Genomic DNA, 69,126 nt, shown 5'->3' on the forward strand with positions numbered 1-69,126 from the left:
CCCCAGATCACTGATTCCGTCTTCCACATCAGTCCCCAATGCCACTTCTTCCAGCCACCACTCCTCAGTAACCAGCCAGTCCCTGACACCCTGTTAACCTACTGGAATGTGTAAAGCTGGGGTAGCCAAGGTGATGCCCCCCACCCCACCCCGCAGAAGTCTTCCTTTTCTTTTTGCATGACCTGCCTGATCCCATGCAGCAAAACCAAAGCTCATTACTCACAGCTTCTTGAGCTTGACAAGTCCAGCAAATGCAGAGGCGGATATTGACTGGATCCTGTTATCTTGTAGGAAGCTGTTTGGAAAGAAAATTATACAAAAGAGAGATATCCTCAGAATTAATATTGTATCCATGGTATTCCTGACCCCCCCCCCCACCAGAACCTAGGAAATCAATCATTGTAGAATTGTGGCATTGGAAGGCACCCCAAGAGTCTTGTAGTCCAACCCCCTGCAATGCAATGATTGCAAAGGCCAACGTTCATTGTCAGATTAGTTGCGTTTTACACCTGAGGGTTCCACATTGGCTCAGGAACATTTAATTCCAGGCTGGATGCATTTGATTGTATTTGTTTTTAAAAGAACACTATGAAAACAGAGGGTTCTAAAATGCAGATTTTTAAAGGCTGGTATCAAATCCCCTGCATAGGCTGTGCAGTTCATACAATCGTCGGACTGCAGAGTTGGAAGGGTCCCAAGGGTCATCTAGTCCAACCCCCTACAAGTTACAGAAAATGTAGGGATTGGGTATCATACTTACAGTAACTCCAGTTGCTCATAGGCAATGAACTGATAGTCCAGCAGGGAAATGATCTCATTATTCTTCAAATCTCTAGGAAAAGTAGAACAACAAAAAAATGACTCCAGCAGCTGCAAGGGCTGTTTCACACATTACACAGCAAAAAACACAGGTTTGCAAATGAATGTATGTGCACCACAGAGGCACGGTCAATCCTGGCCCTCTGATGAGGGCACCTGTGTGAAACAGGTGTCTATAAACAAATGTTGGATGCATTCACACTTTAGGTGTAGACCTAGAGACAGCATAATCAGGAGATTTTGCTGAATGCCCAGAGTTGTCCCTAACAACTGAATGACCCAGAATGGAGGGCTGGAATGCCGTTGGTGGACAGGGTGCGGGGAAGGAATTAATCTTTGGGCAAAAATCAGATGTGACTGCAAAAAAAATTCAAATTTATATATTTCTAAATTACCTTTTCCTAACATTCCCAGTCAAAGATGCTGTTGAGATTAACAAAACGACAGACAGAAACCTCAGGGCAAAATCCAGTCAAAGTTGAGCACTTTCCAGCCCCACTGATTTCAATGGTTAAATGGCTGCTGGTCAGATTCTTAACTGCTCTTTTTAAAAGATAGGAAGTTAGCCGTGATTCCTGCATTATTGCAAGGGGTTGGACTAGATGACTCTTGTGGCCCCTTCCAGGTCTACAACTCTATAATTCTCCTACCTCGCGGTATCAACCTTTCTCCCTGTAGTTTAACCCCATTGCTCTATGCCTGAATTTAAAATCACCACCCCACTTGTGAGCCCACCTATCAGGAGGCTCTGACAGGTGCCAGCATCACACCTGTGTACAGAATCGTAGACTCTTGGAAAGGACCCCAAGGCTGGTCTAGGGCAACTGCTTGTAATGCAGGAGTGCCATTTCCTCTGCCCCACATATTTCCACCTGCTTTGGGGTGCTGTTGAATGAAGCCACCGCCCAACTCCCTTGGCATTCCTCCTCCACCCCTGTGCCGGCTGCCCAAAGACTAGGATGGCAGGGACATCTCACCCCCCCCCATTACTCACAGCTCCGTCACGCTGGGTGAGACCTGGGGTACGGCATGCAGGCCCCGATCCTGACAGTTCACGGCAGTCCCCGAACACCCGCATCCAGCTGGGTACTGATTTAGGGCTGAGGGAACAGTGTGGAAGGCTGGCTAAGAGTCCAGAAATGGAATAATGATGATTTTGCCCAAGGAACAGGATGGATATACTCACTGCAGTTGGCCACTCTCGATCCATCACTCGTGCTGCTGCTGCTGCTTGCTGCCATTGTTGGTGAGAAGTTCATTCAAAATCTTGGGCCACCCAACATCATTCACTGCAAGGAAGGATTTAGATTCTGTTACGGATGGAAGTTCAGACACCTGAGCTTCATCCTCTCCCTCAGTACTTAGCATAGTTAGTTAGTTAGTTAGTTAGTTAGTTAGTTAGTTATGGAGCCCACTTTTCCTCCAGGGAGCTCATGGTAGCCTATGTACTTCCCCTCCCCATTTAGCCCTACAACAACACCCCTGTGAGGTAGGTTAGGCTGAGAGGCAGTGACTGGCCTCCAGGGTCATCCAGTGAACTGCATGGCCAAGCAGGGATTTGAACCCTGGTCTCTCCCAGGTCTTAGTCTGGTGCTCTAACCACTACACCACACTGGCTCTCTTTGTCAGGAAGCCTTGGCCCAAGTACCAAGACCAACCAAGCAAGCTCTCTTCTTCCCATACATACACCTGCATTCCCAACTCGAGAAGGGGAAACCAATGGTTACCCTAAAGTTTCTCCTTGCCACCAACTTTGGACTTCAGGAGACCTGAACTCTGGGGCCACCGAAAACATGAATCTCATAGCGGAGCTTTATCTTTGTAATGCTACAGTTCTGTGATTGGAGGTTTATAAGCAGAGGTTGGGTGGCTTTCAAGGATTCTGGACCTGTGATTCCTGCACTGCAGGGGGTTGAATTCAATGACTCTTGAGGATCCCTTCCAACTCTACGATCCTGTGATTCTAGGAATCTCCGAAGGCTCCCTGAGGTGCGGGGGGGGGGAGCCTCACAGAGTCTAAGAAGAAATTACCACAGTTCTCTTCATCGGCTCCATCGTCACAATTGATCACCCCATTGCAATGTAGAGGTTGAGGTAAGCAAACGGTCATGTTGTCGCATGGGAACATTCCAGAAGAACAGCCGCCACGATCTGGATGAGAGTCAGCCGGAAAAGCCTCTGTCAAATGGGAATTTGAGACAAAACACCAGAAATATCATATCCCGCTTCTTCATCCTTAAGACAGTAATATTGGCATGCTTTCCCTGAGCATATAAAGAGTGCCAGTCTTGCAAGTATAGGGAATGTCCCTAGGAGGGAGTACCAGGAGCCATGAAGACTAACTCCTGGGGGAGCAGGCTGGCCCTATTCAAAATGTTGATGTCCACTAGCCATGAGGGCTTCACAGTCATTTTGTTTGTTTGTTTATGTTTATTTATGCCTTGATAGCCCACCTTTCCTCCAAGGAGCTCCAGGTGGCATACATGGCTCTCCCCCCTCTCATATTGTGTTCACAACAACCCTGCGAGGCAGGTTAGGCTGAGCAGCAGTGACAGACTCCCAACGTCACACTCAGTGAGCTTCATGGCCGAGTGGGGGATTTGAACCCGGGTCTTCCACATCCTGGTCCTACACCTTAACCACTACACCACTCCGCCCCTTCAGAAATGTCAGTTTTGATCTAGGAGGTGTCTTCACAGGCTATTAAAACCAAAGTCTATTCTGTCACAAGGGCTGTTGTGTAGTGGTTAGCGTGTCAGATTAGGACCTGGGATTTGCAGGTGGGACTCACCTTCCCCAACTGGACTGTGCCATGATTCCTGCATTGCAGGGCGTTGGACTCTACAATTCTTTGAGTCTATGATTCATTGGATTCTTGAGCAGTGATTTGTGCATTGCGGGGGGCTGGACTAGATGACCCCTGGACTCCCTTCCAGCTCTACAGTTCTATGATCCTGTGATTCTAATCTAGCTTGCTCAAACGATGACCGGCTGCAGTCCATTAGATGCCCCCGGGCAGGCAGCGAGAAGCTAGAGGTTTGCTCTACTGGGCCAGAGTCATCTTGAGGATTCTAGGTCAGGTCTACGTGCAAGAATGATCTCCACAAGGGGACGGGGAGTGGGGGGAGGACCTGAAAAAATTCCCAAAGTCCCATGAGCTATTGTCCGCTTACAGACATGGCATTTTTTCCACATCAGCTCTGAATTATGGCCCACATTTCAACTGCCTTGTTGACTACTCTTCGCCAAAGTTAGAAATAGACGGCAAATATTTGGGAAGGCAAAAAAAAAAAAAATCGTCCCTGTAAGGCCCAACCGCAGCTTACCCAAATTTACTATTGTTTGTATCTGGAATGTTTGCTCTTGGGGAGGATTCGGGTGGGGGAGGATCCTTAATCCCAACAAAACCTGCAGGAGTTAAATCAACCCTCTGCAAACTACAGTACTTTAAAGTCCTGGGCCTGGAGCAAAAGTTTTCCTGCCGCTTTGATTAATCGCTCTCCAAACATGAGAGCTGGTCCAGGAGTTGTTGGGAGTCTGGACCGTAAAGAATACCAGAAGTATGAGTCCAGCTGTCAACATCTGAGCACCTTCTAAAGCGGGGGGGGGGTGGGGTGTCCAATGCATGGCCCAAGGGTGACCGTTTTTTGTGACCGTCAGCAACATTGGGACTCTGTCGGAAGGTGGTGCACTCTCCATCATTGGAGGTTTTCAAACAGAGGTTGGGTGGCCATCTGTCTGGGATTCTTCAGCATGCAATTCCTCCGATGCAGCGGGTTGGACTAAATGACCCTTGGTGATCCCTTTCAACTGTGCAATTCTATGATTTAAAATGTAACTGCATTTTGCTTCTTGCAGGGTAGGGCAAAATGGACGATCTTCCTTTTCCACCTACAGAACTTGACCAGACAGGCAGCTGAATTCCATGTCAAGCCCAGCGAGTGGTCCACACTCTTCGTGGCATCTGAAGGCAGCCTCCTAGTTTAGCTGGCCCCGGGTTACATGTTATGTATTCACTGGTCTGTGTTTGCCTGAGCTTTAGTCTGGACTAAGGATTCTGAGCTCCTGTGTTCCGATTCAATACATGTTGTCCAATCACAGAACATTTCAGCATTTGGGCCTCTGCCATAGGCCCTTGAAATCTGCGTCATGATTCGCAGTTTGGAAGTTTAGACAGCCAATCACGCTGGGAGTGGGAGTGGCCCAGGCTTTCAGAAATGTATATAAGCAGTTGCTTTGCCCCTGTTTCCCAGTTATGTAGTTCAATGAAGGTTCTTGCTGTTATCACCGTGCCTTGCCCCATGGGAACCCACTTACACTTCAGTACACACAGAAGAAAACAGCCAGGGATTTGCCACCACTGCCCTCCCACTTCCCCGCATCTGCTACCTGAGGCAGGCAGCACACTTTGTCCAATGTTAGGGCCGGGCAGATTTAACAGGCCAGTGTCATTTGTTTATTAGCTTTCCATCCCACCTTTCCTCCATGGAGCTCAAGGTGGCAACACATGAGATTCCTCCTCCCCATTTCATTCTCTCCCCACAACAACCCTGTGAGGGAGGTTAGGCTAAGAGAGACTGACTGGCTCAAGGTTGCCCAATGAGCTTCGTGACTGGGTGGGGATTTGAACCCTGGACTCTCCTAAATCCTAGGCCAACACTCTGACCACTATACCACACCGTCTGCCCACATTCTGAAATCTCAAAGCCAGAGGGTGGCTCAACGGACAGTCACCTCTCCATGATTGTATGAGTGTATATCTCAACAGTTTGCACGCACAGGCAAAGGTGTCGTACACTCATTGAACAAAATGTGTGGATGCAATAGTGGAATATTGTAGAAGACGATCACAGCGTGGAATTGTCATTGCTGTTTCTAGACTCCTAACAACTTAGGAGCAGAAGATCATTTAATCCATTAGCAGCGGACCAATATTCACCGTAAATGCTGACGCAAGTGGACTTTGCAGGATCCACGCTGAATGGCTGGTTCACTCAAGCATTTCCCAGCATTGGAAATTGCTCATAAACAGACTCACTCATGCAAAGGAGGGACACGACATCCACAGAGCTGAAGGAAAAGGGGGGATCAGCTACCACGAATACCAAATGGATAAAGAAATGCTCGGGGTTACATTCTTTTGGGGGTGAAGATACTCGGAATGAGTTTCTCTGGGTTCACACAATGCTTCTGGTTGAAGAGATCATGGGAGGAGGGCAGATTTAAGGCAGTGCAAGCCCAGAGGGAGCCGCAGGGCATCACAACTATGACATAGTGAATTGAGCAGAACAGAAGGGATGCTGAATTTTGGCCTCTCACAGGGCTCCGCTGAAATGTGAAAGACCCAAGTCCGCCCCCGCCCCCCTGCTCTGGTCCTGCTTGCAGATTCCCCTTTGGGGCATCTGTTTGGACACTGGGAGAAGAGGATGCTGAACTAGATGAGCCATTGGCCTGAACCAGTGGCTTTCAACCAGTGTGCTATGGCACCCTGGGGTGCCTTGAATGTTGGTCAGGAGTGCCACGGGCAACACTGGCCTCTGTCCCTCTTTCCTTCCCTCCCTCATCAGATGCCCTCTTACGTCTCTGCCTCCCAAAGGATTGCATGACTGTTTGTTGCAGCAGCCCCAGCTACAAGCTCCGCAGGCGAATGGTGCCTCTGGGGCTGGCCAGGGGGTGCTGGTTGCCAGGAGCTGAGGTGGCCTTGGAGTAAGCAAGCAAGTGGATGAGGAAGCCCAGCCAGCCAGTCCACCAGCCCTTGCTGTTGGGAATGGACAGACACATGGGAGGCCAGCCAGGCAGGCAGGTGCCGTACCTGATCTGAGTGCCCAGTGCTGAAGGGAGCCTTCCCCATGCAGGCACAGCAGCACCCACTGCTGCCTCCCAAGGTATGGTGCTGGTCTCACGTTCACCTTTGGCCAGTCTCTGGGGCCACTAAGGCTGGGGGGATCCTCTTCCCAGGCCCCTGTGGGGCAGTGTGAGGAGGCCTCTCTTTGGGCCGGGGGGGGGGGCAGCTCAGAGACCAGGGGTGGCAGCAGCAGCTGCTCAGAAGACTCCCAAGCAGAGGAGGCTGGGGAAACACTCCACAAGGGAGGGTGTTTGGAAAAGGGTGAGAGGCTGTCAGCTCTGCAGGCAAAGGGTGGCATAACTGGGCTCCTGAGCCCCACAGGGGTGCCACAGAAAAAATGTAGTGGTCAAGAGAACCGTGGACTCCAAAAGGTTGAAAACCTCTGGCCTTAACCACCAGGCTTTTCTGAGGCTCTCATGGAACCTCCAGGCCAAAAGGCAGGCTATCTAGATTCCCAAGTTGTTACATACCCTCCAACATTTTGGGAGGGCAAAGTGGGACACCCACCATCACCATCCGACCCTCCCAATCTCAACTGTTCTTAGCCCCTCCCCCCACCTCCTGCTTGCCCTCACCCACCTGCTGAATGTTATGATGCCAAAAATATGGGAATTGTGTGCAAAAATGCATGACTTGGGGGGGGAGATGTCCTGAGAGAAATTGAAATTGAGAGTCAATGACCAGTTTGCATGAAACTGACCAGATGCTGCCATTCCCCTACCTGATGCCCTCCAAACTCCCATCATTTCCAGCCAGGGTAGCCGTTTGATGATGCAAACTGATCTGAAGTTGTGGTCCAAAGAGAGTTGAGAACCAGTGTGGTGTAGTGGTTAGAGTGTCAGACCAGGACCTGGGAGAGACCAGGGTTCAAATCCCCACTCAGCCATGAAGCTCACTGGGTGACCCTGGGTCAGCAGTCACTGCTTCTCAGCCTAACCAACCTCACAGGGTCATTGCAGGGATAAGTGAGGAGGGGGAGGAGAACCAAGCCACTTGAGCCCCTTGGAGGAAAAGATGGGCTAGAAAAGCAATAAATAAATAAATATTCTGCCTTTTGCCAACCCATCAGTGCCAACCCATCTGGCAACACGGCACTTAACATTTCCCTCCCATGACTGATCTGTTGGGTTCTGTGCAAGAGGAAAAAAGGGTGGATTTTAAAAAATGAAAGAAAGAAAGAAACAGCCACTTACTTGTAACCATCTGGAGGATCACCAGAAACAGCTTCATGGTGAACTTGGAAATCATCACTCCTGGAAAGGAGGAATCTTTAGAGGGCCCCCTCCCGGGAAAGATGCTTCTGTCTCTACTCTGCTAGGATCCCGCAAGGTGACAGCTGCCTTCTGTGCAAATGTTTTGTCGCTTGCCGAACAATCCCAATGAGGTCTGTTGTTCAGGAACTGCATCCTTGAGTCAAAGAATATCCACAACGCCAACCACTCTGGTGCCGTCAACAGCTTGCTGGGGAGCCCCAGATTCCCTTTCAAGGCTGTTTCGAAGGCTGACGTCCACAAGAGCCTGGCTCCCGTTGTGATGTAATAAAAAGTGGAAAAGGAATAAAATACAGGCAGCTTGGTGGTTACTTCTTCCTGCTCCTCCTACTGCGGGTCATTTTGAAACGGAATAAATGCCTTTCCTTTGTGTGTGTGTCTAACTTTTTCTCTGTTGAATAGGGAGCCTGATGGAAGGTTTTCTTCAGACTGTCCAGATGGGGACTAGAAGATATAGAGAAGAGGAGGAGGAGGAGGAGAGACCACAGTTCTTCCCCACCACCAACACTGGTGGCTCTCTCTGTAATACTTGACAGAAGGGCCCTCTGCTGGACTAGCCACTGAATGAAAACTTGCTACATAGAATCATAGACTTGTGCAGTCAGAAGAGACCCCTAGGGTCATCTAGTCCAACCCCCTGCAATGCAGGAATCACAGTTCAAGAATACCTGACAGATGGCCAGTCAACCTCTGCTTGAAAACCTCCAAGGAAGGAGAGTCCACCGTCTTCAGAGGGAGTCTGTGATACTCACTTTGGGACAACTCTGGGTTGCTGTCGTTTTCCTAATGAGCAAAGCAGCTCTTACTCTGTCTTTATTTCCAAGTTAAATACGTCCCACCCTGGTTTTTTGTGCTTTTTTACTGGACCAGTCTTTCCAGCATAACTTCCCCCAAAGTCTAATGAAACCAGCCCCTGGAAGATAATTTGATTTTAAGCAGCTTGTATTTTTAAGACATGCTGCTTATTTAAGGTTCAAAAACAGCTGGAAGGGGAATACTGACTAACATCCAGATCAGCTGTAGTGGTTTAATTTTCAAAGGAGAAGCCAGGCTGTTTGCATGTGGGGGGCCCATGAAGGTGAGAGAAGGAAGCAGACTAACAGAGATGCATGACTGGCAGTGGGGAGAAATATGAAAGCCTGGCTCATAAGTTGATCACGGGACATCAGAAGTAAATTCTTGGAATGGCACTAAGAACATAAGAGCCTGCTGGATCAGGCAAGTGGTCCATCTACTCCAGCATCCTAGAATCCTAGAATGGAGAACTGGAATAGACCCTGGGGGTCATTAAGTCCAACCCCCTGCAATGCAGGAACCACAGCTAAGGAATCCCTGATGGATGGCCACCCAACCTCTTTTTGAAAACCTCCAAGAAAAGAGAGTCTACCTTCTGGGGTAGTCCATTCATCCTGTTCTCACAGTGGCTGACCAGATGCTCCAAAGGGGAACCCACAAGCAGGATCCGAGTGAAAAAGCACTCTCCTCTCCTGTGGTTTCCAGCACCTGGTATTCAGAAGCACCATCAGCTTCTGAAACAATGTGAGCAGCTCACATAAAGCGACGGTTCTTAACAGGACTTCAGCAGCCAGCAAAAGTGACACGTATCATTATCAACCGAAACTCCAGGGAGGAAATTCATGCCGTATTCAGAGCTGATCATGTTCCTTCTTCTGGTCCTTGGCAATTCTCTGGCAGCTGGCTATTAGGGGTGCAATAAAAGCTACCCTGACTCAGAGAGGGATTAAAATCTTCTGCAAAGGATGTTCACATGGAGTGACTGAAATTGCATCCGGCAGTGCTTGCTTCCCGAAAGAGCTTATCTCAAGTGGACAGAAAAATCTCACAGGCCTTACTCTAAAGCCAGCAAAAGAAAAAAAAGAATCAGTTTTAGCTTGCAACAGGAAATGCTGGCACCACCCACCATTAAGGGTGGATAGATTGGTAACTGCTTGGAACAAATAGTTATAAGGTATCAATTCACATTGGATAGGCATGCCTGGTGTGCTCTGGTCCATGGGGTCACGAAGAGTCGGACACGACTGAACGACTGAACAATCAATTCACATTAAAGCTCCTATACATCTGAAATTGGAGCCTGCTGGCTCAGGCCAAAAGAGGCCCTTCTAGCCAGCCTCCTCTTCTCACAGCACTGTGCATAAGAACTGCAACAGGACAGCAGTTCCAGTCTCTGACTGCAGCCGCAAACAGAGCTGGTCCCTTTTAAATAAGTGTCTGATGTTTTCAGCACCTGGCTGTCGGAGGTGCATTTTCTTGAGACAGGTGCTACTTCAGAATGGTGGGCACTCTGGGGTTGCAAGCAGAGGGTAAATACAGTCCTCCCCCCCCCGAAAAACAGGGAGAGGGATATCGGGCCCATTTGAATCACAGAATCATAGTACTGTAGAGTTGGAAGGGACCCCAGGATTGACAACTCATTCCATGGAGTCTTTGAAGACCATAGATCTCTTCCTGCAGGATGTTTTCTGCCTGCAAGCGTCTAACTGACTTAGTCAAAACTCTTTAAGTGCTTAGCTGCACTTCTGGGACTTGAGGAACAAATCTGAGCCATTTAAAGAGGAGGTGGAGGGTCTTCTGCAATAGGACAAGACACCCAAACATTTTAACAACTCAGAGGGAATTTGTTAGGCATTTGATAAACAGCGCAAAGTACTTCTTGATTCAGTAATAATAAAACACAACTGAAAGCTTTATTGCCCTTTACACAATCGGTGTCTGTTGTAAAACTATTTTCTAGAATCCATGTCTGGAAGAGCATCTGTGCTCTTGCTGAAGTTAATTTCTTTCCTTCTGGCCTTAATGAAAGTGTTGTTCCTTGTGAGCCTGGGGCAAATAAAGCAGGAAGCAAGCAGAAGTGCAGCCTTCCCTCCAACCTCTGGAACCATTGAACTGTAGAGCTGGGGGACCCTTAAGGTCACCCAGTAAGGTACAATGGTAAAGGACCCCTGTACAGTTAAGTCCAGTCAAAGGCGCCTATGGGGTGTGGCACCGTTTACCTTCCCACCGCAGTGGTACCTATTTATCTACTCGTGCTGTTATGCTTTCAAACTGCTAGGTTGGCAGGAGCTGGGACAGAGCAATGGAAGCTCACCCCGTCGTGGGGATTCGACTTCGGATCCGCAAGCCCAAGAGGCTCAGTGGTCTAGAACACAGCGCCATTGTGTGCTCATCCATTCCAACCCCCGCAATGCAGGACTCATAAAGTCCCATCGTGACTTTAGAGATTCCTCTGTACCAAGTCAAAGACCAGAAATAAAATAATCTCAGTGTAACCTTAATGAAAGGGGATAAAAATGATCCCACTGAGGGAACGAAGGGGACGTTCACATTAACCGCTTGAAACACAAGTCATTTCCCCTCTGCTGCTGAGTTTCAAGCCACTTTTGCAAGGAGATGTTCACATTGGGATGGGGATGTCTTCACCCAACACAAAGGACCTTATCTGTTTCTCTCCCCTGCAGCTGACTCTAATGTTCACTTTTCATAAAATCCTATAATTGTAGACTGGGCATCTTTCTCCATCTCAAGCCCACCCTCCCCCCTCACCATCCCAACTTGTTCCTTTGCAGGGAGAAAAGCCAATGACTTACATTGCTCAAGGGATGAGATCCCATGTCCTGCTAATGGTTCCTAATTCAAATTAGAAGGAGGATTCTTTGTTGAGACAAATGCATTACACACACACACACACACACACACACACAGGGGAGGGTGGGGGAATGCTGATTATCTGCTGAGGGTATTTTTCCACAGCACAGAGTGTTTTTCTTCTTATTTCTCAGAAGAAACTAAGCTATTCCGCTCCTAAACTGGAGAGAAGCGTTCCACAGAAAATTGAAAATTCTCCCAGGTGAATTACAGCACAGTAGCTGCACTTGAACCCTTGGTTCTGTCCGGAATCAAACTGCCGTTGAGATAAAATCATAGAATAGTAGAGTTGGAAGGGACCCCAAGCGTCATCTAGTCCAACCCTCTGCAATACAGGAATCCCAGCTGATCCTGGGTTCTTACCAATGAAAGAGTGTTGCAAGCTACAAATCAAACCAAAACGTAAACATTCCTGTTAATTCCAAGCCTTTAGTCGTCGTGTCAGGTTTCCTAGCTCTACTTCCTCCCCTCCCCCACAATTTTTACTGCTGTTCTCGGGACATTAAAGCATGAGGTTCTGATAAATTTGCCAAGGTCACCTACAGCGAATAGCTGAATGCCCTTTATTGCAGCTGGCTGGTAGCAATAATGGTTCTGAGGGAGTCTGCCCAAATAATCCAGATACCAGCGCTTTGTTGCAAAGAGTTGAAGGAAACCTTTTCATTTTCATTTTATTTTTAAAGTACCTGATGGTTTTCCCAGTAGTAATGTACGGAAGTGAGAGCTGGACCATAAAGAAGGCTGATCGCCGTAGAATTGATGCTTTTGAATTATGGTGCTGGAGGAGACTCTTGAGAGTCCCGTGGACTGCAAGAAGATCAAACCTATCCATTCTCAAAGAAATCAGCCCTGAGTACTCACTAGAAGGACAGATCCTGAAGTTGAGGCTCCAGTACTTTGGCCACCTCATGAGAAGAGAAGAATCCTAGAAAAGACCCTGATGTTGGGAAAGATGGAGGGCACAAGGAGAAGGGACGACAGAGGATGAGATGGTTGGACAGTGTTCTTGAAGCTACTAACATGAGTTTGGCCAAACTGCGAGAGGCAGTGAAGGATAGGCGTGCCTGGCGTGCTCTGGTCCATGGGGTCACGAAGAGTCGGACACGACTGAACGACTGAACAACAACAACAACCTGATGTCTTACTATATAGAATGTGCTGGGTGTGCCCAGGAAACCCCTGGGGTCCCTTCCAAGTTTCCAACCCTTCAAGTCTATTTCCCCCCGGCTACTGTGTTGTAGCGGTTAGACTGTCAGACTAGGGACCTTTGAGAGTCCAGGGTTCAAATCCCCCCAACTGGGCCATGAAGCTCACTGGGTGACCTGGGGGGCCAGTCACTGCCTCTCAGCCTGAGCTACCTCACAAGTTTGTGGGGGTTAAATGAGGGTGACGACCCCAAGGGTCATCTAGTCCAACCCCCTGCAATGCAGGAATCACAGGTAGGTGTGATACTAGACTCCCTTCAGCCATTAGGTACATCTTTTATGGGTCTGCTTGATACAAGGGAAGTAGCTTTCAAGGTAAATATTTGCCCATCACTCCTCTTTGGATAACTGTAGAAACAGAGATCTTATCAGTTGCTTTATGATCGAGAGCCTATGGTAGTGGGCAGGTGGTATCACTTAAGGGGAGAAGCCCCCTGAATCAGCCTTATTACGCCATCCCAGCAGCCACCTGGTACAAAGTTCTCTCTGTCCGTCTCCAGGAAAGGGGTAGCAAATAAAACTACCAGTCTGGTAATCCCTGTTGCAAATGGATGAGGCCGCCCATGGAATAATGTATTGCTGGGTGGCCATCTGTCAGGGATTATTCCTGCAAGGGCTAGATGACCCTTGGGTTCCCTTCCAGTTCTACGGTTCTAGGATTCAATCTCAAAGAGGTGGGAGACTCCAGGGGCATACCCTCCAACATTTCTCCAATGGAAATAGGGACATTCTGTTTCATCATCATCATCATTTAATTGGGTTTCCCCAGCCATTCTGCGCAGCTTCCAACATATATAAGAACATAATAAAACATTAAACAACTTCCCTATAAGTTGGCAACCATCACGGTCTCCTGCAGGCATGAGTTCCACAGTTCAACTCCTTGCTGCACAAATAAGTCCTTTGTTTTATCAGTCTTCCAACATTCAGCTTCATTGGATGTCTGTAAATTGAGAGGGAGAAAAACTTTTCTGTCTGCTTTCTCCATGCCATGCATAGTTTTATAGGCCTTTACTCAGCTATTTGCTAAACTAAAAAGTCCCAGATGCTGCAAATAGGCGTGTTAATTTTCATTATATTTTTTCGGAAATGTGGAGAACTGAATTGAAACTTGGAAAGATGAGAAACTTGAGAGAAACCAAAACTGAGAGATTTGCCCAAATCAGCGATGCAGATACAGAAACTGACTAGGGTCCATTTATTCAAAAATGAGGTGGGAAATCGTGAAAAGTGCCGCATTAGGATTCAGTGGCTCAAATGCCAAAAAAGGAATGAATCAATGAATAAGTCAAGCAGAGGCACCTAACGAGATGCCCTCCAGATGTTGGGGGCTGCAGTCCCACACAGGCAGCGGCGCTTAAGGAGGGCGGGAGTTGCAGCCCCCAACATCTGGATATGCCCTCCTGAAATAAGGATTAGATCCAGCTCAGAAACGCAACCCCCCTCCCGGTGGCTGCACAATGGTTCTCTCTCTCTCTTCGCCCGCCTGCCGAATGACGAGCCGAGCGCTTTTCGCGGGCTGCCGCGGTGCTTGCTGGGAGCAGCACTCCTCCCTGGCTTTCCCGCCTTGCAAGGGAAGCCGGGGACTGGCTTCCCGCCGCGCACGAAATGGAGTCCTCGGCTCCTCCCAGAAGCCGCCGCCGCCGCCCTCCACCTCCCCCAAGATTCCGAGATGGTACGTTCGAGCCAATCAGCCGCCATTTCCTTTTTGCCGGCACCTCCCGCCCATCTACATGGTACGTCCCGAGCGCTTAAAGGGAGCCGCACGTGCTCCGTTCGTTCTTTCGCTCGCGCCGCTGGCTCTCTTGCGCTTGTGTCTGCGAAGGGGAAGGAGGAGACGATGAGGCCTTGCAGGCGCCGAGGTTTGTCCGCGGGGCGGGAAGCGAGGCCGAGCCTCGGGGTTCCTTCAGCACTGGGCCTTTTTCTTGGGAGGGGGGCTTCCCCCTCCGCGGGATGATGATGCCGTGATAGGAAGTGCCGTCAGATGCGAGAACTGACGAGAGATTCCCTCCGGCTGACCTCGGAGCAGAGCCACGCGGGCCGCATTTAACCCCCGCCCCAATAGGGTCCTGTGAAGAAGAAGCCCCCCCATAACCCCGCGTGAGGATGGAGGAGGGCGTGGGTGCCTTTGAGTCCCCCCCCCTGAAAACAAATGGTGGCGAGATCCGGTCTTGGCTGCGAGGCGCGGGTTGGCGCTCGTGGAGAGGCTGGATCTGCGGATCCAAGCGGAGGATCAAGGCCCACGAGGTTTGCAGGGTGACCAAATCAAGTTATTTTGGCTATCCCCCCACCATTTGAAATGACGGCCACGGGGGGGGCAGTAGGCTTCCGAAGTGCAGGGTTGTTGCTTTCCGGGTTATATACACCATAGGCTCATGGAATAATAGTGGGGGTTTATTTGGTACCCCGCCCATCTGACTGGGTTGCCCAGTCAATTGACATCACAGCTGGGCTCCTGCGGAACTGGATTCTTCCAGCCTCTTCCTTGAGCCAGTTACTTTTGAGGCGGAGGGAGCCCTTCACTTAACTGCCTCCCTGACATTCCCTCTCTTGTTGCAGGTTTGTTTCATTTGCCACGTGGGGCCAGACCCGAAGTGGCAGGAGGAGGATGGATCCTGACCCGCCTGCTTAGAAGCTAGCTGCCCTAAAGGTAAGCCTACAAGTCTCTGATACAGAGTAGTATTCCCTAGGGAAAGCTTCACAGTGATGAAACAACCTCAACTAAGCTGGAATTACCGTCAGACTTTTGCTGTTGAGAAGGTTCTTTCTGAGCAATCGCACACCCCAGTGGGGAGGAAGTGCAGCTGCTTCTGCCCCGTCCACAAAAAATAGCTCTGGTTAACAGGGTTGTCCTTTTTCTCTGCAGTGAGCTGAAGCTGTCCTCTCACAAGAGGAGCATTCCTGATTCCTGTAGCCCTGGCTTCAAAGGTATGAGGCTTTTTTTATTTCAGAAATGGGAGGGGAGGCTGGTGAGAGCAAGATCATTCGTTTTACTGCTGGAAGATAGCCCAGTTCACATCTAAAGCTATATACTGTAATGCTTCCTGTGAATGAAAATGTTGCAGCCAGAAGATTGCAGCTACTGTCAAACCACCTAGGCCAAGCCAGTTTGGATTAAAATAGCTCAGTAGAGCATGAGACTCCTCATCAGGGTCATGGGATCGAGCCCCATGTTGAATTTCTAGATGGCCCTTGTGATCCCTTCCAATTATACAATTTTATATATCGATGTTTGATAATGTCTATAATCCACCTGGATCAGGACTCATTTGTTTGGATTACTGTTCGAGTGATCCAAATGGATTTAGCACCAGGACTTGGGTTGGAGCAGCTGCAACCTTCAGTCTGGGAACTAAACTGGTTTGGGGAACATTTTTTCCATCTGAGAGCCACATTACTTTCTAGGCAACTTTACAAGGACCATGCAGGCAGAGGCAAAAGTGAATAGCAAGATTTATCTGACTTTATGTTACTGCCAAGGCAAGTAAGAAATGGCAGCATTGTTCAGACACATTCTAACCAAGCCAAAGTATTCAGGGTGTGGCCTGGAGAAGAGTTCTGAGGGCCAAATAGGTTGCAGGGAGAGTTCTCCCACCCTTGTTTTAGTGTTGCATGTTGAGCAGTCTGTTAAGTAGCAAATGTTGAAGGGGAAACAAATTGGACCTGCGCTCCTGCTGAAAACTAATTGTACTTCCTTATTCATAGGTGGTGAGAAGAAGCAACTGTTTGTTTTCTCCTCTGGGTGGCAGCAGGGTCAAGAACAGAGGGCAATGGATTTCCAAGAGCCTGGAAAAGCCAAATGCTTCCCAGCAAAGAGGTATGTGTGTTCCCTTTCCTGCACTTCACTGAGGCTTGGCATGTTAGCAGGGCAAATACATAATGACTGCCTTCAAAGCACTGCTCTCTGGTTTTGTAGCATCTCCTGAATTGCTGTGATGGGGTGAAATTAGTTAAGTGTGGTACCACCTGGCCTTAGGCAATCTATGCTATAGATCCCTTGCACCTTGCTTCTTCACAGTAGAGTGGAGAGGAGTGAAGATTAAATCTTAAGGGTCTGTGGTAGGGCTGAGCGATTTTGGGTGTTTTGAACACCACAATATTACAGTAATCACAATGTCTAAAAAAGGGTGGAACTATGTAGAAGCATTGGCTGGCTTCAGGTTTTTCCCACGTCGTGATTTTGCATAGCACAGACATCAAACTGGTTTGGGGTAATGATATAGCCCAGCCCTAGTCTGTGGCAGATGGTGTGGTTAACTTAAGCAGTGCTGGTCATGGTATTTCTACTGAAATGAGTTTGTAGGAAGGAGTGCCAGTTACTGTATTTACATGCGAATTTTCATGATGTCTTTCAGGTTAGTGGCTGATGACTTGTTACCACACACAGCTCAAAAGCTGCCTCCCCAGCATTTTCTTCAAGGCCGTCCCAGGTGCCACCACCTATATATATCTCTTTGCATATGGCATACCTGGTAGTGTGACTGACTCCTAGAAAACAAGTGGAGGCTCATTCCAATGTGTTTTGAAATGTCTCTTCTGTCTGTATGTGGCCACAAATATTTACGAGATGTGAGAGTGAATAAAGCTTATTTTTGAATTTACAACTTTCAGGTAGTGCACTGTTTTTTTTTATGTATGCCTGAGGGGAAAGCGTGCAAACAGGCTAGTCTGTGCCATAGGCAGTGTTCAAACTAGGTCAAATTCTCATTGTCTGCAGATGGTGGATTTCAGTTATCACCCTCTGCTAGCACAGCCATTAGTGTGGAGGGCTACAAGCTAGCCCATTTTAAGTAAAAACCAAGCCAGTTTGAGATGCTTCCAGGCCCTAAATGTGGTGGGGTTTGGAGAAGAGGTTTAGACTTTGGTCTATCACCGCCAGGATTGTGAGAACCACACATTGGAGGCCCATCATATCCTATGAGCAAGCAGGAGTGACAACCTGCCCACCGCTCTTTCAGAACTTTGAATGGCTTTTGTCTTTCCTCTGCTGTATAGCACTAGGCAACATCTGTCAGCTGTCAGCTACAACACCTTCACAGGGCTTAGTGGGAGTTAAAATACTATCTGTAAGGCACCAGGCCCTGTGGTGTAGCCATTGTCTTTGGGGGGTTTTCAGGGAGTGTTGCCACATGGAGTCTTCTTGCCCATCAACAAAGAGCAAGGCTAAGTGGGTAGAGGGATTTATTCCGCAGGTGGTGCTGTAGGTTAAACCACTGAGCTAGGGCTTGCTGATCAGAAGGTTGGCGGTTCGAATCCTGTATTGAGCTTGCTTATTTGCTCAGGCATCTGTAAGTGCAGTAGCTCACAGGAGAGAAACTTGAAAAATGTGCTTTTGTGTGAATTGATGCCTTGGCAGATACTTTAAAAACACTTAGGACCCCCGATGGAAGTTCAGTTAACCAAAGAGATTTTGCACCAGCAATTTGAGTTACCGGTAATAGTGCAAGAGAGCCTCATGCACAAGGTGTCCATAGTTTTGATACTCAGCTCCTCCTTTGATACCCCTCTTCAGGTAAAGCAACCTGGCCTCCATGGAGGGGCTTGAAAGCTCCCTTGTCCACTCAAAAGGGGCAGTGTGATCATTCCTGTATGGTGAATGGCTGATGGTTCCGAGACCTTGGTGAGCCTATCACAGACTTGGCCCTCCCTGTGACTGGCATGGTTAGTAATAATAGTCTTAAGCACTGCAGGCTGTGAGGCAGTAAACACTACGTATCTGGCAGGCAGCACATGTTGCTGCCTTCATTAATGCGCCTGCCTGCATTTCCCAAGCAGACAGGCACATTGATGATTACAAATTGAAGGCTGAAGCTGCGCAGGAAGCTAAAATGGAAGGGATGTAGCATCTCTCAGGCATGCTTGTGCAATGCAGCTTTCCCTTACTGCCTCCCCCAACTGATGCCATCCAAGGTAAAGGGAACCCTGACTTTTAGGTCCAGTCGTGTCCGACTCTGGGTTGCGGCCCTCATCTTGCGTTGCTGGCTGAGGGAGCTGGCGTACAGCTTCTGAGTCATGTGGCCAGCATGACAAGGCCGCTTCTGGCGAACGAGAGCAGCGCACGGAAACCGTTACCTTCCTGCTGGAACGGTACCTATTTATCTATTTGCACTTCTTTGACTTGCTTTCAAACTGCTAGGGTGGGCAGGAAGCAAGGACCGAGCACGGGAGCTCACCCCGTCGCAGGGATTCAAACCACCGACCTGATCAGCAAGCCCTAGGCTCTGTGGTTTAAACCCACAGCACCACCTGCCCAATAGATGGCTAATCTTAGCTGCTGGCATGTAAGCAATACTGTTGGGCCTTTTTTGAAACAGCCAGAGCTTGTGGTGGTGAGTTTTGTAACAGCAGCACTCCCATTCTGAGGGTGTTCTCAGAATAAGCCCAGATGCACAAGGGCAAAATCTGAAAGCACAAAGAAATTGGAGCAGAGCTTGGACTGCTGTTTGAAGACATGAAGGTGATCAACACAAAGTCACCCTCTTGGGCTCTCAGAATCCTGCCTTCGCTCTTCCAACCAGCTTCAGGTAGTGGGAGAAGAGCTGCTGCCTCCTGGGCTTTTAACAGAGGCCATTGGTAATGCAGTTAGGCCCCCACTCTGCCACACCACCTCCTGTCCTCCCCCCCCCCCCCAGTGCTTGCCATCATGGCTAGTAGGCAGAGGAAAGGGCACATTCTTTGGTTCAGTGTCTCCTTGCTTCAGCTTCAGCCTTTGCCTCTTAAGAGCACTATTGCAGGATTACCTCCCAGCACACGAGACGGAGGCTGTCGCTTAAGGCTGACAACTGAGAAACCCTTCTATTTAAATAAAATACTTTTATTGTTACGCCTGCTTGACAAAGCATATAAAAACAGTTTCAGCTACATGCAAACTATGACAACATTTGGAGCCACCGAAGGGGGTGGGGGGGGTAGGGTTAGGTTGGTCCCCTCGGGAGTGTAAAAGTGGGCACTCCAGTCAACTGAAAACGTGGTTTCATTTGTGCCATGGGGAAAACCTCAGCTGAAATAAGCCTGGTGTGTCCCGTCCCCCCCGGGGTGGGGTGGGGAAGAGAGGTGTTGGAAGCTGAAATAGGCTTTCCTCTATGAAGATCCTGGCAGACTTGTGCAGGGCCTCTGTTTCAAATTGTGTGTTTACCCAAATTAAACCAACTTAATGCATACAGGGCTACTGACTTAATCCTGGGTGGGTGGAGGTGGGGAGTGGTGGCTTACCATGTCCACAGGCAGACTGGAAAACGACAAGAGCTAATACGCTCACATGGAGCTGAAGTTCAGCAAGGCCTTAGCTGGCAAACGGTCCACTAGTGGAGGCCCCAGGGCTGCTTTTTGTAAACTAGTAACCCCCCTCTACGGTCTCCTCCTCTGTCACAGTGATGGGAAATCCAAAGAACCGAAGACGCCACACACGGAGAGACTGTTGACACACGACAGCTATTTCACACCACAATTGCGACATGAACATCTGGAAGCATTGGCTTGATTCCCTCTGGTATTGTCGCCAGCAGCCACATGTTGGTGGACCCCTGAAGCAAAGCAGGCCACACTTAAGCCCCAGCAGCTTTGGAGGGGGAGAGTGAAGCAAAGGGAGTTTTGGCTTTTCCTGCTTTGCTGGATCAACCGACCTAGAATCCGAGGCTCAGGACTGCAACTTTTGCACCTGCCTTGATTCCACTGAAACTCGGCGTGTTAAATTGTGAAGACTCAGCGGCAGGGGAGGGAGAGGCAAAATCCACTTATTTCTTGCATTGTTGGTGCTAGTGACAGTGTCTGTTCCTCTGCTGCATGTGGAAGGGGGGAGAGAAAGGCATTTTCCCAGTCCTTCTGGATCAGGCTGATTATATGCACTCCTAACATTTGAAAAATCCGCATTTCCCTCAGTTCTGTGGGATACTGGCCCCCTGCCTTTGATGCAGGATGAAAATCCTTTCCTGAAACTTCTACCACGAAAATACTTGGGAACTTTTTTTTTTTTTAAAGCAATCAATCTGTAACCACTATGAGGAACAGAAAATGAGCAAACGTGAAAGTCCAGGTGAAGAGTTCTGCGTAATTGGGAACCTACACCGGACAAAGACTGGCTCAGTAGTGGTGTCGCCTACTCGGTCTGTCTTTCGTTCTCTGGAACTAAAGAGGCTGCAGCACTAGCGATCTCCCCTCTGCGTTTGTCACAAGATCTTGGGAGTTGAAAGGCCGAGAGCATCACTAATGTGCTGAAAGGGGGCAGCCTACCTCCCCCAACCCACTTCTTTCCGTCCTCTTGTTTATTATCCTCACAAGAGGACCCTCCTCAGTATCCGTGGAGTCTGGGGCCAAGATCCTTGCTGCTGATGCTGCTGTCATCGGGGTGGGAAATGGGTGGGTGTCTGCCGAGAGCATTCTGGCCAAGTGAGAGGTGCCTGCACCTCATGTCTGAAGCAGCCCCGGGGGGCCCTCCTCCTGGTCTGCCACCTGACTCTCCAGCAGCCTGACCTCAATCGCCTCGCCTGTCTGCAGCACTCCGGGAATGGCAGTGCCCACGCTGCTGCTGCTGCTGCCGCCGCCACTTGCATCCTCATCCACGGGAAGCAGGCCCTCCTGACTCTCCAAGTCACTCACCTGGCCCTCCCCAAACTCCAGGATGGTGGGGAGGTTCCCCTGGGTGGGGCAGCGTTTCTTGAGAATGACCAGGAAAGGCTGCGGCAGGGAAAAGATGTCGACGTTGTTGCCCAGGTCGATCCATGTCATGCTGGGGAAGTTCCTGGGGTCCTTCAGCGCCTCTGTCAGGTCCCGCAGGATAGCCTTGGTCAGCCTGTTTGCCGTTGAGGGAGAGGTGTGGCAGGTGGGGCATGGGCACACAGGACGGGCAGCAGCTGCAGGAACACCTCGTCCGTCAGGTCCGTGAAGCAGAGCTCCACGTTCTCAATGTACTCCGAGGTCTGCTGGAGGTAGGAGATGACCCGGTCCAGCTCCTTCAGGGTCAGGGGGATGCCCGACAGGTCAACGGTGTTGTCCCGGGGATTCCCCACCAGGATCATTTTCAAGCTGCAAGAGAAGAGGAAGAGGGAAGGGGCTTCGTGAATGTCTCTGGCCAGTCCCTAACCCACCCTGCTGGAAGGTGGAAGCGCCATGGAGAACCTCTTGTTAAGGACACAAAGGGGACGAAATGGAAAGAAACCAAGCAGACATTTCAGGGCCAGGTGTAAGAGAGGCTCAAGCAGCCATCGGTTTTGGTCGTGGCTACGAAATTCCGATGTGTGCTCAGAATTCAGCCCGGGTTCTCCAAATGGCTAAAGCAGTCCACCTACAATTTCTAGGTTGAGTAAGCTGTCCTGTAAGGTCAGCAAGTGACAGAGAGGGAGAGAAACAGGTTCATCTCAACTTCAATATATGTTTGGATAAAAGGCACAGGCAGTGCTATTTTTTCTAGGGGGGGGGGGGGAATTAGTTAACCCTTGACCAAATAAATAGTTAATCCTCGACTAGATAACCCATAGGATCACTGTCAACTAGGATTCAATCCTACAGAAACACAGTTTATTTTTTAAGTTGGGGGGGGGATCCACCTCACAGGACAAAGACCCTGGAGCCCCTCAACTCTATAATGCTCTTGAAGAGCATGGTAAGCAGCTCAGGCAGCGGCGGCATCTCCCCCTCAAACGTAATCCGCCGTCCAGCAAAAGGGCTGCAGAGGTTGTGGCTGCCAGTTGCTTTCGAGGTGCAAATCTGCCTACGAAATCCCTTCCTGTGGCTTTTTAAGCACCGCCTTACCCCACCGTGCTGCAGAGCCTGACGTTGCAGTGGAGAGTCTCTGCCAGCTCAGAGTTGGCTGCCAAGGCCAGCTGCTCTTCCTCACCCTGCAGAGCCACCTGTGGGCGGCCACTGAGCACCCGCCTTCCCTGCTTGGGGGAAAGGGCTCACTGACTCACACGAGGACCCTTCTGAACACAGGAGCAGGCAGGCACAAACCCGCAGGCAGTGGCGGAGTAAGGCTCCGCGGTACCCGGGGCGGCAAAGGAAACGCCCCGGGGGCGGGGCGTCGTGACATCACATTGTGACGTCATGACGCTCCGCCCCCAGGGCGTTTCCGGGGGTGCCGGCGCCGCTTCTGCAGCCCTCTTTTAAGCCGAAGAGCTCGCTTTTAAGCTCTCCGGCTCAAAAGGAGGCTGTGGAAGCGGCGATCCGATGACAGAGTGCGCCTGCGCGCGCAGGCGCACTCCGTCGTCGGGCCCTGCGCTGCCGCTCCCAGGGTGACGGATGGAGCGGCAGCGCGTGGGAATGGTGGGAGGGGGCTGCCTCTTGTCACCCCACGTGCCGCTGTTCGCTCCGTTGCCCCAGGAGCAGCAGCACCGCACACACCGTGCGCTGCTGCTCCCGGGGGGACGGAGCCAGCGGCAGCGCGTGGGGCTGACAAGCGCCGGCCCCTCCTGCCACTCCCCACGCTGCCGGTCACCCTGGGAGCAGCAGCGCTGCACGGACGGGGTGCTCCCTCGGCCGTGCGCTGTTGCTCCTGGGGTGACGGAGGGAGCGGCAGCGCTTGGGAATGGCGGGAGGGGCTGCCGCTTGTCACCCCCATGCGCCGCCGCTCGCTCCTGTCGCCCCGGGAGCAACAGCGCACGGCCGAGGGAGCACCCCATCCGTGCAGCGCTGCTGCTCCCGGGGTGACCGGCGTTGCCTGGGGAGTGGCGGGAGGGGCGCCGCTTGTCGCCCCCACCCGCTGCTTGTCGCCCCCACCCGCCGCTTGTGGCCCCTGTCGCTCGGGGGCGTACCGCCCCCAGCGCCCCCCCCTAGCGACGCCCCTGCCCGCAGGCGGAAGCCGGCCAAAAGCAAGGCATTCATCACAAGGATCGTGGCTGGAGCAGAAGGCAGCCCAGATGTACTGTTGTCATCAGCCCACACAGGCGCCTCAAGAAGCTTCCTTCTGGGCCTCAGATGTGGGGGGGGGGGGCTGAAGGATGCGGAGTCACCTAGTGAGCCACAGAGGCGCGTGGAGAGCATCCAGCCACGCTTTGACCACTCAAAAGCAGAACAAGTCAGGTTGCTCCTTGAATCAAGTGAGGGGGGCGGAAGCACAGGCACAGCCAGACTCCACCAGTTACTGCTGGCTGACTTCTCCTGTCCCAATCCAATTGTACGACGCAGCACTGCTGAAAAGCAAGGAGGTGGGCAGCTGTACACCCTGTACACTATCGCCTTGCACCATGGGGCCCTCTGCTCTTGCTCAGAGGCACACACATCACTGGTTTGGTTGTTGTTGTTTTTTAATCCGGCGTTTCTCCCATCCAGCCCAGCCCTTCTGCTCCCGACTGAGCTACTGTCCGTCTGAGATTCGTTGGGGAGGGAATAAAACAGAATACTGGGCATCATGATGGCTTTTCTCTCTCTTAACGGAAGACCATCAAATGAAGAGTTGCCCGCACAGAAAACCAGAGAGGGTCTGTGCCCTACAAGGGAGGGGTATTCCTGCCTGCTCCTGCTGCAAACCCAGCCAGTCCATGCCCCCCACTCCACCCCGGCTGAGGGGCAGCTGCGGCCAGGAGAGGCTTCTCCTACTGGGTGCAGAGCCCTTCTGGTGAACTTGAGAGAAGCATCCGCTTTAAGACATAAATAATTTGTCCCCTGTGATGCTAAACAGCAAGGAAGGGAAGCCAATTCAGATGCTTGCCTGCCTGCTCTGACCTTCCCGCTGGCTGGCCAGGAGTCAGCCTTGCCAGAAAGGGCAGCAGAGAATCTGAAGTGACAAGTGCCATTTGTGCCGCTAAAGCGAAGGCAGCAGCCTGGAGGGACACATCCGAGAAATCAGCAGGAGGTGAAGGAGTTTGCCGCGGAGGCTGGGGGTGGGGGAGGCCACCCCCTGGCGCTCGGTGGCTGAGAACACAACTAAGGATGAGGCTCAAGATGCCCTCAGGATCTGGAGCCCTGATCAAGACCCCAGGAACCGTTCCAGCCCAGCTGCTACCCAGAACGGTTCAAGTTTGGCAAAAAGCATGGAAGAGGGGGGAAGCTCCCTTTGAAGAGTCGCCCTGTAAACATTCCCCCACGTGGGGAGGACGGGCTTGTCAAATTTCCATCCTAAAGTTGTTCCCCACTACCGAGCAACAACAGAGGAAGGATGGCAACTCCTGCGAGAGACAAGTGCTGTCTCTGCTTTTTCCAGAGGAGCGATTCCACCCACCTGGGAGCTCGCCTGCCTCCCATCACAGGCCCAGCCAGCCAGTGTTGCATCGAAACTGCAAATTACTGCATTTTGCTCGAGAGAGAGAGAGAGAGAGAAAGAGAAAGAAAGAGAGAACCGCTCCATAAACAATCCTGTTGCACATTCCTTCCTTGCAAATGGAATCCACTGCCTTGCTGGCTCCACAGACTGGCTGTAGTTATGTCCACATGTAAAAAGAAAGTGCCAGAAAGCAGTGGCAGATGGGAACCCTTATATATATATATATATATATATATATATATATATATATATATATATATATATATATTATATATATATATATATATATATATATATATATATATATATTTGGGGGGGTGGAGGTAGACTTGCAGGTGCAGGTGTCCAAGACTTTTCAAGGGCCTGGTGAGCAGAGGGTGGATATCAAGGCGGCAGCTGCTGGGAACGGACCTTTTCCTCTTGGGCAGTCCTTGTGGTTCACTACCAGCAGCCTCTGCTCAGGGCATTAAAATGCAGGTGCTGCTCTGGGAAAGTGAATGCAAGTATTTCCTTTCTGACTTTAGCATGATACGGAAACACAGAGCCTACCAATTTGTTAAAGGCAAATGTCTCCTCCTGCCAGTGTCACGCAGTCAGTAAAAAAAAACGTGTGTTTATTTTGTTGGAAAATGTTTTACTTTTTATCAAATAAAATATTTCTGCTTCCAATTGTTCTGAAACTATATAAAAAGTAGGGTGAGGGAACTTAAAAGCCGGAAAATGAGAAGGAAGGAAGGAAGGAAGGAAGGAAGGAAGGACGGACTCTGATGGAATGGGAGAATTGGGTTGCTGCAAGAGGCATCAGGGGCCACATGCAAAGGGGTCAAGGGCCGCATGTGACCATATAACTAGACGTTAACCAATCATTAACAGCTAAGAGTAATCTATGTAGAGATTCAAGTATTTTCTTCTGAAATTTTAGCCAGAAGTTAAGTATCTAAAAGACAAGGCCAGAGTATTAAATTTTAACAACGCAACGAAAAGCATACATTTTTATTCTCTTTCTTTTACTGCCTTCAATAATAACCCCACAAAATAGTTCTTTCCGAGAGGGTTCATGGCTTAATCACATCATCTGCTGCTTCAAAAACCCACTTCAATTCGTAGGATCACAAAATCAATTCAAAATCACAAAGAGGAAGCGGAGGGGATCCAGGTCACCGTGTGTGACGCTGCAGCAAACGCCTCGTGTGCCCGATGAAAAAGAGGCTCTCCGTTAAAGAAATAACCCCTAGATAAATTAACATTCTGCCTGAAGACAAGAACTACAGGAAGGCAGGAGGCATCTTCTTGCCCCTCCAAGATCAGCAGGGATTTCCCCCTGGAGGGAAACTTCAAAGTGTTTCCAATTTCTCTTGACAGCAGGTTGGCAGATGAAGCCAAACAGAAATTAATCTCCAATTAATCTGAACAAAGATTAGAAGGAAGGCTGGTGCCCAGCCAGGATCACTCAGGGTGAGATGGGGTTTTTTTGGGGGGGGGGGGAAGTAAGGAAGCCAGGAAAGAACCCCTACCAACCCCTGTCTTACTTACCCAGCAACAGAGCATCTCCACCCTAGGCACATCCTGCAACCTGCAAGCTCACTTGCTCCTCTGGCTCCTGAGCTCACAAGAGGCTTCCGTCCGCACTTCTAATATACCTGTCAGAGGGAGGGGAAGCCTTGCCTTTATGCACAGTAGGCACAAAATAAAATAGGCAATAACAATATGCTTAAATATAATATAGCACCGTGTATCGCAAGCACTACAGCAGGCAGAATAACCATTACGTGCCCCCCCAGGCCCTCAGCAATTGTCAAGCACTTCTCCGGGGGGGTGGGGTGGATAGGAAACTTGCTTTATTGTATTTGTACGTCATGTTTTAAGGCACCTCGATATCCTGTGTGAGTGGGCGGCATATAAACATTTTTTTTATATAAATCAGCAACGTCAGCACAGAGAAGCAACAAACAGCTAAACCCAGCCACGTTTTGCAGGGAGAGGCTGGCACAGTCTCTGCACTGTTCTTTCTGCAAGAGGGGAGATTTACAGGTCTCCAGGTGGTTATGAAGCCAACCCTGGAGGGGGTGGGGGGAATCCCTCCACACAAGAGAGACAATAACAGCCCTACTGCATCAGTCTTCCTCCTCCTCCTCCTTTACATCCTCCTCTGCAATGGCAAGTGGGGGCTGGAAGAGATAGGAGGAAGCTCCCATGGAGCCGGGCCACACCCTACAGAAATGGGAACATCCCTAACCAGAGCTGAACTCATTTTCTTTGCTTTGCAAACTCTTTGAGTTGTGTGTGTCAAAGAAATGGCCATGTTGCTCACAAAAGGCAATCAGATAAGGCATTATCAGGTAGCCTGGCAGGTAGGGGAAAAACAAACTTCTCAGATTTCTGTTTAAATCTGTTGGAGACCGCCTTTTTCAGTGATGTAACCAGATGTATATTGGGGGTGGTGGTCTTGGGTTACACCCCTTCTGTGGCGTTTGTATCATGTTTTTGGGGGTGGTCTTGAATGGCAGTACAGTGTGGGCATTTTCAAATTTCTATATAAGGCCAGGCGCTCCTTTGTTCAAGGTCCCTCCCCTGCTCTCCTGTGTGTGGGGAGGTTAACCCTGTTGCAACAGAACAATAAAGATCAAGAAGAAGAAGAAGAAGAAGAAGAAGAAGAAGAAGAAGAAGAAGAAGAAGAAGAAGAAGAAGAAGAGTTTGGATTTGATATCCCGCTTTATCACTACCCGAAGGAGTCTCAAAGCAGCTAACTTTCCCTTCCTCCCCCACAACAAACACTCTGTGAGGTGAGTGGGGCTGAGAGACTTCAAAGAAGTGTGACTAGCCCAAGGTCACCCAGCAGCTGCATGTGGAGGAGCGGAGACGCAAACCCGGTTCACCAGATTATGAGTCTACCTTAGCTGCTTTGCTTTTAAATATTCTCTGGTTGGCCTCTGTTATTTTTTTTTATTCCTACCGATGGAGAACCTGCAAAGGATTTTATAAGCGCCTTTGTGTACCCCATAAGGGAATAAGAGCAGATTTTGTTTATTACAGAGTGAGTGTGTGTGTGTGTGTTGTGCCTGCAGAAAAGAGAGAGCAAAGGAGGTCACTCACTTAGGTCAGCCAAATCTGCTCGGTCTCGAGAGAAACCGTTCTTGCTGGGAACGCAGAAGGATTCCTGGCGACAGCGAAAGGCTCCCTTCTCCTCCCAGCAAGGAAAGACAGGGGCTCAACCGCTATTTGTCTTTAAATAACAGTATCATCGTCCTCTTTGGGTCGTAAGTACAATTGGAAAGGTGGAGATTCTCTCTTTTTCTTGGCAGCTTCCGACAGCCGCCTTTGCCCAACTGACTCAATTCCACACAATACAGAATGCTACATCTCTTTTGTTTTAAAAACTGGGCATTTCTATCTGTACCATTTTGTCTGTTTAACCCTTTGCGCCCCCCCAAATATTCCCCAAATCCCCCCCCTGCCAGCCCCAGCTGCTAATTGGTGGGGTATTGGGGGAGGAAGGGGCCCACAGTTACATCTGGGAAAGATGAGAGACTTGGCCAGTCTTAAGATGCAGAGATGGGAAGGCTTGGGGTGGGGGGGTAGGGAGGATGGGGAATTGCCAGGAGCTCTGCTCCCTCAATTCCTTCCTATTTTAACAATTTTTCCAATAGAAAGTTGGAAACGGCTGGAAAACAACAGCTCCCTATGAAATATTCTGGTTTCGAAGGATTGACAATTCTTCTAAAAACAAGGTTCTGCTCAGTGACACACTGTAATGTGAAGTTTTCTTTCGTGCCAGACAAAATCTATAGCATTAGAGAAGGTTTTCCTTGAAGTTTCTACCCATTGGGCCTACTTGAGGCGGCTGAAAATGGGTGGTGGTGCAGGGGCAGAGCCAGTCCTAAGGGATAGCATAATCAGCCGGCAACTAGCAAAATCACTTTCGGCCTGCAATCTAAACCATCTTTCGAAACTGCTAAATGGTTCGCCGTAGCAGTTGCCTTGTGGCACTGAGTTCCATAGGCTCAAGAAAACTGCTGGCTGCCAAAGTCTGGAAGGCAGGAGATGGGGAAAGGCCACCCTAAGTGGAGAAGGCTTGTTCTTTTATATTTTCCTGCCCCAAAGTACTTTTATCTACCCCCTGTAATGTCTTCTCCCATTCCCAGATCTATCTGATAAGAAAAGCCCCACTTCTGCCAAAAGGACTCATTCCTATGAAGATCGCTTGGAGGCACGAACTTGGCTTATATGGCTTCTGCCCAAATCAAACCCCGTGCTGGCCTGAGAAGGCTCCTCTAGCTTCAGGGCCAGCCCCACCAAGCAAAAATGCCACTGCTAGAAATTTATGTGGAAGGCTTCTGCCATCCCTCTCCAAAACCTCAAGTGGGTTGCAAAGTTAGAGCTCTCCCTGGGGCCTGCTGGCCTCCACGTTCCCCACTCCCCTGCAAAAAAAGCCCCCCCTCCCACCCACAACGGCCTTTGCACACACAAACTGGTCCCAGAGAGACAGCGCTGCTGCCTGAGAGGTTTTCTCTGCCCCAGAAAAGGCCTTTTGCGCTCCAGCTACCAACTTGCATCTCTTGACAGGAAATAATGCAATCAAGTCTGTTGGAAGTCAGGAACACACACACTGAGCAAACTGCTAATTAAAACTGGGGCTGGTAATTAACAACATCCAACCAAATCCTTCAATTTATGCTTCAGAGAGTTCCTCGGGTCTCTTGTCTTCCCAAAGGCTCCTCACGGCCACATCAAGAGTAACCAGGATTACATCCGACTTAAGCGGACATCAGTGCAGGGGGTGGGCTGCAGGCCATGTCCCCCCCCCCCTCCCCGCCCCCATCATCTCCAAGACAGACTAGGCTTTGCTGGGCATACCCAAAAACAAAAACAAAAAACATTTGCTTATTCAGGCTGTGCTTCAAAGCCACTCCAAGCCTCTTTTCTGTTTTGGTGGGGGACGTAAAGGGTTGCAGCCCCCAGCAGAGAACTCCTAGCCTGGAGAGGGCAGGCCAGGCGACAGCAGGAAAAGAGGCTTCAGTGAGAATGGAGAAGGGAGAAAAGGACCACAGTGTGAGGGTGGCAGCCCACAAAAACAGCTACTCGGGCAGCTGAATTGGGCACTCCACCAGCCTCATCTCCTTTCCAAGTACCAGGTCCCAATCCAACAGCCTTCCTGACGTTTTGCCATTTTCCCATTCAAGGAAACCCTTCTCCCCAGCCACGCAGGAGACAGACAGTGCCTCCAAGCAGGGCCTGGCTCATCCCATGTGCTCCGACATCACAGAAAAGGCCAGAAGACAGAGTTCATTAGCTCACAGAGCCCAGCCTCCATCCAAGAGTCTTTTCACCAAATGCTGCCACCCACTGATGGAGAGATTTCCTGTCTTTTTTTTCTTCTTCCTTGGCTGAACAGACAGGTGTTAGATGACTGGGATAGCTCCGCTGGTAGAGCAGGAGACTTTTCATCTCGGGGTTCGAGCTCCACAATGAGCAAAGGATTCCTGCATTGCAGGGGGTTGGACTAGATGCGACCCTTAGGGTCCTTCCAACTCTATGGACAGGAGGAGACACAAGTCATTTTGCAGTGACTTGGGATGGAGGCTCCTTTGCACTGCTGGTGGCTCCACCTCTGCCCCAAGCCCGCCCGTCCCACCCTCAGCTCCCCCAAGAACGCCCCTCTGCCAGCCCCCAGCCCAGCCCAGCCCCCCCCGCCTCACTCACCAGGCCTGCGGCTTCCTCTTCACAATGCCCTGGCGTCGCCACTGAGAGTGGGGGCTCAGGTGGTACGTCAGCTGCCTGCAGAGCTTCTCCATGGTTCCCAGAGAGTCGCCTTCCTGCAAGAGGAATTGGGAAGGGGGTCAGTTGCACAGGCACCAGTCAACAGGAGGAGGAAGAGCAGGCGGAACAGCCTCTGTGCCTCCGCCAGCTCCTGGGGTGGGGGGAGGCTTTGAAACTCCCACCCCCATTCATCTTATCCAGGCCAGCTAGAAAACAAAATATCAGCAGGACATTTCTTCCTTACGATGCAATATCACTGGGAGGGTCAGCTAAGCTAGGCATGGTTGGATGGCCGCCTCTCAGGGATTCTTCAGCTGAGATTCCCATATTGGAGGGGGCTGGGCTAGTTACCCTTGGGGTCCCTTCAAAGCCTATGGTTCTATTACTCAATAAGCTCTTTGCCATCCCGTCTAGAGCATGTGGCATCCTAAGGGAACTTCAAATAGCACATCTAATTAAAAGGGGCCCATGCATGCTTTTCCAGCTCAATCCCACCACTCCAAACCTTATTGGAAGACCAACCTCCATCCCCGCCCCCCTGCCCCAAGCATTTGCTGGCTTAGGCAGGCAGGACAGCTGATGCTGCCAGCCTCACATGGTCAGTTTGGCATCTTTGTATGACAACAGCAGTAAAGGGAAAGGGAACCCTGGCCATTAGTTCCAGTCGTGTCCGACTCTGGGGTTGCGGCACTCATCTTGTGTTACTGGCCGAGGGAGCCAGCGTACAGCTTCCGGGTCATGTGGCTAGCATGACTAAGCCGCTTCTGGTGAACCAGAGCAGCGCACGGAAATGCCGTTTACCTTCCCGCCAGAGCGGTACCTATTTATCTACTTGCACTTTGACGTGCTTTCGAATTGCTAGGTTGGCAGGAGCTGGGACCAAGCAATGGGAGCTCACCCCGTTGCGGGGATTCGAACCGCTGACCTTCTGATCAGCAAGCCCTAGGCTCTGTGGTTTAACCCACAGCGCCACCCGCGTCCCTAATGACAACAGCATAGAAAGCCCCAAATCAGAACCATGGCAAAGGAGGAAGAGATGGCAGGTGGAGCCCCATCTGACTCCCAGGGCTGTAAAGGTATGTTTGTTTGAGTCAACTGGGGGTTCCCTGTTCAGCCTTCACCAAGCCAAACCAAGATGCACGAGCCTCGGTTCAGAAGATGATGCGGACAGGGAGCTCAGCAGATCCACCTGCCTCTGGCTGCAGGAGGCGACCCTCCTGCTGCACTGCAAACACTCACGTTCCTAGCACAAAGGCAGCCAGAGGGAGGAGGCAAAGTCCAGGAAGACACCCTGGTCAGCATCCCTGAGAGCATCGCTCCCAACAGAACAAAGAAAACACATGGGATGGAGTTGGGAACAGCCGGCTAAATGAGTAGAGCAGAGCCATGGCTTGGGCTTCTGTGCTGGCAAAGGCAGCTCGCTGACCAGCCCAAAGCAAGCAGCCTGCTCTCACCCATCAAATTTACAGCTTCTTGAGCACCTGTCCTGGTTCATATACGCTATGTGGGGCCAAACTCCACTGCATCCCAAGGGCAAATGGGGGAGCGGAGCACAGTTGTCTCCTTCTCCAGCTATTGAAAGGAGGGCAGAGAGGAGGCCAATGGGGTCTCAACACCCAACACACATACTTTGAGATTAAAAAGTGGCTTACGACATGAAAAACAATACAAACCTATGAAAAAAGTGGTCATAAACAATAAATGAAACATTTTTAAAAAAATACAAAACCAAATCGAACAATTGCCACATATATCACAACAAAATCTAAAATAAAGATGCGAGAAACCATTGACAACAATCCCTCCTCTCCCACAAACAACACACATCTCAGCAAGAAACAGAGAGCTAACATTGGACATAATCCATAGGTGGTCTTTAACCACTCGCAGACTGGCTTATGCAGCTCCTTCTTTCTTGCCAAGATGTTGGAGTAGTTGCCAAGAAACTGCTACACATATATACATGCGTGGTGGTCCTGTGCCAAAGTATAGCTCTTCTGGAACTCAATTTTTCAAGAAACAGGTAAAATTTTTGACCGTGAGATCATTGCCTCCCCACAGATAGCACTCCTAAATCTATTTGAAACTGGCAATGTCCCCACACACTGCAGAGAGATGGTGTTGCCTTTATTATTGGCCACCAGGGCTATTACTGCCAGGCACTGGAAAGACTTAAATGGGGCTACCCTCTTAGCATAGTACGACAAAGTGGGCAAGATGGCGCTGTTGGAGAAACTTACTTGCAAATTAAGAGTAGCAAGAGGGCAAAATAAAACTAATGAATTCTCTGTAATATGGCATGCTTTGATTAAGCAGGTAAAGGATTAAGCAGTGCACAATTTGAATCTGCATCCATCATTCAGAAGTCTATGGTTGCTTTAAGAAAATATAGGCCACAACTTTCCCTCTCCCTATATGCTCATAAAATAAAAAAAATCTTTCCAGTAGCACCTTAGAGACCAACTTAAGTTTGTTCTTGGTATGAGCTTTCGTGTGCATGCACACTTCTTCAGATATACCAAGCTCATACCAAGAACAAACTTAGTTGGTCTTTAAGGTGCCACTGGAAAGAATTTTTTATTTTATTTTGTTTTGACTATGGCAGACCAACACGGCTACCCACCTGTAACTGGAACTATATGCTCATGTTACCGTTAACAAATAAGCTCCTAATTGATACCTATCCCCTCCTGACCTTTTCGTTGCTTATTGCATAATTCTGTAACATATATATATCTTTTAAACTAAGTGCCTTTAATATTTTGCAAACTAAATTTATGACTATTTTGAAACACTGCATCTTTTTATTTTTTTAAAACCGAAACAAAAAGCCACTTCCCTGTCCCCATCTTGCTCCGAGAGAATTAAGACATAGTGCCAGTCATGCATGAGTATGACCCAGGTCTCCGACGCTGACGCCCCCCCCCCTTGCTCCACTTCACAACTGAGCACCTTCCTCTGTGGGTGCCAGAACTAAAGACAGCTGGTCTGGTCTGGCTGGCTGCCGTTCTTGGGAGAGGGAAAGGCGTTCTCCTGCAAACTGCCACCCCCATTCCGCGTCCCCTGACGCAGTTTGCTGGTCTCTGGGATTTGCTCTAGGCTAGGCCGTAAGGCAGGGGTAGGCAACCTAAGGCCTGGGGACCAGATGCAGCCCAATCGCCTTCTTAATCCGGTCCACGGACAGACTGGGAATCAGCGTGTTTTTACATGAGTAGAATGTGTGCTTTTATTTAAAATGCATCTCTGGGTTATTTGTGGGGCATAAGAATTCATTTATATATTTTTTTGCCCAAAATATATTCTGGCCCACCACATGGTCTGAGGGATGGTGGACTGGCCCACGGCTGAAAAAGGTTGCTGACCCCTGCTGTAAAGGCTCCCTATTCTCAAAGGTTGCAGAGAGCTCCCTTTGCTGGTTAGGGTGTGTGTTGTGTTTGTGGGACTCTGAGCGGAAGCAAAACTTGGATTCTCAGGGAAGGAGTCTCAGGTCGACAGGCAGGGTTGGGTGGGTGGGGGTGGAGCTCCTAGCAGGGACTGGTGACTCAGCCAGGTGCCCTGTGCCCCCACCCCACCCCTCCCCACAACAGGAAAGCAACTAATTGCTCCATCCAAGCCAGCCCCCTGCTGAATTACTGCATGAATTCTTTATCAAGCCGCGTGAAATATTCATGGCGACCTATTTTACAAAGCAACATATGGACCATGGAGGGCAGGTAGCAGCGCACTGTGGATCATTCCTCCTGCTTCGGAGGGGCTGGAGGAAGGAAGGAGAGCTTTTGGAAGGCCTTGGCATGGCAGCCCAAAGGGATTCCTTGAAGTGGGAATCTAACTGGCCCTATCAGGTAGGCAACCGCCCAGAGCCCAGAGGCCATGTCACCATGAGCAAAAACAAGGCCATGTGCAGCCCTGCTCCGTGGGTGGACACAGGCTGGTGACATTTGGGTAGACTGTGGGTCTTTGTAGACAGGGAGAGGCAGAGAGAGAGAGAGAGAGAGAGAAATATATTTGTGCAGCAAAAGCAAAGACAGCGGACGGCCGCTAACTGAAAGTGGGTTTTTGTTCTACCAGGAGAACAAACCTTTTATTCAAAGTCCTCCAGCATAAGGCGAAAGCACCTTTGGCCAGTTGTGCCGCTCTGCATCCTTGTGACTTCACTGTGGTGACACTCCTAGCCTTTCCCAGAGTCCAGACATGCAGCACCTCCCCAGAGAAGACCAGAATGCCAAAGACTCCTGTTGGGAGAAGTAGCAATCTGCTCCAGACTATTGTAATTCCAGGCTTGGCAACTGGCTGCAATCCGACTCAGAGAACCTGTGGGGAGAGACTCCATGTTCCCTTCCCTGCAACATCCTTTCGGGGACACAGAGGATGCGCTGGCCCAGTTTGTCACCAGCAGACGCCAGGCCGCCATCATGTCCCACAGCAAGAGCACCAGCAGGAACATCTCGCAGCCAAGGAGGACGAAGGAGAGACGCTAAGCCAGAGAAGTGCTAACTGGCAATGCAGAGCTGAGAGATGATGCAGGGTGTGTGTGTGTGTGTGTGTGTGTGTGTGTGTGTGTGTACATACACAGGAGCAGACGGAGAGGGTGCATAGCAAACAGGTCTCTGGATTTGCTGTCCTGGAGACCAAACAGAGGGTCGCAGGAGAAGTACCAGCAGCTGGGGGGGGGGGTGTTCTAAGAAGTGCTGGAGCTGCATTGGCCACAGCCCCAGTAAAAACATGAGTGTCATTCTGTGCAACAAAAGAGAAGGAAAGAGCAACTGAAACAATTTACAATGGCAATGGGAACCCAGGGACTGAGACTGAGACTTCCTTTTTCTTGCTCACACGTTTCCAGGCTTGCTTTAACCATCATAACAGAGAGGCGCTTTTGTTTAGAAAGGGGGGGGGGGAAATGCCAAATAAATAACATTCAGAAACGTGGTGGTGGCTCCCCCACAACCCCAGCCACCACTACTGACCAGGTCCATCCCCAAATCCCAGGTGGGGGGGGGGAAGTAGGTGCCACCAAAGCTGGCCCCCTCCTTGCACACAAAGCTACACCCACGCCCAGCTCCATGAATCCATTCCAATGAAATGAAATGCCGAACTCCAGTAAGCCTCTCTTCTGTAAACCTTGCCCCAGAGACCCCTGAAACCTCCCTAACTCAGCCTGCAGGTTAAGGAGCCTTGCTCAGGACAACTGCATTCACACAGGAGCCCAAATGCTGAAATGAAAAACAGAGTGTCCCTTTTCGCTCCTAGTGACTATCCAAATGCAGCTGGAGTAAACAACGCATCATACGCCATTTTATTTTATTTTTTTAAAAAAATACTGTTAACTTTAAGGAATTCTATTTGTTGTTTATTCAGATGTCAACAAGCATGTTTTAATGACGACAGTGAGGGAGGAGCCTGTTTCAAGGAAATGAGGGTTTATTAGCGGTCAAAGCTGCATCATTTGGCTGCAGCCACCAACATGCCCCTGCTCTCCAAACAACACGCCCTCTGCATGTGTGCCTGTTCCCCCTGCAAGTCTTTCTTCCTCTGCTGCCGCCCATCTCCTTGATTAAGTCGTTCATCTCACCCACATTAAGTCTGTTCGACCCACTTGCTGCACAGCAGGGTTTTTTTGGGTGGGGGGGAAGAAAAATATCCCAAGCCTGCACTCTGCATATCCCAGCCCCCCACTCTCAATAAAAAGGAAGGTTCTCATCACCGTTCCTCACCTGTGGAAAAAACAAGATTTGCCTGAGGGGGAAAAGAATCAATACACTTCCTACCTGTTTAGTAACTCACATCCCTCAATTACATTATTAAATGAACTGAACTCAAACGGCAATTACTCTTGCAAAGCATCAATAAAACATTGCAGCAGCAGTCGCTCAGAGCTGGTCCATCGCCTCTTTCTGGAAGGAGCAGCACCACTTTCCAGGGATCCCTTCTCGGATAGGAAGCATTGGCTTGGTTTAAACCCTGAAAACATTTTTGTTGTTTTTTTAAAGGGTCATGTAGACTGCATCAGCTTATCTGGAAGGCTGTGGGTGTCTGTGTAGAGAGGTGTCTCACTGGCAGGGAGCTCGCCCTGGAACACAAAACCAACCCTGCAAGGTTGGCTCCCAAGGGCAGCGGTTGGTTGACCAAAGATTCACCCACAACCTTCAGAGGCTGGAGTCAGAGGGATCAACCACTTACCCCCTTGGAAAATTCCAGTCCATCTGCAGCGGCTTTCCCCAACCTGGACTCCAACATCCATCTTCCCCAGCCAGCATGGCCAACAGTCAGGGATGGTGGAAGCTGGAGGCCAACAATAAGCTGGGGAAGGCTGACCAATGGTCAGGGCCAAGACCTTTTGGGGGGAAACCTGGAAATGGTATTAGCATGGGTGTTGGATGTGTGTCGGTCAGCGCTGAGTGGCCACAGTAACAAAGGGAGGTGTGGAAGGCTGTGGCTTATGGGCAGGCAAGAAATGGAGGCATGTCTCCCAAAGGAGAGGAGCCAAGCCAAGAATGAGCCCAGCCCTGAGCAACCAGGAAGAGCAAAGCCAAGGAGAAGAAAGTTGTAGACCAGGGGTCAGCAAACTTTTTCAGCAGGGGGCCGGTCCACTGTCCCTCAGACCTTGTGGGGGGCCGGACTATATTTTGAAAAAAAAATATGAACGAATTCCTATGCCCCACAAATAACCCAGATATGCATTTTAAATAAAAGGACACATTCTACTCATGTTAAAACATACTGATTCCCGGACCGTCCATGGGCTGGATTTAGAAGACGACTGGGCCGCATCCAGCCCCCGGGCCTTAGTTTGGGGACCCCTGTTGTAGACTCTTCTGAACCTTCCTCCCCTACATCAGAAGAGCAAAAAAGCATCTCCCCTCGCATCAGATGCAGCTGCAGAGAGTAACCCAGAAACCTCAAGAGACTGCCATCGTCAGCTGAAGACTTGTCTGTGAAAATCTCCCAGGAGAAATCTAATCCCATTATAGGGAGCGATAAGCAAAGGCTGCCTGGAGGGAGAGGAAGGCGAGACAAGGAGGAGGGGGCAGCCAGGAGGCAGGTGCGTCGTCACCTTGAGTTGAGCATGGGGGACATTGGGCCGAGTTCACGGAAATGAATGGACCTCACTTACCGGTAGTCATGCTCCTTCGTTTCTGTAGGGCAGGGCTAGTCTGAGCAAAACCTAGTGCAATACCACTAATGAAGTTTTATCATGGCAGAAAATTGTCGGCTTCTGCCAATCATGTTAACATGCCGCACTCCGCTGCAGAGGAGACTTGGACTTTGAGGGAAGGGGAGGGGTGTACTTGGGTGTCAGCTCCCCAGGCCCAAACAGGCTGCTTGGCTGGCAGCCTCTTCTGCATGTTTCGCTCTTTTAAAGGGGAGTGTAATAAAATGTAGGAATGACTGCAAGAGAAGGAGAGGGGCCAGCAATGCCTGACTCTGGGCTGGGCATGTAACCCCCGCCAACATGGCCAGACTTTGGAATATCAAAGTCCAGAGCTTATGAACACACCCACAACATGCCTCCTCTTGAGAAGGAGGAAGCAGCAGCTATAGCGCCCCCCCCCCACTCTTCCTTTCAACAGCCCAAAGCAAACCCCACCAAGCACTCACCGGTTTGGGGCAGTGGATGTACCTGGCCAGGCTGATGATCAGGTCATGTGTAATTGGATCAACCAGGTTCCTGAAGCTGGCGTAGCGATACAGGACGTCATCCAGCGAAGTTGACTCCATGCCCAGGTCCTGCAAAGGAGCAAAGCCAGTCATGTGTGGAGTGCCCGTGCAAACCAGGAAAACTTCAGCAATTGGGAAATGCCAGTGGCCACGGCCCTGCAATCACACCCAGAGCCGACACCCAAACATTCAGGAAGGCTGCATTACAATGCCACTACCCCACCATACCCCCAATATTTGAGGATTTTAGGGTTGGGGTTGCCTTGATGCGAGAAGCTGCATAAGTCTGGACGGGCACCACTAAGTAGGTAAGAGGTGCCAGCTGGATCAGACCAAAGGCCTGTCTTCACAGTGGCCACCCAGATGCCCCCAATGAGAAGGCTGCATTCTGGGCATGAGTGTATGAGAAGGAGCAGAGGTCATCTGACTCTCTTCCTCACACGCCAACTGTTTGGGCTTGCAGGGCTGTGTGGGTCAAGGAGCGAAGGGTGAGTTTCCCTCCCACTCATCCACATTGCTCAACCAGCCAGGTGAGTCACATTGATGCCCACATGGCCCTGGACCAACTTCTGCTCCCTCACTCCTTGGCCGCTCCCCTTGCAAGAGGAGATTTGAACAGGCCCCTCAGAAAGGGAAAGGTCCCTAGGTGGGCAGAACGCCAGGGAGCAATGGGGAGCAGCCCCACACGGATTCAGGCCAATTGCTCAACTGCATCTCCACTCTGACTTTTGAAAACAGGAGGAGGAGGAGGAGGAGGGTGGGTGGGTGGGTGGGTGGGTGCTCCTTCCCACAGAAGGGATTTGGTGGGTGGGTGGGAGACAGCAATATGAAACCTCGTCAGCGCAATCCGAAAGGTTTCTTTCTGCCAGGGATCCCTTATGCTGCTCTGGGGAACCTGCTGCTTCCCCAATTTTCATTCATTCTATGACCTGAGCAGCGGTTGGATGGAACAGGGTGACAGAAACTGAACTCCTGCCAGCCCTCTCAGCTGGAGAAGGAAGGTGAGCCACCAAGTCTGGCAAAGCCACCCATTGACACTTGAAAACCAGCCAGGGTCAAGTGGAGGTTGCTGGGGGGAGCTATTGCATCACGTCTCTGCAAGCACTTCTGGCTCCTGTAGGGGTTGTTCTGAAACACAGAGCCCATAAAATTCTGCCCCTCTCCAGTCTTGAAATGAGCATTCAGCACACACAAGCCCCAAATTGCTGCAGCACAGTGATGCTTCCCCTCCCCACCCTATAGTTGAAACCTCCCCAAGTGAGAGCAGCATCCAAGCCAGATGAGCTCATCCCTGGCACAGTCTGTCACTGAGAGTCTGACTTGACTGGGCAAATTGCCTCCCAGCTGAGCACACTGGGCTATCTATCAACCAAGACGGCTGTTAACAAACCTCCCCAGTAAACAGGGGGAAGTAGGGGAGGAAGGAAGGTGGTTTAGGGCCTGTGCCAGTGTGTTTTGAACACTGAGGAGTGAAACCCCCTTCTGTGCAAGGACTTTCAGCAGCCCCCCTTTATTGTGTTTCCTGCAAGGAATTTTGTGCAAATACCCCCCATAGCCAGAGCACCATGCACCCACACAGCTTCTCTGTGCATGAAGTAAACTCCACCTCGTGATTTGCAGAAATACCCACTCTGTGTGCAAGAGGAATTCAGGGAGTTCCGGGGGGGGGGGGGAGAGAGAGAGAGAGAGAGAGAGAGCTTGAAATGCAAAGGGGTCTCTTCCCACTCCTGAGATCATCAACTTGTTAACATGCTGGTGGAGGTGATCACATTCCCTTTTTTTGCTCTTCAGCAAAAAGACTCAACAAGCCATTACAATTAGCATAAGAGAGAGACTAACTAATGCCAGCTTGCTTGGTGGTTGGGCCCTTTAGTAGGCTAGCCCACATGATCAGTCTACCACCCCACCACAGAATTTGTCACTGGAATGGGGCTTAGTGGTTTGGGAAACTGGGACCACTTCACCTGAACCACATTCAGCTGCCCACGGGGCAAAGGCCACAGGGGCAGCTTCAAGCAACTCATTTGCAACCACAACAGAAAGTCACAACAAGAAGAGAGAGAAACGAGGACACTCCTGTTCCAAAGCAGAGATGAAATGTGCAAAACACAGAGCATCTTTTGGGCAAAATATGCAAAGAAAGAGAAGGAAGTGCCAGACGCAGACATCAGTTGAGCAACAGCGACTGACCATTTCTGTCAAATTTGGCAACAGCAAATAATGTAGCAACAGAGCTGACACACTGCCTTTGTTCCACGAACAGGAAGCAAATCTTTAAGTGACCTGACAACTTGGATAAGGGCTCCAGAAACTTGGGTTTCTCTACAAGTCAATGGACCGGGGGGGGGGGGAACACAGAGTGCAAGGCCTTCCCCATCCCCATCCAAAATAAAAAATACCCATCAAGAAGGATAGATGACACCAAGTGAGCGCCAAGCCTTGCCAAAGCCAGTCTGGGCAGAATTTGGGAGAGGAGCATTTTACCCCAGTGAAAACAGAGCTGCAGGTAATTCTCTCGAGGCCAAACTGCAAGCCTTTCCAAAATAGTGTCAGCTTCTTCTGAGCTGTCGCATCAAGTGTCCCCCAGAGATGAATGTTTTTGAAGAAAAGAGCCTGTATCATCCCAGCAGATGGCTGCCAAGGGCTCCCACACCTACTCAAGTGGCCATGAGTCCTTGCTGCCTCTGAGCCTGAACAGAGGGAGCAAGAGCAGCAGGACTCATAGATATGGATCCTAGGAGCAATCCTGCTCAGAAGGCTCCCATAGGACCTACACTGGGCTCACTAAGAAACTGACCTGGACACTTTCCCCATTATCTCAGACATTAAAATAACCCTTGCCTGTCTCTCAAGGGATTCACATTTTAAGGGTCTGAGCACCTGACCTCGAAGGGGAGGAGGCGATCACAGTGGAACCATGATTAAAGTTGGTGGCAGTCGTGGGGTCAGATGACCTTGAGTCATGACGGGCAGGATTTTAAGGATTCCTGTTCTAGAGACTCTTAAGCTTGTGAAGACATCCTGGGAGCAGCACCCACTATTTTGGGGAGCTAGAGAGAATGAATTTACACTCCCACATCCTTTTAACAGCCCTTTTAAGAGTATGCATCCTTTTAACAGTATGCAAATATAGCAGGGCTGCCCTACGACTGGGATTTCCCAAACGTATACGGGATTCGTCCATTGAAAATAGCATCCGGGCAGAATTTCTGAAAATTGGTAGAAAATGTCCAGGAAAACCTGGACATATAGCAACCCGTGGTGGACGTGTTGATTTTTTTTTGGCGAATTTCCTTTAAAATAGCTCAAAAACCTCAATTATGTGGCCACCCTAGGAAATATAAACAGCTATCAAACTTCCTTCTGTCTCCCCAACTCCAGCCACCACTGAAACTCTATCCTGTTCTGTCTCTTTTAACTACTTTACTTCCTCATCTTCCTCCTCCTCATACTGTAGCAAAGTCTGCTTTTCCAAACGGGCAGCTGCTGTTCCCACCAGAAGTGCCATGCTCCCAGCATGAATCCCTTGCCTCCCCAACATTTCCCTGCTGTAACAGACTCCCCAGTCCTATACCCCTTTTCCAAACTCCCGGCTGTTCACTGGGCCCATCCAGCACAACTCAGGACTCAGGAGGGGGGCGGCTAGTAACTGCCTGCCAGTTCCCAGGCCCTGGGTCCTTGCCCTCTGTCTCTTAGGGCAGCCCTTTCCTTGGAGGGAGGAACCAGAGCATCTTGAACTCCTTTAGGGCTCCTTATGTGAGGCAGCAGCAACAATCTTCCAGTCTAGGGCTCCGAGGCAGCTGGAAACACTCACTGCCCGACCCCTCTTTAGCTTAAAGGACCCAACTCCCACCTGCCCCATGCTGGAAATTGCCCCCAGCAACAGCGACAGCAGCTGCAGCAGATTACTCTATTAAATGCTGCTACAGGAGGTCTCTCCAGGGGCTGCATCATTCCTGCTCCTTGCACCCGTCCCCCAACTGGGACTACTGGATCACAGGGTGCGGTGGGTGGGCCCGTCTCCCTGCCCCCAAACTCAGCCTCCAAATGACCCACGCATCGCAGTCAGTGCCAACGCAGTTTAGAAATCTCTGCCTTTGGGAGAAGCTGGAGGGCAAAGCAGAAAAAAGCTGCCACAAGAGCAGATTTGGGAGTGAGCTACAGTCACACTCGCAACTGGCACGTGGTACAGCCCCCTCCTGGGTCCAGGTGGGGAGGTCAGAAAGAGATGTACATGGAAAGTGGAAGTCAGTGAGGGAGGGTCAGGGAGAAGAGCTCTCTCACTCTTTTCTCTTAGGCGGAGGGAGGACAAGGTTTGCTGCTTTCAATGCTCTTATTATTCAGACGCTTTTATTTCTCACACCACACCCCCTGAAATCTTCCTCCTCTCTCTGCAGAAACAGCTCCCGGGGGTCATTACAGTATTTTGTTCCTCCCACAGCCAAGGAGAGCCAAGGAAGAGGCACAGGGAAATCGCAGATGCAGGGGGCTCCCTTCCAATGGTTCACACAGACTCGATCAGAGAGAAAACAAAGCAGGGGGAGAATCAGCACTGCCCCTCCCCCAGCATCAGCGGAGAGAAACTGGCTGGGAAGCCGGAGCAGGAAGCAGAAGACTGCCAAGAGGATCCCTCCATCCGGCAGCACAGCGGGTGGGAGGGCGACAGAGGCAGCTGTGCCACTTCCGGCCAGGGGTGTGTGTGTGTGTGTAGAGGGAGCAAGATGGGATTCTGTGCTGTGGCAGAGGCAGCAGCAAAGTTCTCCTTTCCACTGAGGCTGCTGGCGCCACCAACCAACCTTTCCCCCCTCCAACCCACCATCCAGAAAAAGCCACTCTGCATTTGCTGGGGAGTTGTCTTCTCACCTGCGGGGAGGGCAAAGGCAAGAAATACAAGCTGGACCCAGCCAGAGGAGGTGTGTGGCTGGTTGCTGGGATCAGTAGCCTGGTCTCCTATCCAAGCCAAGAGTGTTTTGAGTTGAGGGGGGGGGCGAGGACAGGTCTGCTTGTGCCCAATGCCTCCTACTAGGAAGCTGCCACACCTACCCTGCCATGTTCAAATGTGGGCAGGTGCTCTGCACATGCCTCAAGGCCTCTTGGAATCCTGTGCGCCAAATGCAAAGCAAACCACCTGTCCCACTCTCTCCTTTTCTCCTCTTGTGGTTACTGTATTGTCCTGCAGGTTGCTACTGGCCATGCTGCGCTTTCCCATCCAGAAGGGAAGCCCAGCATTAAAGTGTGTGGGGCGTGCTTGTGTGAAATTATAGAAATGAGAAACCCGCCCCCCCCACAAGGGAGGAAGACCAGAACCCTCACACCTGCCCAGGCCAGCTCTCTGGGCTTCCCTCGCTGGATGAGCCCCAGCATGGGGAAAAACAGTTCTGGAGCTCGGCCATGGCTGGCTGGCGAAAAGGCCAAGGCCCCCCACCATGCCCAGGTGGCACAACTCCCCCTCCTTGAGCAGCTGATAAGCTGCCACACACAGAGCCAAAGGGTTATCTGCTCCCTGGCCCATCAGCAGCAATCTTGCACTGTCTGGGGAGTGCCAGCTGACTCTTTGGAAACAAGCCTTTCCTTCTGCTTCCCCTTGCAGGATTTGACCTGCCGTCCCCACCACTGGATGTGCACCAGGCCTCCCTGTCCCTGAGCTTTCCAGTATCCTCGCCGCTCACACACGGCTGCCCTTGGCTTTCGCTCTTCCCCCATCGCCTCTTCTCTCTCCCACGCAGCCCCCTGCTCTAAATGCAATTTCGCATCATTTAAGCCAAGATGGATTACCGGGGTGGGGGGGGTGGAGGGTGGAGGCAGTCTGCCCAAGTGCAGGCAAAGAGGCAGGCGGGGCCTCTCCTACACTCCTTGCCCTCCCCAAAAGCTTGCTTCTCCAAAATGGACAAATATATTTGCAAGGTATTATTTGCAAGAGCACAGGAAATGTGAGGAGCCAAATGCAAGCAGAGCCCCTGCAGATCTCCTCCTCTTCCCTCTAGGTTCAATAAGCCCAGGTTCTTAGTGAGCTGGTTTTCATTCCTTGGCAAAGAGGGATAAGCCGGTTCACATACTGGCACGCAGGGTGTTGTACAACACCCATGTCATGTATACATGCACAAGTGTGCGCACACAGTGTGCCGGGATGAGAGCAGGAAAGGTGCACCAGGACCCCATGAAATGCCCTGGAAAGGCAGCTTTTCCACCTGCTCTCAGTTAAGCCTCTCTCCCCAGGTACCAGCAGAGCTGCTGAACTCAGCCAGAACTGGAGATTCCTGCCAGAGCCAGGAATCTGGAATATGCTCTCTGACCTGCTTACAACTCCAGGGCACTATTCCTTCTCCCTGGCTAGATGCACATGGGCACACGTACACACCCACACTGAGAGAAAGCTTCCAAGCCCAAAGCGAATGGTGAGGCAAGGCTTTTCAGTCAATTGACTTAGAAGTGGGGGTTGTCACACACACAACGCCCAGAAATCAGCAATGTTAGAATACAAGCGCAGCAGGTATGGAACAGCTCGGAGTTAATAACAAGACTCTCGCACTAAACCTACCTCTCAAGCAGCCGCAAGACAGCTCCATGGACAGATCCAGGAAGGGGAGAAGGGGGGTGAGCTCTGTCCTCCGCCCTGGCAAAAGGCTGGCATGTTGGCCACGGGGAAGGCAATTGTGCAAGGCGGGGGGCGGGGAGGGACTTGCCTGCTATTGGGAGCTTGGAAAACAGAAAGAAACTTTTAAGAGACAGCTTCCCACTCCCCAGAAAATCTCTTTTCTACACAATCCAGGCAGCAGCTGCTGCCTTAAAACACCCCAAGGACTGGGCTACCCATTCCTGAGGCAGCCCTTGGGAAAAGATTTCCATCGGATCCACCAGCTAAGCCTAAGAGAGCTTAGGACGTCACACAGAAGGATCAATATATGGACCGTTTGCAGGTGGGGGAAATCGTGCCCTGAATACGAAAGGAAGCATATAGCAGCCAACAGGCCCAGCACCACCCTTCTGGGAGGCTGGTGGTGGAAGACTGCTTGGCAAGGAAGCCACTGGCGTGGCGTGTCTCCTGCCAAAGGGATTTTCTATGGACTGTTCTATTGGTTGGGGTTTTATTATTTCCTTGCTATAGCTCTGCATGTGTTTATGCGGAAAGGTTTAATGAAGGTCAGGATAGAAACCCACAAGAAGAAACCAACAGAGAGAAACAGGGCAGAGTCTGGTCCTCCGAAGGAGCGACCAGGAGGCAGCAGCCCAAGCCAGCCAATTCTGAGCTGAGCTCACTTCTGGAAAAGGAAGGTTTTGGCAGCGTATTGACCAGGAAATGTAGATGACCCCCTTGCCTCCCCTCATCCACCGGCTGTCACCTTCTCACCAGAATGGGGCACCCTCCCACTCCAACTGTCTCCATTCACTTTCTGGCTGAGTTTCCTTCAAAGCTGAGCTATCTCCCTCAGGGTGCATGATGACACCCAGGCAGCAAAGCCGCTTAAGAGCTATTCCCCCTCCTGGAGAAAATGGGGGGGGGGGCAGGAGGATCAGACTCTGCTGTTCCCAGGATTCTTTCAGGGACAAGGAGCCATGCAAGTTAACTAGCATAAAATTAGCATAAACACGCTGCGTTCCCATAAGGCAACTTGCACGATAGCTGTGCACAAAGCTGGAGGCTGTTCCCCTTCCCCCTCCTGGGCGCACGTGCCTTTCTTCCTCTGGCAATGAAACACGGCCAAGTCCTCTGCAAGGCTCCTGAGGCAGGCCCAGTCTCCCTCCCTGCCTTTAATTAATTTTCAACAAATGTAACTCAATTACTAGAAAGCCTCTGCGCACCACCACTGAAATGCGCTGGCTGGCCAGCCTTTGCAACCAAACATGAAGGCAGCTTCCCTCCTACCTCAGCAAACTCAGACCAATAGGGCTGGCGTTCCCTTCCCCAACCCTGCAGCCCAAACACACACTGTCCATCCAGCCTCTCTGGAATCCACATCTTGCATGCATGGATCACAGACTGTGAAGATGCAGTGGCCATTGGGAGGGAGAGGGCTCTGTGCCCCTAGCCAGAAGGGACCACACCTCCCACGAGTTGCCAGTTCCACTGCCACTGCCACACACATCTCCATTTCTTTAAGAGAGTGGGTCAGATGTGGGCCGGGGGGGGGGTGCTAGATGTTCACCACCATCCAGCCCACAAGCAGCCACCGCAGGCCTCGGGAAGACACCTGTTCATCATATGCCACTGGCACAGCTGTGCTGCCTACCTGCCTCTTTGGTGGGAGGGAGTCTGTTGCTCTTTCTCAAACCACTCAGCACCAACCGGGCCAGAAAGATGCTCACGTGTTCCACAAGCCCATTTCAAGCACCACGGCCACAAGTTCAAAGAGCCCATCTCCTCCATAGTAGTCTCACCCAAGCCCACAGAGGCCCAAACTCTTCACTGCCCTCATGGCAAGGAACATGAGGGCTCCCTCCTCACTTTGGCCACCAGGATGGCTGCCAAGGTTGCAGGTTCAATCCATGGATGGGATAGCTGCATATTCCTGCACTGGAGGGGGTTGGACTAGAGGATCCTCAGGGTCCCTTCCAACTCTATGACTCTATGATCTTGCAAGGCTTCGTCCTTGGTCTTTTTAAGACTGGAGAAGTCAAATGAAGGAAGGAAGTTTGAATAGCAGAACTGGCTCAGGCTCCAGTTGTGTCAGTCAGGCCACACTTATATTGTTGGATTCAAAAAGCCTCCTCTGCTGCCTATCAAAACTCTACATCCTGCCCCTATCTCAACGGAAGAGCCAGAAGGGAAGCTCCCAACTTCATTCAGACAATTCCCCCTTGGAGCCCCCATTCCCAGCAAGAGGAAGGAGATGGTGGCCGGCGAAAGACGGGCTTCAGCTTTTATGGAATGGATCCTCAGAGAGGAAGAGAGAAGAGGAGAATCCCACTAGGATCTCTCTGTGGAGAAGAAGATGAAATCTCACGCAGCAGAAACTGGAGCCTGGCTGTGAATCTGAGGCTGCAGCAACAGCAGCTTCCCTTGGCAGAGCCCGTCAACAAGGGCCTGGTGTGGACTCGCTTGCCATGGCACTTCGCCCACTTTCAGTCTCACACCGGTTTTCATACCACTTGGCAGTTTTGTTTCCTCAAACCAGGAAGGAAACGTAAACAAGCCCAATTCAGGAGAGATTGGGACAGCCACCTCTGTCCACAATTTGCAGAAGTGGAAATTACTAAACAGGAAGTCATTAAACATGCTCAAGGCCACCTTCCAAGTCAGGTGTCAGGCACAGGCGGCCCCGGTACACAAATTCTCCTTGTTTACAACATGCTTTGTGTTGGTAGGAGGGGAGAAGACGCAGGCCAAATCATTATATTCAGGGACCAAATTTGGCAGGTGGGTGGAGTTGCTCATGTGAGAAGCACAATGATGTCGGGTGACCTTTTTGTTCGCAGGGGTCTTGCAGAGTGCTTTGCAAAGGGTTTCTGACTGGTTGCTAACTCCAAACACCCTTTCAGCTGAGCCAAGTTTTTACCTGTGTGTCCTACAAAATGTCAGATGTGGGGCATGTGAAAAATGAGTTGGCTGAAGTGGCCTGGCTGCCATAAATTCACCCCTTGCTGGAGCAGAGCCTATAGGAGGAGCCTCCTATCCCAGAGCTCATCTGAGGGAGATGGAGGCTTCCAAAGCATAATTTAAGGGAGCACCAAAGGCCTTAACCAGAAGTGCAGGTTAAGGGACAAGAGTCCACAAGCCCAAGAAATGTTGGTAATTGGGGTCAAAACACAAGCCAACCCCAACCCTCTGTTGCATGACACCTGCCAGGAGCAGCATCGGGACTAGATCGTATGCTAAGCGTTAGGATACACTATGCTTAAAAGCATCTGAGGGTCTTGGAAAGGCCCCCAAGGAGAGCCAAGATGTTCCTCCTGGGGTCATCCACTTCCTCCTCATTCGTAGTCCGGCAACCCCCCCCCCCAGGAAGGCTCTGCCCTGAGGAGGCTCCAGATGAATCACCAAACCCATCAGACCAACGGTTTCCCTTCCAAGACCAGCGAACCTTCCACGGACCAAGCGAAACTCGCCTGCTTACCCTAGGGCTCTGTTCGCGACCCTCCTGGACAGACAAGTGGGGGAGGGAGGTTGGCTTCCATTCCATTAAGGGGCAGGGAGAGGGAGAATCCGAGTTTCTAGGTGCCCCCCAGTTCCGCCTCCCCGGACGCCTCGGGGCTGCGAAGCCGAAGCTTCCCGGAGGAGGGGGCTTCGGTCGCCCGACGCCCATCCGTCTTACCTGGCGCAGGTGCTTGAGCAGGTCGGTGGCTTCCTCCTGCTTGCCTTGCTTGACCATCCCCAGCATGTCCTGGATAAGGCCGATCCGGCGGTGATATGGGGGGAGGCCGCCGCCGCCGCCGCCCCCGCCGCCCCCTCCGCCCCCCTTGCCAAACTTTTCTCCGGATCGCACAACGAGGGAGGCCAGGAAGTCGCCGCGCTCCCGGGGCGACGGCAGCATCCTCCGGCGGGCGGCCGAGGCGGCAGCCTGCGGACTGCCGGGCAGCGGGCAGCCCTTGGTCTGCTTGGCGCCCATGCTGGATGGAGCCCAGCCGCCGGCCGGCCTTCAGCGGGACATCGGAGGCTCCGGCCCACGAGGAGCAGGCGCTGCTGTCGAAGCGCGGGGCAGCCGCCGGCCCAGGAAACACCGCGGAGACGAAGAGGAGGAGGGGGAAGCAGCAGCTACGACGGCAGCGGCTTCTCCGGGCATCTCCTGCGCGCCCGGCAGCTGCCCCCTCCGGCTCCCGCAACTGCCTCCCTTCCCCGCCCTCTGGCAACTTCGGGAAAACTGTTGCACGGCAGACCGAAGAGGGAGGGAGGGAAGGAGGAGCCGCCAGCGACGGAGGAGGAGACCGAGACGTGCCCGCCGAGTGTCCCCAGCGATCGAGCGAGGCTCTGGCTGCTGCTGCTGCTGTTGCCGCCGCCGCCGCCTCCCTCCGTCTGGAGCTGCTCAGGCGGGGCGGAGCCCGCCTCTCCCCGACCGGCGGCGGCCTTGTGTCTGCCTGAGAGAGGGACCGCCCGGCCTCCTCCTGGCTCCTCCTGCAGACGGCAGGGGGGGAAGAGGCACAGACGCCGCCGCCTCGCCCTGCTCGACCGGGCTGCACGTGACGAGCGCGCATCTGAGGACGTGCAGAGCGCGCGCGCCACGGAGAAGCAGCTCCTCGGGCTCCCCCGCCCGTCCTCTTCACGAGCAGCTGCTGCCGCATGCATGGAGCTCAATGGAGGCCTCGCCGCGGCTGCAGCCGGGTGCTTCAGTGGCAACACACACGCAAACACACACAGGGGCGTGGAAGACGCCTCCCCATGCAAGACTCAGGCGCGCCCCAACTCAGGCGAGGCGGCGCCTCCCGGGGCTCCCCCTTGACACTGGCCCCCGAAAAGCCGCGGGACCGGAGCTGGCCAAGGGGCCCGCCTTCGCGACACCTGGCCCGGGAGAGGGGGGCTGCTGCGAGGCCCGGGGTCCCGAGCGCCTCTCCTCTCCTGCCCGGAGCACCTCAGAGACGAGAAGGAGCCACCTCCCGTCTCCCCACATCCCGCGTGTGGTTTCCCGCGCCGGGGTGGTTTCCTTCCCGCGAAGCGTTTGGGACTCAGGAGCGGAGGTCCGGGCGGGCAGCTCAGCCCCGGCCTGCGACCAGGCGACCTCGAGGCGCTGTTAAAACTACAGTTCACATCCCGCTGTGCTGGCTAGCGCTGATGGGATCTGGAGCCGTCAACAAAGCTGCACTGCAGAGCCGCCTTTGAAATGCTCAACCTATCCAAGCCTGGAAAGCAGAATTCATCGGAGGCTTTGGCCAGCGGGCAGTGGATCCACTTCTGAACAGCTTGCCACGCCCCCCCCCCCAAAAACCAGACACCACAAGCCAGCTGGACCGTTCTGTGTGGCAATTCATTTGCTAAGTTGGTGCAGTGGATGGATTCATACATCGGAGGAACATAGGAAGCTGCCTTTTACTGCCTCAGGCCATTGGGTCTACACTGACTGGCAGCAGGGGTTCTCCACAGGCTAGCGTTTAAGGTACAGCCCCAAACGCTGCTCTTCTGCCACAGAACATACCCAGCTGTAACTCAGCTCTGCATCTCCTCCAACATAACTGTGAAAGAAAGTGTGGCATTAAGAAGCAAGGGGTTGAGCCTGGAGCAGCAGCAGCTTGTGGGGTGTGGAAGATGCAGCCCTTCTTCAGAAACAGACAAAAACTCCCCCACAATAGTAAAGTTTCCTCCTTGAATACACTTGGACTTCTGAAAGTCTGGCTCAAGAGCATATTAAGTAAGTAGGTTCCCCTCTATTTTTTATTTTTATTTGCCAGGAAATGTGTTTTGCAAAGCCGCCTTAGTGCTCCATTTAGTGAGCATAAAAGCAGGCAACTCCCTGAGGTTCTGATGGGCAGCTATTTATTATAGATTTTGGCCTCTGAATATCAACTTTAAAAATACCAGATGGGTTGTAGGAAGGCCCTCTCCGCTTTCTGTCCCATGGGTATTAAAGTCTTGTAGAAGGGGGGGGGGGTAGTGGCATTTATTTTCAGGTGCCTGATATGTAGAGTACCCAGCAAGAACTGCAACTGCATCAACTGACAAGCCAAAGTGTTGTCACAGGAAACAGGCATGAATTGCTTGCTCTTGGACCAAACTCATTCCAGTTACCTCAAAGGGGATCCTGTCGCCATCTAGTGACGGCTTCCTGACACATAAATTGTGAGGTCCAAGGTCAATTTCACATAAGCCAGTTTGGGCTCTTTCCACATTGCCCCAGCTGATGAATCCAGAGGTGGATGATCATAATCTGGCTACCTCACCACGGGTAAGATGGTGCTACCTCAGGACCAAAATGCTAGGCAGTGGAAGCCCTCAAAGTAGCTTTGTGACTCAACCAGGAACTCTCTTCCAGAATCACCGGCATGTTTCTCTGGGTAACACCCACTGGACTGTCGCCTCTTGGCTGCTGGGAACTGAAAAGCCCATGTGGTTTGGATCTCACTGATTTTTTTCTTATCGTCCATTTGAAGCTCAGATTCTGGTACACAGGAGGACAGCTCCAGATCCTGGCCCCATAGAAGGCAGAAGAAGTTCCACATAGGAACTGCCCTGTGATCATTCTAGCTGCCCTTTTCCAACTCTCTACAATACCCTTTTTGAGGTGAGGTGACCACAACTGTATTCAGCATTCCAAACGCCATCACACCATAGATTTGAATACAGTGGTATCTTGGTTTTTGAACAGAATCCGTTCCAGGAGTCCGTTCGACTCCTGGAACCATTCAAAAACCAAAGCGCGGCTTCTGATTGGCTGCAGGAACATTCATTTCCAGGTTTCGATTGTTCAGGAGTCCATTTGTTCAGGAGCCAAGGCATTCGGCTTCCAAGGTACGACTGTAATGGCATTGAGATATTGACAGTTTTACTTCCCTTTCCATTCCTAATGATACCTAATAACGAATCTGCCTCTTAAAAAAAAAAAAAAACAGTTGCTCCATATGGGGTTGACATCTTCATTGAGCTAGCTGCTACAAACCCAAAGTCTCCTCCTTGGCCAGTTCAGACCCCATGAGAATATATGTGAAATGAGATTTTGTGCCCAAACATGCATCACTTTAACTTGTTTATACTGAATTGCATTTGCCATTTTACTGCCCATTCCCTCGGTTTAGTGAGGCCCTTTTTGTTTAACAACCCTGAACAATTTGGTATCATCAGCAAACTTGGCCACCTTCACTGCTCAACCCTAACTGTAGACAGTTCGTGATGGCTTTAAAAGACAAATTCATGGAGGAAAGTCTCACACTGGGTGTAAGGTGCTTCCAGAAACAAAACACACTCAAGGGAACTGAATGATAGTAATAAACTTTTATTTTGCAAAGCAATATCCACATCTTACAAACACAAAAAATTAACCTAGGAGAGAAATGTCATTAACAAATCAGTTACTGACCACCAAGCCCAAAGGTAAGTCAAATGCCACCTTAACTCTACAACATCTGCTGCAGAGGAAGCTGTAGGTGGGTGGGGGGAGAATAAGGAAATGACAAACCTTCATATCATGCCAGAGAAGCAAATTGGAATGGCAGGTTTCTAACGAGGAAACAAACAGAATCAAAACTGATTCAAGTAATAGTGAAAATGAAAAAGAAAAGAGGCAAGATCAATATGATCCGAACAGCCACTGTCACATTCCACTTGTACCCTCCTGCCTGGAAGTGTCTGACTTCTACATGTCCACCACCAGCCCTTCCTCCTCCTTGCAGATCAGCTCTGAACCAGTAACTACAATGGTCTAGAACGGACCATAAAAGCAAAAGTTAAGAGAAACAACATTCTTCTTCTGAAGCCCACAATCTATTTTCCATTTAAAACTTCTGTTTGGTTGGGATTTTAATTTGAAGAGGATGCATTTTTATTTTTTATTTTTAAATCCACTACCAGACTCCTTGCCCAATCCTAGACCCCAAAGGTCTCTGGAGATCATCCCCGTATCTTGGAGATGTGACAAGACACCAAGCAAGCAAATGAACAGACGAATGAACTCTTCCCAACGAAAGCAAAGCCACACATCATGTCCTTCTGTGCAAACGCTAAAAAGCCATTCCTAGAACTCTCTACATTCTTAAAGAGTGAAACTGGAAGTGCAAACTAGGAAGCCAATCCAATGAGCGAGTCCGGAGTTGTACCCGCCTGGACAGCATCCCTTTGCAGCACAAACTGGCCCTCAGCATCTCTCTCCGCAGGCAAAAGGCACAACAAACACCAGGCCTGGTCCCAGGGGGCAGCTTGCCCCAATGCTGGCTGCCACTTCCTTTCACCATCAGGGACCCCCCCCTCCAAAGCCCAGCAGAAGTTCCCAGTCTGAAGAGCAGGTGCTGACCTACACATGAAAATAATAAAATTGCATCATTCCAGACAAGGTGCTCAAATACCTTCCCACATTAAGAAGATAAAAAATACCTGCACCTAAAAAAGCAAGCATGTCAGAGAGGCAGCCAGCCTTGAATCTTGTCCTCAAAATGCTAGTTTTCTACAGACTAGAAGGTTGTGACGCAGGTGCAGCAAACTAATCTTTCTCTCACACACACTCATACACCCTGACCATACTGTCTGGAATGGCGCAATCCCAGGAATTCTGAAGCATGTCACTTATCTGCATTAAAGGGGGTGCACTGCAGCAGCCCGATTTGAGGTCCAGGATTGCACCAATGGGAGATTCTGCCTGTGTTGGCTTTAAAAAATTAGCAACACTTAAACAAACAAACAAACAAACCCAGAGTGCAAAGTGGAAGATGCTTCTCTTGCTTTCCTTAAACTAAAATTACAAGTACGCCATCTTTCCTAACTACAGCCAGTATTAAAATATGAATATGCCAGGTGGGGTTTTTTGTCTTGTTTTTAAATAAATCTAGAAATGTTGGTATCTTTCTGCAAGCAGGGAGGAATTGGGAAGAAAGAGGAACAAACACATTGACTCAGTGGCTTTAGAGCTGCAGTACAGTAGCAGAGAGGTGTGCCCTGCCTCAAACACACTGGACAGACCATGGGGGAAAATAAGGTGCTTTTTCTGAGACACTTGCAAAAGGCATCCGGACTGTCCCACTGCAGCAAGACAGACACACACAGAAATGTCTCTGGCTCCTTCACAAAACAGCCTGCCACGAACAGGCAAAGAGGTTCCCACAGCCCAGGGCTGTATCGGCTTAACTTATTCCAAGTAGACTCCGCCTCCTATAAATAACCGTTACAGGCACTTAAAACGTCTTTGGTTGGAATAACCCAACGTCACAAGATAATTCATAACGAACCCGGGTCTAGTTCTGGGTTCGGCAGGCGATGGTTGCAGCAGACACTGTCACTTTTGGAGAAAGGAGGCAGGGGGTCACGCTTCTGAGAAAGCAACCTGGAGGAGGAGAAGTCAAGAAAGAAATGGGGGGGGGGGGGTTGAGCTACCCATCGTGGAAGCTGGTACAGTGCCCCCGCCTGTCACTGTCAGGGCAGAACTAGGAAGTGGGGCCTGGGTGGGAATTAGAAACTGCACACAAGTCCAACTTGCATTGAGCTCTTCACTGAGCCCCACCCAGGAAAGTGAGCAGGATGAAGCAGCAGGGACTGGTCACACTTTGCTCCTGCCTCTGCAAACCTGCTTGGCTTCTGTACTGGCTGTGGAGGAAAAGGAGCCCCTTTCTTCCTTCCCTGAGTGTGGGGGCTGGGCGAAGTCATAGTAATCCAGCCCACTGCATTTCAGTATTGGACATGCAGGGTGCAAAGGCCAGCAAAGAAGGCAAGCGGGCTGATAGCCGAGAGACAAGTCACTCTCCTCCTCTGCTGGGCTTTCAACAAAGGATTTGCAGGAGGCAAAAATCCTCTTCCTGAAGGCTACACATCAATACCAAGTGGGCAGAATGAGGGGAGCGCTCTTGGCCTCCACTCTGCCAGCCCACAGCCTGCTTTGTACTCTGAAGGCAAAGGAGGGATGGAGCACTCTGCCTATCCTCCTCCACCAGAACCTTCTATGAAGGAGGAGGTGGAGGCGGCTGGTAAAACATTATGTACACTAATATTCTTGGGGCTAATTTACCAGGCTGGCATGAGTAACGTGGAGTGGCTGGGGCAGAGGGAGCAGCGTGGCAGGCCAGGGGTCTACCCAGCTCAGTGCTGTCTCTTAAGCAGATGGGCTCTCCAGGGTTTCAGCCAAGGTTCTGTCTCGCAGCCCATGTCACAAAGGAGACCGTCTCAGAGAGTCCGGAGACTCCCTCCCCCTAAAAAAAGGCTGCTCACATCCCTGCTTGAGCCATTGACCAGAAGAGCAGCCGCACCCCCCACATGCCTTCCTGACTCTGGGGTGGCTGCGCACAAGCCGCCCAGTCAATTGAGGCAACAAGATCCCATTACGTGGGCACTCAAGGGCTCCTTGCCCACCTACCTTTTCAGGACAGAACTCTGAGTTGCTTTGCCGCAGTTTGCTGGGCCTGCCTTTGATGACTGCATAGCAGAACATAGTGATGACCATCACGAAAAGGAAGTAACTAGTGTGCATTAAATGCAGGTTGATGAGGGAGCGGTCATCCTGCACAAAGGGAGGAAGAGAGGGGGGGGGCTGAGTTTTTCCTGAGGCTGCAGGAACTCTACATGCAGTTTCCACCAAGGATGGGGCGGGGAAGGAAGCAGCCCTGAGTCTGTGTTTTGCACACAGCGGATCCCACCCACCCACCCGCTCCTCTGCCACATGTAGTTGCAGAATTTGAGCACGTTGTCCATTCACTGTAACCGCATCACTTACATCCGGGACGATAACTGTCAATTTGGGATTCAACGCGTGGTAGACTTTGCCAACAGCTCCTTTGTAACACCAGAAAGGGTTGTAATCTTGGGCATATTTGGTGTTTGAATCCCTCGCAGTGGTGAAGATCTTGTACCAGAAGGTCGCGTTGATGTATGTCTCTGGCACACAGTGCGGTGGCTGGCTGAGGAGCGAAGAGACAAGGGTGAGCTGGGTTGGTCAAAGCACAGCACAAAGCCGGCCTGAGATGCAACTTTGCCACGCTAAGGCAGCTAAGCACTCCACACCCCTCTAACACCTTGATGGATTGATTCCCCATGCCGCCCGTTCTCAAGCCCCTCGCTTAGAGCTCCTGCCCCACTTTGTAAATTGGCTCTGCTTCCACCAGCCTCCGGCACCAGCAACCCATTTACCATGCAAGGGTGTGGGGCAGCCCTTCCATGCAGCTGTGCATGTGCACGCCCAAGGGCACTCAATCAACGATGAGCAAATTGAGGATAAATATATTCCGTGGGTTTTTTAGCAAGATTGCTCCCCCCCCCCTCAAGTCCCACTCATTCATTTTTGGGAAGGGGATAAACTAGAAGCTCTAGAAGCTCTGCTTGCTGCTTCTCGATATATATATATACAGTGGTGCCCTGCTAGACGAATGCCTCGCTAGACGAAAAACTCGCTAGACGAACGGCATTCGTCTAGCGGAAGCCGCCCCGCAAGACGAAAAAGTCTATGGGGCTGCTTTTTTTCGTTTAGCGGAGCGCGGCTGCCATTGCCGCTCCGCTAGACGAAAAACCCGCTAGACGAAAATTTTCGCAGGATGAATTATTTTCGTCTAGCGGGGCACCACTGTGTGTATATATATATATATATATATATATATATATATATATATATATATATATATATATATATATATGTCAATTAAAAGTTTTTAAAATATGAAGCATATGAATAACCTCGAGGAAAGCCACCTCTTGAACTGTCTCAGGGTACCAGAGGCAAACCTGAAGGCGTTAAGCTGGTGCTGAGCTGTTCCCCTGCAAGGAAGCTGCCTCAGCAGCAGATGCTTACACTGTGACAGGGAAGACCCCAGCGGCAGCCGTGACGGTCATGCAGGTTGTGAAGACAGCCTGGTCACAATGGCCGTGCAAGACGCAGTCATCCGAATTCCAGGCAGCTGGCAGCGTGAAGGTGATGTTGATCTCCTCATGTGCTTCTCTGCCTTCGGGGGGAATTGGCGGGGGGGGGGGAGAGAAAAGAAAAACATTAGGTTCAAAGTAGAAGCAGGTTATGCTCAATAAGCAATAATCAAGGGGAAATCTGCAGCTGCAAAGAACTGTGAAGAAGCTTTGCTCAGGCCACCTCAGGGTTCATTTGGAGCAGAGCGCAATACTCAGAGTAGACCCACTGAAATTAATGGGCCCAAATTAGTCGTGTCATTGGATACAGCTTACTGTAACTAAGCTGAAGTACACATAACTGAAATAACTGCAAATACTTCCCCCTTCCCTCCCAGCTTAATTCTCCGACATTTCCCTGTGTCTGTTTTTGGAATGCATGCCCCACCCCCCACCCCGGGCACTCCCTTGTAAAGCGCCACACACACACGGTGCTGTATTAGCAGAGAGGCGTGTGGACTATGTTTCTGCTACTTTGGCAATCTCCCACAAGGCTCAGCAAGAATTCAGCTGCGAGTCCTGTTACATGTTGTACCTGAGAGCCCAATTTGGTGTCCGAAAATGGTGGAGCTCAAGTGCGTGACATTCCGCGAGAAGCCCCCAAAGGGCTTGAGGGGGTCCAGTGTCAGGGTGATGGCAACCGAGGTGTTGATTGGACCAGAATCCTCGAGCGTCTGTGGCGACGGCGTGGAAGGACGGGCCTGACTGCTGGTCATGGCACTTTCCGGTGTCATGGTGTCATTTATGAGGTGCTTTAGCGTTTCGTTCTCCGAAATGCAGAAGTCAAGATCGTTGAAACGCAGAAGGAAAGTATTCCAGTCCTTAAAGACAAACGGGTCTTGAGTGCCTCTCCAGCTCTCAGCCCTCCCCACGTCAGTGCCAAACACTCTGTGTCAAGACCAGCTCCGGGGAGCCAAACCCAACCCAAAACTAACCTCTGAATGTGATCAAGTCAGTTAAATCACAGTGAAACCCTGCATTTTTTATTCAGCTGGTTAGGGAATCAAAAGGGGGCTCAAATTTCACAAGTATCCTATCATCTTTTATGAGGCAGAATGTCCCAGAAGAAAACAGAAGAGATCTAACCTTCCTCCCACAGTTCTACTGCAGACAGACATGCAATGAAACAAAAATTGTCAAGTTTGTGGGCCTTCCCCATTCTTATCATTTCAAATCTGAATGGTCAATGCCCATTTGTGGTCCCAGAATAGAAGCACCTTATCCAGAGTCCTGAATTGTCTTATCAAAATGAAATCTGCCTTAAGCCTTTGGACCACTCACTCCTCTGACCCAGGCAGCCCGAGTATTTGGGCAGAGACAAGCCATCCTTTGGTTCCATCCCCCCAGAAACCAAGCTCCTGTCCCATAAGGCAGTAAATTCATTCCTGTCCACATGGTGGTATTTCTCTCCAGACCAAAAGGCCAAGCCTCCGGAGCACATCCACAGACACTGCTTTGTGATCTACCTCTGTCATTTCAGGCGACTTGATCTCCTTGATTTTGAAGAAATAGCCCAGAGTCAGGAAGGCGATGGCCATGGCACTGACACTGATCATGAACACCACCAGGGGCGGGCGGCTGCTGATGTAGACCTTGAGGTTCTCCAGAGGGTTTATGTTGAACATTATTCTGGTCAGGCCTACCTGGAAAACAAGGAAACCGCAAACTGGAGAGAGGGCACCACACTCACTGTCAGGCTGCCAGGAACCCCAAAGGCCTAATTACTCTGAATGGCCCAGAACTCGTCCCACGGATTAATCCAATGATATCGAAGCACACAATTGCAAAGGCTTCAGGATAAATGGAGAAGCAGTGATACTCTGCCAGAGCAAAGGCCTTTTGTCAGTAACTTCTCTGCAAGGGACACAAACAGAGAAGGAGAAGGAGCACCCCCTGCCCGCCTCGCATTCACCCCATTTCATTTATGCAGATGGAGAGATAGGTTATTTTTCCCCACCATGAAGAAAACCGAAAGGGGCTGCAATTATTCTGGGAGGTCCTTAGGGAGAAGAATTCCAAGAGGCTTCTGCCTGCTCTTTTCGATCACACCCCCTACACACACACACACAGCCTGCCTCAAGAAAGGTGCTGGATGGCTTGCTGCTTCCCCAGGTTCAAGTTCAGGGGCTCTAGTTTCGAGAGCAAAAGTTCCATTTCAAGAACACAGGATGGGCAACCTGTTTTGTTTTATTTCCACCTCAGCTGAGAAACACTGAATTGTATTTTGTGGCATCCGGATACCACCATGTATTCACCTCGAACTCACCACCCACTGGGCCCAAGCACTGGCTGGCTCATGCACTTCCTAGGCAAGTGAAGCCTTGGGCTTCCCTGCTTCCACACTGCCTGAGTCAGGCGCTTTTGTTCTCCAAGTGGCCCTGAGAGCTCAGCCCCCTCACCTCTGCCTCATGCCCTTCTCTTGCACTTGGGTGTGGCCAGAAGGAGACACTCAGCAGCCTCCCAGGGTCTTGTTATCAGGTCAGCAGTTCATGGTGACAGATGAGAAGGCCAAGGAGAGACATCAAGGAGCCCCTTGTTTGCAAGAGTGGGAATCAAAACAAGCAGAACCAGAAGAAAGCCATCTTATTAACTCTCATTATTTGCTTCAAAAATGCCAGGTCTCCTAAAACTTGAATTTGAACTCTGTTTCCTCATAAGCAAATCCTTCCCCTGTATCAAGACTGACATTCAGGAAGTGTTTTTTTTAAAAAAACAACTAAAAAAACAAAAGCAGACAGCAGAAAGAAGTTGTCCCTCCATGCTGTCGGGGCTGGGACTCTGGTGCGGGAGCTGCAGTTATCTATACTTCATCAAAATTAAAGGTAATTTCAGGGAAGTTTTCCATAGCTAATGAATAGCAATATGGTCCAAGGTAACAGCTCCCTACCCCAGCAAGCTACTTGCAGTTCAAGCTTAAATTAAAAAAGGGGGAAGGCCCCACCCCAATGAACCAACAACCCAACCAGAGAGAGAAATGGTGTTTATGTTCAGTAGACCATTCAAAGAAAGGAGGCAAACACCACTTTGAAAAATCTTTGTGCTCTCAGAGCAACACTTAACCTCACCAATGATACATGCATGTAAATGAGCAACATGCATTTGTGAGTTTGTGGTGAGAAGTCCAATTCTCTTCCTCTGCTGCTTTTCCTCTTTACACACACACTGGATAGTCCCTGGTTAAAAAGCAGAGCCACTTGCCTGGGTGTACCAATTTAACTTGCACAGAACACTTTGTGTCCTTCGGTTGAAAAATGAGAGAAAAACACCACCACCCCACACTGTCAAACATTACCCAAAGGTAAACAGCGCAGGATGAAGATCCAAGCCTTGTAGAACAGGAAAGATCAGTTCAAGAACCTGGCTGTCTCTGAAGCACAGAAACAAACTTGATGGGGTCAGCTGCCACTTGGAATACATCCAGGTGTTTAAGGTGATGCCCAGACAGACGTTTCCTCCAGTGATGGATTCTTAACTTATTTGTTTTAGGAAAAAATGTATCCAACTTTCCTGCAAAAGTTGAAGGTGGCTCACAAAGGAGGAATAGTCGTACCTTGGAAGTTGAATGGAATCCGTTCCGGAAGTCCGTTCAACTTCCAAAATGTTCAAAAACCAAATCGTGGCTTCTCATTGGCTGCAGGACGCTCCTGCAGCCAATCAGAAGCCATGGAAGCCCCATTGGATGTTCGGGTTCCAAAAGAACATCTGCAAACCAGAACAATCACTTCCGAATTTGCGGTGTTCGGGAAGCAAAACGTCTGAGTTCCAAGGCGTTCGACAACCAAGGTATGACTGTATATAAATGCAATTAAAAATCCCTAAAGGCAGCAGCTGACAAAGACATTAAGAGCAACAGCTGAAGAGCTACTAAAGACCAGGTGGCTTTCTGGGAAAGGGATGTATTTGCACAGTGGCCGAAAACTATCATGGGGGAAGGTAGCCGCCCCTCGGCAGGTGGGAGCACCAGAGCTCAACTGTGGCTGCCACAGCCGTTTCCCTGGCAAAACAGGAGCAGGCCAGTGTTGATTATCTCAATACTTGGGAGAGTCCTGTCAGCCTCCTCAGAGCTCTGTCCTCCTGGGCCTGACTCTGGCAACAGCCTCAGCTGGCCGAGCATTTGCTTGTGAACCAAGCAGGAAGGCTGAGGTGAGAGCAAGTGGGTTGCAGAGACTGTGCAAGAGGAGCACTTACCTTGTCCTTATTAGGCTTCCTGCTCTTTCCCTTCAATTGCTTGCCAACTGTGTCTATGTCAGAAGCATTTCAACAAGTCCCCTTGTGGGCTGGAAGACGCCTGCCTTGCCCACCAGCCTTCCTCCAGGGAATCTGCTGTGAATGCCAGAGAGGCTCTGCAGGTGTTCCAGAGCTCCCAGACATTCTGTCAGTCACAGGCACAGTGCATGGAGTCCCTGCAGGGCACTGGACTCAGCTGCAAGTTGCCAATTCCTTCCCACTCCCTGCTTTTGAGATTGGCAACAGGCATTGCACAGGAGCAGTCTCTGCTCCCGCTGCTGACCTAAATCCCAACAGCAACTTGTGGGGAGCAAGGAAAGCAGTGCAAAAAGGGTTGCAGGGCGGTGGGCATCCTCTCACAATACCTGGAACAGCTTCACCCACCCTGCTTTCCTTGGGCAAAAAGTAAGCACGATGGCAGAAGAAGGGAGACAGAAGGGCCCTCAAAGTTCTGTCCACCTGGGACAGGAAATAGCCACCTGCGGACGGAGCCTCTCTGCTACTGCTGGTTTCCCAGGTGCCGTTGCCTTCCAGCCCCAAGAGCAAGGATAAGGATGGGAAGCAACATCCGGAGGGGCGCCGCCCGCCGACCACAGGTGCTCCCCTCACCCGGGATGGAGATGCTCCTGCTTCTAGCCTTTGGTGAAGGAGCAGAAGTCAAAGCCTGTCCTGCCCTAGCCCCTCCCCTTCCGCGTGAAGGCACAAGGAGCAAAGCCAGAGAGGCCCCAGGGCGGCGGCGGCGGCGGCAGGACCCAAAGGGCTGCTCCTCCCCTCCTGTTGCCGGAAGTTTCCCTCCTCCTGACCAGAAGCTACCGTCAAGCAGGGAGGGATTTGGCGGGGGGGGGGGGGGAGAGGCCCAAATCCGAGGAGGGGAAAGAACCACAGCCGGGGCATTGAGGGGATATCATGGGCACCCCCGCCCCGTAGGTGTGCTGGCTGGGGGGGGGGGGGAGGACCCTCCCTCATTCCCTCCTTTTAAGCCCCCCCCCCGGTTCCTCGCCCGCCTGACGAGCATTGTTAGACGGAGGGCAGCGGCAGCCTCACCCTTCCTCGGTGCGCCCCAAACAGGCCTCAGGACGCGGGAGGAGGCTCTTCCCCCACCCCGCCCAAGGAGACGCACTAGCCGTGGTGGGGGGGGCACTCTACACATGCGAATGGGCCCGCCCAGAGCTTACCGCCGGCAGGCTCAGCGCCGGGGCTGCAGCATCTTCCTCTTCCTCCTCCCTCCGGCTGCTTCCCGGCCGCGGCCGCCGCGCGAAGACCCTCCTCGGCTGCCCCGCCCGGGAGGAGAAGCAGCGCGACGGCGGCGCAGAGGAGACAAACTTCTTCCGCCGCCCGCGAACGGGAAGATCCGGGCGACGTCAGCGCAGCGTCGCCCAAGCCCCGCCCCTCCCGAACCCCGCCGAGTCCAAACCGGGTTCCGAAGCGCCTGCTAAGAATGCGGGGAGGCCGTGATCAGCCGTGATGGGCTTGCAATTGAGGGGTCTGCAGGTTCCTCACGCCTGGAATATTTCTATCATTCTATGCACTACTTCCAACTGAGAGGTGCTGGCTCAAGCCCTCCTGCACACACTACACCCATCCTTCCCTCAGAAGCTGCATCTTCCTCACCATTGGGCTACTCATGTGCAGCTCGGACCACGCCACAATGGAACAAGGCAGTCCCCAACAGCCTGCTGCTAAATCAAGTCTTTGCAGCCTCCTTTTTTTTCCCTTGCACAGCTCCCCAAGGTCAAGGTAGCCTCCAGAGGTCCCCGATGCTGAAACTGGCATAGTAGGGCCCAGGGGATGCTTGAGAAGTTGATGGGCACCATATGAGGGAAAGGCAGCCTAGAAATGTAATCATTGCATAAATATTTCCCACTGGCTTCTCCCTCCTCAACCCCAATCCACAGCAGGTTTCTTTCTCCTCCATAACACCAGAGCTAATGGACCTCCAAATCAGGTGAAAGTTGGAAGCCTCCGGACAGATAAAAGGACTTTTTCACACAGCACACAGTAAAACTATAGAACTCGCTCCCCACAGGAGGCAGTGGTGGCCACCAACCTAAATGGCTTTAAAAGAGGACTGGATAAATTCATGGAGCAGGTCTACTAGCCATGATGGATATACTCCGCCTCTATTCTTTTTGAATACCAATTGCTGGAAACCACAGGAGGGAGGGCTCTTGTGCTCAAGTCCCACTAGTGCAGGGGTCAGCAAACTTTTTCAGCAGGGGGCTGGTCCACTGTCCCTCAGACCTTGTGGGGGGCCAAACTATTTTTTTTGGGGGGGGGGTGAACGAATTCCTATGCCCCACAAATAACCCAGAGATGCATTTTAATAAAAGCACACATTCTACTCATGTAAAAACACCAGGCAGGCCCCACAAATAACCCAGAGATGCATTTTAAATAAAAGGACACATTCTACTCATGTAAAAACACGCTGATCCCCAGACCGTCCATGGGCCCGATTTAGAAAGTGATTGGGCTGGATCTGGCCCCCAGGCCTTAGTTTGCCTACCCATGCATCTGTTTGCCCACTGTGAGAACAGGAAGCTAGACTAGATGGACCATTGGCCTGATCCGGCAGGCTCTTTGGATGTCCCTGTGTTTGTATGAAAGAAGCCCTGCTGGCTGGAAAGGAACTCTCTTCTGTGTGAAGACACCAATGACTGCAGTCCTGCCAGGTTGAAGACCACCAGCAAGCAAGAACTCCAGATGCCACACAGCAGCTCTGCCAGCAATGTTGCAAAATAGTAATACAAGGAATGCATACATTAGATGCTTCCTTCCAAAGGAATGAAGCCCACTTCTTTCTGAATACCACCAAGCAACTACTGCCTGCAGTTTGTTCATCTGGCCTCACAGCTTGCTCCATCTTGAAGGCTGGGGAAGAGCACCCAATGAAATGTGCACCTGAAACATGCAAGTGAAACAGCAAATCCAAGCTACAGCTTCACTCTTGCCACCAACATCCAACCTGTGCGAAGAAGCAGCCTTCTAGTACTTCTGCTCCCTTGAAAAGGCTGAGCTATTTGTTCCAAGGCCTCCTGCCACAACTTCCTGCTGCCCAGTCACTCTTGCGCCTATCCACTTGCTCACTCTGCTTGAGCTGTCGCAGAGTTCTTCTGCAGAATACATGGTGGCCAGAAATAAGGCTCCTGGCTCTACAGACAGTGAAAATGCTGAGATCTGCCAAGTCCAGGGTAGGAACTTTACTTGCAACATGAATCTTTGATAAAGTATTAATTGTATTGATAGGTAGCTACATATCAGGCTTGGGGACACACACACACACACACACTTGAACAGTCTCTTACAATGATAAAACACTGCATTTACTTACTTTTGTCAGGTATGATCTTTAGAAGCCATATTTAAACACATGAGGTTCAGTTAAAAAAATTTTTTAAGGAAGCTTTAGAGACCAAATGCTGTTAGTTTATCCTCCCTGCTTCCTGGGCTCCAGGCTGCTCTTCTCTGAAATAAAAGCTCACAGCTCATGATCCCTCAATTTCCCAAAGCCCAAAATGTTTGTCTATGGATAAAAGTGGGAAGGGGGGGGCTCCCACTTTGCCAAGGGGAATAGGCAGAAAACCCAAAGATGGAAGACTCATGGAATACTTCAACAGGGCAAGGCAGTAACTTTTTCTGCTACAGGCAAAAATTATTCTGAGTGCTTCACAACTTCCTGCAGAACAAAGGGGAAGGGTGTTGGAGGACAGCCACACAGAGAAGAGCTTCCCAAGGAAGAAGGCAGAAGAAACAACCTTTGGCATTGAGGTGCATTTGGGGTGAGGGAGAAGGAATCAACCAAAGACATTCATGTCATGAGAACAGAAATTGTGACAGAAAGTAGCCACGCTTCCTAAGCTGGGGGCTGTGATCCACCAGAAACCGGCCCTTGCAGCTGCTCCCACCAGTTCCACTCTGGTTTCAGGCCTGAGTACCACACCCAGCCATCCTTGGTCACCCCAACTGATGATTTGTTTTCACAGAGAGATGCAGGGGGCAGAGTGCTATCCTCTGCTTAAGCCCTCTGAGGCTTTCAATACCATTGATCTTAGTATCCTCTTGGAGCAGCTCTGGGAGTTGGCATTTATTGCTGTGGTTCCACTCCTACTTGTAGGGCCACTACCAGAGAGCAGCACTGGCAGACACATGCTCAGCCGCCTGGCAGCCTTGTTGTGTAGCCTGCAAGGTTCTAGATTTTGTCCCACATGCTGTTTAACATCTCCTGCTGGGGTGTGTAGTAGGGATTTGTGGTGCAGCATCATCAATATGCAAATGACACCTTACTTGCTCCTCTCTGTTCCATCAGAATCAGGAGAGGCTGTGCAGGTGCTGGACTAGTTGACAGCCTATAAACGGAAGCTCTGTCCCTATCTCCACCTGTGGCGACCTGGCTATCCCTTATTTTGCCTCTATTAGGTAACGTGATTGATGTAACTGTCAACTGTACTTTATTGCCAATTGTGATTTAGGTTTGTTTTTAAATGTTGGGTTTTGTGGATTGTTGCAAGCTGCCCTGGGCTCTTGTGAGAGGAAGGACAGGGCAGTAAGTGCAATAAATACTTCTAAGGCTACTACTACCATTACTAAGAACAATGATAATTTCAAAAGGGCCTGCACAGGAGAGGCTCTCATCAGGCACACTATGGGGCGGAGCTTCCATTCAATCCTATGCACACACACAACCATATTCTTCATATATATATATAATTTGAACTGCACATATGAAACCACCATGGTAGCTTTCACACTGTAGCCAACAGCAAAAAATAAAAATCACAAATATATATATATATATATATAAAAGTTAGTATTTCCAATTCTGGATTCCTTTGAACGTTACAGGTGGAAATAATTTTAAAGTTACTTTCAATGACAAAGAAAAAGCACCTTTCGGGATTTCGTGTACCCTTTTCAGAGGCTTCCAACTGTTCAGTCTTCATTTTAAGGAGGAAAGGATCCTGGAAATAGAAAGCCAGTTCTGGTGGGTTGTATCCAGCATTGCTGGCATGGACTGTTGCTGCCTTCACTTGGGATTTGCATTCAAGATCGTTCTGGAGGAGGAAGAGTAGGCAGCAGCGGCTGCTGGAGCTGGCCCTCAGAGCCTGCCCCAGCTGGCTAGCAGGCAACCCGGAGAAGGACCAAAAAGGGGTTTCAAGGAAAGTCCCAAATCCGGAACTGCTGGAACCATTTCCCCCTCTTAAAAGAAACCAGTACGTGGAAAACCTAAAGAACATACAAGTCTCCTACAAAAAACCCCCAACTGCTTTCTAGGGGAACAAACACACAGACATTCACTCACACACTCTCAGCCAAGGTCACCTCTCTCTGCCCCGCAGGGCCACCTTGCACCGCAGGGATCGGACATTCGGCAGGGCAAGAGGCTCCTGGGTCACGCCAGGCCCGGCTCCCACTTTGGGGCCGAGGGCAACAGTCACCTGGGAGCGGCAGCAGCAGCGTCCCAAAGTCCGTCACGATTCTGTATCTGAGCCTGAGCTGCTCTCCCGGCTGATTTCGATCTGCAGTGAGGGCAAGTTGTCAAGGCGGCTCTTCTTCTGGCGAGACTGCTCCTTCTCTTTGATGAGGGCCCCCCAGGCCCGCTGGAGCTCAGAGTCCTCTTCTTCAGGAGAGGCCGACGACTTCTCTGCTTTCTCAGGGACCTTCTCCTGCACCTTTGCTGCAGATCCTAAACGGGTCCATAAGTTGGCTAATAATATAAAGAGAGAGAGATTGGAAGAAGAATTGTTAGCAGCAAGAAAAAGGGGCACTCCCAGATAAGCACCAACTTTTGAGTGACACATTGCCCAAACTGGGGTTTTAATGGGCCCTGACATTCTCTGCACACCGAGGGTGAAGGTAAGACTCAAAAGTGTGGTCCTGCTTTACCAAAGCATCCCCCTCATTCATAAGAACTTCAGAACAGCCCAGCTGGATCATGCCAAATGAGGCCCATTGAGTACAGCAGGGAGTGTGGGAGTGGGAATTATTGGTTTGTTTTTGTTCTTATTATGTATTTTCTGTTTTTATATTGTAATTTTATTTTGTGAACTTCCCTGAGATCTACAGATAAAGGGCAGTATACAAATTTAATAAATAATAATACAGAGTTTCATCTACATCATACTCATCTTCCAAGAAGTACAAAGCGGAATTCTCGCCTTGCAACAAGGAGCGAAAGTTAGGCCAAGAGACTGATTCACCCAGTCAGCACCACCATGCTGAAATCCCTGCTCAATCTGCTTTTGCCACACTATCATTTCTGCCCAATGGTTGAGCCTCAGCGTACTTGACGATTCTGTGGTCGTCTCCAGGCCACCATTGTTTCTATAGGCAAGGTCGGTTGACTTTATGTAGCACCTCCTTCTCCAGCGACTGACCTGACTTCTTCTCTCTGGTATCAGAGTAGAGGCCTTTCCCGTCCTGCTTGGGGATGCCCAGTCGACTGTGCACATCGGAGAGAGGCTCACGGTGGGACGTGGAAGGGCTTACAGGTGGGGTGTGGGCTTCTGGGGAGTGCGGCCTCTTGCCAAGCCTCTGCCGAACATCTGGAAACAATGGAAGCAACAGTCATCTACTGGACTTAATTCTGCTTGCTATTATCCCCACATTCCTCCACCTGCTGCAAAGCATCTGTACCAAGCTGTGTGTATGGCAAGAAGCCTTTGATACAGAAGCCAGATGGAAGGAGCAGTAGTGACAGGTGGGTGGGAGAGGATAAAGGTGGAGCAGAGAGTCCTGGGAAGGCAAGGGGAGAGCTGGCCCAGGATGAGATTACGAAGCGTCCCCTTCTGAAATGGATTCTGAGAGGTAGCAATGAGCAATGCTGAAGCTGAGGACCTTCCCAGCAGGCAACTTTTAAGGATCAAAAGGGCCAATCAGAAGGCAAGACAGCAACCTGCGGCTTCACCAGATGTTTGCATCAAAGCAAGGGAAAACGGGAGAAGGAAACGAGGGTTGGGGGATCTCAGGTGACTTTGTGGAACATACAAAAGACATGAATCTCCTTCCTCTTTGGGCAAATAAATTTCTTATTTATGTACAGTGCACTGTACTGTGTGTATTCAAAGTGCTTCCAGGGCATTGTATATCAATAATACAAAAACGCTTACAAAAACTAGATCTCCCTAAAGCAGAAGCAGACTGGAGCAGCCCCCTGACAGAGAGGACCCCCATACCTGATCTCACGGAGTTCAGTGGCTGGCGCGGGCTGGGGTTTCCCTGCCGCTTTTCCTCCAAGAGGAGCCGCACATCAGCCACTTTCTCTGAGGTTCCTTTGCTTCCAATTCGGTTCTTGATGTTGCTGGCTGCAACACTATCTGCTCTCATCGAGTTCCTGTGTTGTTTAAGGAAAAAAGAAAAACAATTCCTAATTGGCCCAAGGCTTTCCAAAAGGCCTTTCTGCATGGGGGAAGGGGGTTTTGGGGTGCAGGTGTGCCTGTTGGTGGTGGGGTGAATATTGCACCCTGGAAAGAAAGGGCTGAGGCATGTTGCTTTTGTTTCTCCTCTCTCTCTCCCAGTGTGCTCCCAAAAAGTGGTAGAGAGGCTAGCAGATCAGGCCCTATACCAAAATAAAGATGCAAATTCCCCCTGCGTAGTTGGAAGACCCTCTCACACTCTGCCCCACTGAGCCAATGGGGATGTGCCTCCCAGGGAAATGGCCTTCCGTGAAAGGGCAGAGCTCACACACTGGCACTCTGGCCACCACCTCCCCCTCCTGGCCCTAATGGGATGGCTCAGGCCACTGCTGCTTCACTAGGATGCCTGTCTGAGAATCGGAGGCCTAGTGGTCATACCTGATGCTCTTCAGCTGTGACTCCACCTCGTCGGCATACATGGTCATCTTCATGCTCTTCTTGGGGGAGGGAGTAGAGATCATCTTCAGCTCCAGGTCATAGTCCATTTCATCCGAGTCAGACTCGCTGGCTGCGCTGGATCGCCGGGAGGCACTCCGCTCCCGCGACTGCTTGAAAGCCTGCAGCTCATCCCTGTACTCCACAACCACCCGGTCGTCTTCATCCATGTCCTGATCATCGTCATCTTCCTCC

General features: G+C 50.8%; 3 protein-coding genes, 2 long non-coding RNA genes and 2 other non-coding genes across 11 annotated transcripts in view; 3 read left to right on the plus strand and 4 right to left on the minus strand.

Moving 5' to 3' along the window:
• LOC117060244 overlaps nucleotides 1-832 on the minus strand; it is a 2,679-nt gene extending 1,847 nt beyond the window's left edge. Inside the window, exons 1-2 of the long non-coding RNA XR_004427981.1 lie at nucleotides 761-832; nucleotides 224-295 (exon numbers count right to left, since the gene is read on the minus strand). This is a non-coding gene — a long non-coding RNA (uncharacterized LOC117060244). The remainder of the gene's footprint in view (nucleotides 1-223; nucleotides 296-760) is intronic.
• A 13,740-nt stretch (nucleotides 833-14,572) lies between these two features.
• Nucleotides 14,573-17,285, plus strand: LOC117060224. 2 transcript variants are annotated; one of them, XR_004427978.1, is made up of 5 exons: nucleotides 14,573-14,668; nucleotides 15,366-15,456; nucleotides 15,673-15,734; nucleotides 16,512-16,623; nucleotides 17,162-17,285. It is a non-coding gene; the product is annotated as an uncharacterized LOC117060224 (long non-coding RNA). The 2 variants fall into 2 exon arrangements; XR_004427979.1 differs by lacking the exon at nucleotides 15,673-15,734 and having other exon boundaries at nucleotides 17,162-17,277.
• Nucleotides 14,756-14,826, plus strand: LOC117060438. The gene has a single exon (XR_004427996.1). It is a non-coding gene; the product is annotated as a small nucleolar RNA SNORD49 (small nucleolar RNA).
• LOC117060442 lies at nucleotides 15,508-15,579 on the plus strand. Its single transcript, XR_004428000.1, has one exon. It is a non-coding gene; the product is annotated as a small nucleolar RNA SNORD65 (small nucleolar RNA).
• A 2,314-nt stretch (nucleotides 17,286-19,599) lies between the features above and the next one.
• Nucleotides 19,600-49,370, minus strand: LRRC75A (leucine rich repeat containing 75A). Its single transcript, XM_033171738.1, is given in 6 exon segments — nucleotides 19,600-21,599; nucleotides 21,601-21,639; nucleotides 21,641-21,827; nucleotides 30,700-30,812; nucleotides 38,353-38,481; nucleotides 48,663-49,370. Coding segments are annotated over 6 exon segments (1,152 nt in total). The 5' UTR covers nucleotides 48,957-49,370; the 3' UTR covers nucleotides 19,600-21,209.
• A 2,875-nt stretch (nucleotides 49,371-52,245) lies between these two features.
• On the minus strand, nucleotides 52,246-62,404 carry TMEM248 (transmembrane protein 248). Of its 4 annotated transcripts, none has more exons than XM_033172240.1 (7): nucleotides 62,260-62,404; nucleotides 58,324-58,496; nucleotides 57,393-57,678; nucleotides 56,751-56,901; nucleotides 55,683-55,866; nucleotides 55,326-55,469; nucleotides 52,246-54,302 (listed from the first exon to the last, which is right to left on the minus strand). In XM_033172240.1, exons 2-7 carry the CDS (start codon nucleotides 58,480-58,482, stop codon nucleotides 54,282-54,284), a joined length of 945 nt encoding a protein of 314 aa, XP_033028131.1. In that variant the 5' UTR covers nucleotides 58,483-58,496; nucleotides 62,260-62,404; the 3' UTR covers nucleotides 52,246-54,281. The 4 variants fall into 4 exon arrangements, with proteins under 4 accessions (XP_033028131.1, XP_033028128.1, XP_033028132.1 ...); XM_033172237.1 differs by having other exon boundaries at nucleotides 58,324-58,500; XM_033172241.1 differs by lacking the exon at nucleotides 62,260-62,404 and adding an exon at nucleotides 59,257-59,366.
• A 3,468-nt stretch (nucleotides 62,405-65,872) lies between these two features.
• NCBP3 (nuclear cap binding subunit 3) overlaps nucleotides 65,873-69,126 on the minus strand; it is an 11,593-nt gene continuing 8,339 nt past the window's right edge. Inside the window, exons 10-13 of the mRNA XM_033172236.1 lie at nucleotides 68,875-69,126; nucleotides 68,257-68,414; nucleotides 67,459-67,626; nucleotides 65,873-66,788 (exon numbers count right to left, since the gene is read on the minus strand). The exon at nucleotides 68,875-69,126 is cut by the window's right edge and continues 43 nt beyond it. Coding sequence (XP_033028127.1) covers nucleotides 66,553-66,788; nucleotides 67,459-67,626; nucleotides 68,257-68,414; nucleotides 68,875-69,126 — 814 coding nt within the window. The 3' untranslated portion in view covers nucleotides 65,873-66,552. The remainder of the gene's footprint in view (nucleotides 66,789-67,458; nucleotides 67,627-68,256; nucleotides 68,415-68,874) is intronic.

Source organism: Lacerta agilis, chromosome 15 (assembly GCF_009819535.1).
Source record: "Lacerta agilis isolate rLacAgi1 chromosome 15, rLacAgi1.pri, whole genome shotgun sequence".
Lineage (NCBI taxonomy): Eukaryota > Metazoa > Chordata > Lepidosauria > Squamata > Lacertidae > Lacerta > Lacerta agilis.

What these genes read in the sequence shown, in the direction of transcription:
- TMEM248 (XM_033172240.1), bottom strand. Translation starts at nt 58,482, where the DNA reads ATGTTCAACATAAACCCTCTGGAGAACCTCAAGGTCTACATCAGCAGC. An exon ending in AGTCGCCTGAAATGACAGAG is followed by an intron (nt 57,679 to 58,323) that starts GTAGATCACAAA and finishes TTTGTCTTTAAG; the next exon opens with GACTGGAATACTTTCCTTCT. An exon ending in TGACAGTTATCGTCCCGGAT is followed by an intron (nt 55,470 to 55,682) that starts GTAAGTGATGCG and finishes CCCTTTGTGCAG; the next exon opens with GATGACCGCTCCCTCATCAA.